The following is a 71,489-nucleotide window of genomic DNA, read 5'->3' as shown; positions in this document are numbered from 1 at the left end:
AGAAATGCTTTCTAATGGCCTAGTCCCTGAAATAGGGTCCCTTGCTTCTCAAAAAGTGTCCAGTTTTCTTTGAAGTAGTTCGTGTACTAGTAGGATCTGAGCTTATTTTGTCTCTCGACTGTCTTGTAAATCACCGCGCTTTCTGATCTGTTCATTTCTAGCTTTTCCTCCGACATCTGAAAAGTTGTGAACGATGGAATTTGGGTAAGTATGGAGAAGATCCTTCTGTTTTTCTTTAACTTTGGTTAAAAATAGGTGTGTTACTAATGCGCTGTTTTTGTAGATGATTTATTTTTGTATGTAGTGTCACGTCAGAGTAGCTCATATTTAGTTCCTAGCTTTCTCTCTCTGCATCAGAGAGCCCAGGAGCTGTGGCTACGTATTGTTAATAACAAGTTTCAATGTCACGCCCGAGTACTCCACAGAAAAGCACAGATTCCATTTTGTTAAAGATTTGCTTTATTAAATGAGGGACTTTTTGGTGAGGAGGGGATGTGCGTCTCTTAACAACATTTTATTTTAAAAATATTGAAATTCCACTAGAACCACAAAGCACTATTTTTACCATGATTCCTTTCCTCTAAGAGAGAAACAGAAATAAACACCTTGGGGCCTTTGATATTATGTTTAACTGGCAACACATTTAAATTTTTTACAAAAGTGTAAACAGAAAAAGTGTGTGTGTGGCAGCGGAGGGCAGTGAAGCAGACACTGGCACGAAGAACCCTGTCTTTGGTCATTGCGGCTTAGGGAGGGAGGAAATGCCAAAGGCCTCGAGGACAAGCGCATTTGCCTTATACCTGGAGCAGCCAAAAAGGAAGCTTGGTTCAAGTAATAAAAAGACAAGACATTGCCCTAGCCGGTTTGACTCAGTGGCTAGAGCGTCGGCCTGTGAACTGAAGGGTCCCAGGTTCAATTCCGGTGAAGGGCACATGCTGAGGTTGTGGGCTTGATACCCAGTGAGAGACTTGCAGGAGGCAGCCTATCCATGCTTCTCTCTTATCCTGGATGTTTCTCTCTCTACCTCTCCCTTCCTCTCTGAGATCAATAAAAATATATTAAAAAAAAAAAAAGATAAAGCATTGCCCTAGCCGGGTTTGCTCAGTGGTTAGAGTGTCCACCAGTGGACTAAAGGGTCTCAGGTTCAATTTCGTCACGGGCACATATCTCAGTTACGAGTATGGGGAAGGCAACGAATCGATGTGTCTCTCTCACATCAATGTTTCTCTCTTTCTGTCTCTCCCCCTCCCTTACACTCTCTAAAAATCCATGGAAAAAAAACCCTTTGATGTTTTTGGGGTCGGGTTGAGTTTTATAGGTAGAACTGATTAAAATAGAAAATATGGAAGAGAAAAATCATTGGTAGGGTGAAGACATTCTGTCAATGATGACATATTTGAGGATGCGTATCTACAAAAACAAGACAAGGCATTGCCTCCCCTCAAGACCCTAATTTCAGCCAGGTGATGTCACCTGCTGTCTATCCTGGGTGCAAAGTAAATTGTTTCTTTGCTGTGTGCCAGCTCTAAATTCTTAACCTATAGGCTCCAAACCATAGCCTGGAAGTGGTTAAGAGAATGAAGCTTAGCAGAAACCACCAGCTGGCTGCCTTCGGAGAATTATTGGAGCTAATGACTCAGAATGGTTTTGAACTCTCTGAGAGGTTTATGTCTCTGTGGCTGGCTCTGCGTTTGGTACAGATAATCAAGCATTGGCTAAAATAATCATTATGATAATACAGTGGAGAAGTTCCTCATCTCTCCCAGTGACCACCCCCCCGCCTTACACTGGGATGGACACAGAACACTCCACTGGTGATCATGCTGATGTGGAATTTAATGGTTCTATAAATGATTAAACGGGACATGTTCCCAAATTGAAAAGTCATAGGTAGAATTTAAGATTTTTTTCTTTTCTGTTATCCTCTTTCTCTCTTCTTTATTTCTGTCTCTATTGCTGTCTCTGATGGTTTCTGTTTCTTTCCTTCTTTGTTTACCTCACTTTTCTTTTCCTTTCCTTCCTTCCTTTCTTTTTTTTTGAGGAAGCACCATATGAATCTTTCATAATATCAAACTTTAGACCTGGAAGGAACCTTAGCAGTTATTTTCTCAAATTATCCACTTGTGGAGTGGAATAAAAAGGCCTGGTTTTAGTCTAAGTTCCACAGCCTACCAGGTGGGCATCCTGGGTAAAACAACCTTTTTGCACCCTGGTTTTCTCGTCTGTAAACCGAGACTGCCAGCCAGGGACAGGACTGAGCTCTGTGGGCTCTCAGCCCAGTGCTCCTTGTGTTTACCCAGAATCCTATTGGCACCTTCCCATTTGCCTCCATAATCCTCCCTAAGGTGTCTTCCTGCAGACCCCAAACTCCCCCCCTTGCATTGTCTACATACCCTCTATACCCATCCTTGTGATGTCAAAGGACAGCTACTCACGTGCCAGAAAAGGCACTGGGATTTAGTTCTTTCAAGTTCACAGCAATAAATACCCTGATCCCCCAAAAGGATGACAATGAAACCACAACAGAACAGATACCCTTTCCCACATCCTGCTTCTGTCTCGGTCCCAGCCTCCACGTGGTCAGCCTGGATCCCTGCAATCTCTGCAACCTTGTCCGTTCATGGGGAAGACCTCTTTGACTCCCTACAGAGATGGGGTTCCCCTACTCTATGTCCAAATTGTAACAGAATACCTGTTACAATGTGCCATCAGAAATGTGTGGTCCTGTTTGGCTCTGTCACAAACACACAACACCCCTTTACACTGTATGATTCAGAAAATCAGAACATATCTCTGTTTGGCTCATCACTGTCTCATCAGAACATTGTTCAGAGTCCGTTTTCACCATAAAAATGTGCTGAATGAGTGAATGAATGGATTTAACTTTCAGATGAATGTTCTGACGATACCCATCATTTATCAGGAGCAAAGTATAGGCCAAATGCTATAGATTGGTTGTTTGCCCTCCCCCCCCAAATTTGTATACTGTAACCTAACTCCCAAAGTGGTGATATTAGGAGGTGGGGGTCTTTGGGAATGAATGGGATTTGTACCTTTATAAAGAGGTCCCTGAGAGCTTCCTCGTCTCTTCTACCGTGTGAGGACACAGCAAAAAAAGACACCTTCGATGAACTAGGAAGCTGGTTCTCACCAGATACTGAATCTGCTGGTGTCTTGATCTTGGGCTTTCCAGCCTCCCGAACTGTGAAAAATAAATGTTTTCTGTGTATAAGTCACCAACCAGTCTGCGGAACTTTTATTATAGCAGCCCCAAAGGACTAGGATACCCGGCTCTAAACTGGGCATTTTATATAGCTTAGCTTACTTAATTTTCAAAACAACCTTTTGAGGAAGGTGTCACTGACTGTTTTATAGACAAGGACATTGAAGCCAGTGAAAGCACCAAGAATGGACAGTCACCTCAACTTCCACCAGAGTCAGCAAAGGCTTTCCAAAGAGTGACAGTGATGACACCCCACTTAATTCCTTCCGTGTCCTGCTGAAACCAAGTTTACGAGGCTGAACTTACCAGGCAATTTGGCATCTCAACAGGGAGCGATAGAAAGATCGCCCGCTGGTGTGGCTCCATGGTTGAGGGTGCCCTATGAACCAGGAGGTCACGGTTGGATTCCCTTGGGGCACATACCCGGGTTTCACCTTTATCCACAGTAGGGAGCATTCAGGAGACAGCTGATCAATGATCCTCTCTCATCATTGATGTTTCTCTCTCTCTCTCTCTCTCTCCTCCCTTCTTCTCTGAAATCAATAAAAATACATATTTTTTAAAAGATAGCTACCTCACAAGTATGATCACACAATCAATGTTTTTTCAAAGCTCTAGTAGCTATGGGAGCTATCAGTAAGTGAGACATAACCATCTGGAAATAGATCTGGGCTAAGCTGGTTGACCACGGAAGGTATGGGGATTTTTTTTTTTCTTTTGCTCTCCCCTCCCCACCCACAAGTATAGCCCCTTAGAAACCAAAAACTGTCCCCTCCTGGCTCTCTGAAGATACTAATGCCAATCTGTCAAGCACAGGTTCCGCTGTATTGCAGCCCCAGAGACGTGGATCTCTGTATTATCCCCTTTGCCATACAACAGCACTGTGGTGCCTGTTCTTTAACTGAATTACACACAAAGCAACACTATGCCCCGATATGAAAAGTCACATTTATGTCCATTCTGGACACTAGCTCTGTGGGATTATGTCAGTGAATGCTGCTGTCATCCCCACTCGGACTCAGTCAGCTGAGTTGGAAGAGATTTTGTATTTGTTTTATTTTATTTTTTTGAAAGAAAGGAGATTGGTGAATACATGTCTGTCTGAAAGCAAATTCCTTTTTGAGCGAAACACCAGCTCTCCTCATCCCAGGAGCCCTGACCTACGGGTGAGAATATTAGATAATAAAAGGTTTATTTAAAGAAGACTCAGAGATAAAACTCGACAATTCCCTCATCTCACAATTGCACACTTTTCTTTTCCTTTTATGTTCTTGCGTTACATCTTTTTGGAAGCTGTTTTCTCATTCAAACCACCCCTACTGGGCAAGCGCCTCTGGAAGAGCTGCAGGTGTGCCCTGGCCGCTGCATACAAAGCCTACTTGTTAATCAGCCCCATCACGTGTCTTTTGACCCCCTTCCTACCCTGCTCTCTCCACAGCTCTCCCAGCCATCCACCACTGCTACTTCTAAAAAGGGAAAAAACTGAACAGCCAGTTCAAAGAGCTATTATCCTAAAGACTCCTTAACAAGGCCTGTGCTTTCCAATAAATTAATTCAAGCTTTTGCTCCCCTGCCCCTCTCTAGACACGGTGCCCCCTTTCTCCCATTCATCGGTCACTGCAAAGCTGGCTGACTGCTTACGTTCTGTGGGCACTGGACATTCTACCACGTGTCCCTCTGGCAGCCACTCAGCACCATCACTGTATGTCAGAACCAGCTGGGAACGCAAATCCTCAAGCAGATCAGCCTGACTCCGATGAGGGCGGCAATGGTGACATTGTGTGCAATGCTATCTGGGGGTTTATACAGAGGATCTGGGAGACACATTAATCCACCCCCCAATCTTTTCTACTTGATTATTGACTGGTTTGATTGTGCAAATCCTCCCCACATCACTTTATTGAGATTCAAAATGAGAATATTAATTCTATGACATGACGACTCGGGAAGAAATAATTTGCTAATAAAAGTCAGTGTTTGTAGGAGGCTCTGGGGTTGGCATAGATATAGATAGGTTATCTATAACCTATGCCAATTATGTACTGTGGACCTGGAACTGAAGGAAGAGTGCCCGTATCTGCAGGTCCTAGAGGGGAGGTTTATTTGCTCCCCCACGTCACCTACCCCACCCCACGCAGAAATCAGGCCACATCTGTCTCTTGACTGAGTTCATGCTCTCAGAAACCTGAAAGGAGGAAGCAGATTAAAGGTTTTTGTCGTTGTTATTTGGGATATTTGTGGAGGGGGGCGGGGTGTCACCATGTGGGGTACCATTGGAAGAAATAAGACTTTTCCCCAGAGTGACTTGTGCTGTATCAACATGGAATCTTACTCCTGGGAAGAGCTGATGCTGGTTATTAGTATAATGTTTAAGTGTCCAAAAGACTGTCTGAAGATCCTTTCATGCTATATTTCCTTGGAGAACCATAAGAATATAAGTAGCAAAAGAGAATAAAAAAAAAAGGCCACCTCACTTCAAGGGTGAGTAAGCAAAGGAAACACTTTGTTTTCAACAGGTTTATAAAACTGTACAACAGATGGCAAATGACATGTTCTCTTTTGATAAGTAGGACCCCGCCCCCCTCCCCCCCATTGAACAATCCTCAGGAAAAGTTGATTTAGAACACTGGCTCACCTTTGTGAATCAAACCCCTAAGCTATGGTCTGTGTAAAGACACTCACATGGCTGGGTTTTGGCAAGATAACTAGGTCTCAGAGGTAACGTTACACAGAAGGCTTCCAGGAGGAGTCAACAAAACAACACAAAGGTCAGGGTGTGGAAGCCTACTGACCTAATCACACCAGAGCCACCACTGCCCTGGAGAAGGCGAGGGGAAAGTGATGGGATGATGGGACGGTGGAACACACGAAGCATGTGATGCTTTTCATCCATGATTGATCAGGCAGCAACAGGCCTGGAGTTTCTGTGATTTTATAGAATTATGGATTGACCTATTCCCTACAGGAGTTTAATAACTAACAGCTTTGGGAATGACTAAGGCGCATTGACCTAAAGATAACATGAGATTTCTCAGAACTGGTTCATCTTTCACAAGGAGGCACTTCACTTACAGAAACATAGGTGGTTTCTTTCTCCTTCAATTGTGATGAAATATGTAAGCAAAGGGTGATCACAAAGTTTACCATTTTTACTTTTGTTAAGTGTATGGCTCCGTGGCATTAAACACATTCACACTGTCGTTTGACCATCATCACCATCCATCTCAAAAATGTTATCTTTCCAAACTGAATCTCTACCCATTAAACAGTAATGTGCCATTCCCTCCTCCCCAGACCCTGGCAACCACCATTCTACTTTCTGTCTCTATAAATTTGACTAGTTTAGGTGCCTCATATAAATGGAATTATATAGTATTTGTCCTTTAGTGACTGACATCTCTCTTAGCATAATGTCTTCAAGGTTCATCCATGTGGTAGCATGTGCTAGAATTTTTTTCCTTTTTAAGGCTGAATTATATTCTATTTTTTTAATGTTTATTGATTTTAAAGAGAGAGGAGGTAGAGAAAGGGAAGGGAGAAGAGGGGGGGTGAGAGGGGGAGAGAAAGAGAGAGAGGAACATTGATATGAGAGAGAAACATCAATAGGTTGCCTCCGATATGTGCCCTGATTGGGGGATCAAACCTGCAACCAATTGGTGTATAGGATTATTCTCCAACCAACTGAGCCGCCTGGCCAGAGCAATATTCAATTTTTTAATAGACAACTTTATTGAGGTATAATTTATATACCACAAAGTTCAACTATTTTAAGCGTACAATTCAATAATTTTAGTAAATTTGTCACATTGTTTAGTCATCATCACAATCCAATTTTAAAACATTTCCATCATCTCAAGATTCCTCATGCTTATTTAGAGTTAATCCTTGTTCCCATACCTCTTTCCCACCTCATACCTAGGCAATCACTAATCTCCTTTTTGTCTCTAACAGAGTTGCCTTTTCTGGATATTTCATATAAATGGAATCAACACATTCAGTAGTCTTCTGTGTCTGGTTTCTTTCACTTAGCACAATGTCTTTGAGATTCATGAATGTTTTCACCTTTATCAGTTTTTCATTCTTTTTAAAATATTGACAAAATATTCCATTATGTGGCTGTCTTACACATTGTTTATTCACTCACCAGTTGATGGACATTTGGGTTATTTCCCACTCTTTTTTATAAATAATGCTTGTAAGAACATATGTGTGCACGTTATTGACTGGACATACTTCCATTTCTCTTAGGTAGATATCTAGGGGTAAAGTCACTGGGCCTTATGACAACTTTATGATAAACTCCCGAAGAAACTGTCAAACTGTTTTCCAAAGTGGCTGTACCATCGGGAGATTTTCTTTAGGGTAACTAAATAAACCTTTCAATGTGTTTGTTTTCTCTGTGTGACCCTTCCTAATGTAAAATATTCTGCTTCTTTCCAACTCTGATCCCAGCTCAGTCAGAGAGCCAAGCAGTGGGAGTTATAAATTAATTCCTCAGATAGTTCTCATTTTCGCATCCTTAACACACAGTTGAGTTCACATTAAAACCAAACAACCTTGAAAGTTCAGAACTGTGTTATGAAATGTCCCTATGAGACCTTGGAGAGGTCACATTGGTCATTCAGGGCCTCGGCGTTCCCATTTGTCACTGAAAGTTTAGACCTAGGTGATCTCTAATGTCCTTTACTGTCATCTCTGGAAATGTATGTGGACCCAGGAAGATCCCTTTGAGGGATCCAGAGGGCTTTGAGATATGCCTTAGTCCACACCACCTGCATGAGGAGGTTAAGAATTTCTCATCTGTGCAAATTCCAGCTCAGTGAAGACTTCTCCCTAACTGTAGACCTTAAAAACTGGAGAGGGGTACGGGCACAAGAACAGACATATAGATCAATGGAATAGAATAGAGAACCCAGAAATCGACCCAAACCACTACACTCAATTAATATTTGACAAAGGAGGCATGAACATAAAATGGAGTCAAGACAGTCTCTTCAACAAATGGTGTTGGGAAAATTGGACACATACATGCAAAAAAATGAAACTAGACCACCAACTTACACCATACACAAAAATAAACTCAAAATGGATCAAGGACTTAAACATAAAATGGGAAACCATAAAAATACTAGAGGATTTCACAGGCAGCGAAATCTCAGACATATGCCAAAGCAATTTCTTCACTGATACTGCTCCTAGGGCAATGGAAACTAAAGAGAAAATAAACAAATGGCACTACATCAAAATAAAAAGCTTTTGCACAGCAAAGGAAACCATCAACAAAACAACAAGAAAGCCCACTGCATGGAAGAACATATTTGCCAATGATATCACCGATAAGGTTTTAATCTCCAACATTTACAGGGAACTCATACAACTTAACAAAAGGAAGATAAACAACCCAATCAAAAAATGGGCAATGGACCTAAATAGATACTTTTCAAAAGAAGACAGAAGGAAGGCCAAGAGACACATGAAAACTTGCTCAAAGTCACTAATTATCTGAGAGATGCAAATCAAAACAACAATGCGGTACCATCTCACACCTGTCAGAATGGCTATCTCAACAAATGACAAGTGCTGGCGAGGATGTGGAGAAAAAGGAACACTCGTGCACTGCTGGTGGGAATGCGGACTGGTGCAGCCACTGTGGAGAAGAGTATGGAGTTTCCTCAAAAAACTAAAAATGGAACTCCCATTTGACCCAGTGATCCCACTTCTAGGAATATATCCCAAGAAACTAGAAACACCAATCAGAAAGGATATATGCACCCCTATGTTTATAGCAGCATAATTCACCATAGCTAAGATTTGGAAACAGCCTAAGTGCCCATCAGCAGATGAGTGGATTAAAAAACTGTGGTACATCTACACAATGGAATACTACGCTGCTATAAAAAAGAAGGAGTTCTTACCATTTGCAACAACCTGGATGGAGCTGGAGAGCATTATGTTAAGCGAAATATGCCAGTCAGAGAAAGATAAATATCACATGATCTCACTCATTTATGGAAAATAATGAACAACATAAACTAATGAACAAAAACAGATCCAGAGACAGAGAAACATTGATCAGAATGTCAAACCTCAGGGAAGGTAGGGGAGGGTGGGGGTAAGGGGGGGTGAGATCAACCAAAGGACTAGTATGCATGCATATAAGCCTCACCAATGGACACAGACAACAGGGGGGTAAGGGCATAAATGGGGGGGTTTGGCGGGTAATGGGGGAATAAGGACACATGTAACACCTTAATTAATAAAGAAATTTTAAAAAGCTGGAGAGGAAGGAGGTATAGATGAATGAGCATTCTCTTCCTCGGACAGGTTGAATGAAAGGACACTGCCCTCCTTACAGTGAACTGTCTGGCATTACATCTGTAGTGGACATTAATTAGCGTGTCTCCTGTATGTCATGCTCTTTTCAGTTGATTTTTAAATTTTTTATTGATTGATTTTAGAAACAGAGAGGGAGAGAGGGAGAGGAGAGAGAGAGAGAGAGAGAGAGAGAGAGAGAGAGAGAGAGAGAGAGAGAGAGAGAGAGAGAGGGATTTCTTGTTTCACTTATTTATTCATCGATTGGTTGCTTCTTGTATGTGTCCTGACCTGAGATCGAACCGGCAACCTTGTCATATCAAGAGGACACTCTAATCAACTGAGCTACCCGGCCAGAGCTTGAGCTGATTTTTGAAAACTCTTTATTTTCTGCCCAGAAGCAATACATCCCTCATTGGAACATTTTCATTTTAGTAACTACATCAGTTTCCTAACTCTATTTCAGCCGCCATAACAAAAACTGGGTAGCTTAAAACAACAGAAATGTATTGTCTCACAGCTCTGGAGGCTAGACATCCAAACGCAAGGTGCGGCGAGGGCCAGACTCTTTTTGACAGCTCAAGGGAAGAATCCTTCTTCGTGTCTCTTTGCATCCGGTGTATTCTGGCAATCCTTGGCATTCCTTGGCTGGTAGATGAGGTATTGAGGGTTAGGACTTCAATATATCTTTTTTGGGAGGTGGAAGAACACAATTCAACCCATAACAATAACACTTTGGGGGGAAATGAGGTTTGCAATAAAGTAACTGTCACTGAATACACATCTAACTGTAATTATGTTGTAAAGGGGGAGAAAACTGTTCCTTCTTCAACACCTGACATCGGATCTCTATGACACTTGATCCCAAAGACAGATCATAACAATCTTGAACCTTTGGCCCTCAGTCCCATGTGGTTTGACATTCAGATATCCTGCAATCATTTAAATAAAAGCTTTCAGTTTAGGGGGGAAATCTATTTGGTGCTTGGAATGTGATACTGTAAATTATTTAGAATACTTCATCCTGTGGAGAACTGCCTAGGACTAAAGTCAGGGAGAACGGGATGTTGAAAATGGTTTTAAAAAAAGGTTGGGACACAGGACAGGGATTAGCCGATAAGATTGCTTGAATTTCCACACCTCAGAGAAGAAAAAGATAAATCTGGATTGGCAACTGAAAGCTGATTATCACTGGGAGGAAAGGGGTGGAGGGGGTGGGGGCTGTGTATGCTTGCTAGACCAATCTTTAACTGGCTTGCTGAGGTCATCTTCTAGAAGGAACCCAGAAGGGCTCCTCACAGCAAATTTTTAAAAGACATTTTCCTCCCCTTCCTCGCCTCCCAATCCCTCCATGGTGGTTTTGGGACCCCAAATGCCACCAATGCAGGTCCAGGACATGCCCATGGCTTCCAGGTATGCCAGCCTCTTTCACCTGGAGGCACCCTCCTCCCCTTGTTAAATGTTCCTTGTGCCACTCACATCCCTATCAAGCCCACCTTTCCAGACCATTTGCCCTCCCTCTAATTTAGTTCTTTCATGGAGTCCTTTGGCACTCCCCCCCACACCCCGCTGATATAAACAAAGTCACTAAGAGCTCAAGCTGGTCTCAAACACTCCCCATCTCACACTATTAACTGAAGCCTGCACTTCCCTTGACAACACCTCCTCCCTGGCTATCTCCCCAAGACACTTCTCTTCCTACTGCTCTGGATTTAAAAAGTCCAGAAGAGAGGGTCCACACTCCTTTTCTTCAGGGCTTCCGATTCATTCTATGACCCCAATTTTTCACCTCTTCAAATCATCTTTGCTCCTTCTTCACCATACTCCTCCGACCTCTTTTGTTTTTCCTATGGCTCTGGACACCATCTCTGGCAAGATCACTTCATTCACCGTATGGCTACCATACACTTCAGACTCGGGGGAGACCACACATTAAATCCTCTGACCTCCCTGTTTGCACTGATGATACCATCATTAATACTGCCAGTCTCTGAGGCTACAGTTGTATTGGTCACCTTCGATTCCTTTCTCTCCCTCAGTAACAGCACCTACCTCAGAGTTTCTGGCAGGTTTAGATGAGAGAAAGCATGTCAATCATTCCGCACACAGGGCCTGAGACAGAGTAAGTGCTCCTAATGTAACTATGATTAATGAATATCTTATGGCTCATAATGAATCAGTACACAGCCAATGCCCGTAACTCCCTCTTTGTGTCTTTCAAAATCACCCATCCAACATCTATCCTTCCATTCCCCCTGCCACCTCCTTATCAAGGCCCTTTACTTCCTATCTGAACCAGAGATAGAAACTCGAAGCCAATCTCCCCCCACTTCCTAATCCATCTGAGATAGAAGATCTAGAATGATGGAGCTGCTCAGAAATGCCACTGCTCTGCTGTTGGCTCCCTGGGAAACCAAGCCTTTTCTGCCCAGTGTCACTACACTCTCAGCCTTGTCTCCAGCAACCACGCTCCAGCCAGACTGGTTAGTCGATCTCTGCAAAAGTCTCCGCCTCTCCCACGTCCCTTCCTTGGTGGATACCATTCTCCCAGTCTGGAAAGTCCCCTTGTCCAAATTAAAATCCTCGTCTTTCAAGTTCTCTTCCTTCCTGAAGCCACGGTTAGGGTTTCTGTCTTTTAACTCCCTCTCACAGACCTTGGCTGGCATATTTGGTCTCTTATTCATGTTTCCTTTTCTCCCTGTAGGACCTCATCCAGTGCTTCATACGTGGAAGACACTCCATACATGTTTGCTGGCTAAAATTGACCACCTTTCTCACTTTAAGGTGAGAGGCCCTTCTCTGGTTTTTGAGGTCTGGGCTCCGACTGGGGACATGACATGCATGGGATCCCTTTGGTCCAATCTTCATGCTGTCTAACCCCTCAAATACCCTAACTAGCATTTTCTCAATACCATCATGTGCCCCTTAACAATGTGGATATAGTCTGAGAAAGGTGTTGTGGGGTGATTTCATCATTGTGTGAACACCACAGAGTGTGCTTACACAAACCTAGATGCTACGGCCTACACACTCAGTCTGTGAGGTGCAGCTTACTGGTCCTAAGCTACAAGCCTGTACAGCAGGTTACTGTACAAAACAACACGAGATTAAATCAAGCGCAAAATGATGCAATCAAGAGGCCATTGGGAAATACCAGGTGTATGAGGGATAATATGACATACTGTTTTACAGCAAACTTTTTTTGGAGTAGAAAGACTACACTCTAAAATAACAATAAATAGTACAGCAAATACATAAATAGGTAGCAAAGTCATTTATCCTCATTATCAAGTAGCGTGTACGTAATTGTATGTGCTATACTTTCATGCGACTGGCAATGCAGTACGTTTGTTTATATCAGCAGCACCATAAACACATGGTTATGATGGCTACAGCGTCACTAGGCTATAGGAATATTTTTAGCTCCATAATAACCTTATGGGACCACGCTCATATAGGTGGTCCGTCAACGACTGAAATGTGGTTGTGAGGCGGCGTGTACCTAATATAACCCTAGGCACTTCCTCATTCTGCCTTTGTTACCTTCCCCACCCCCAAGCCCTACCTGTCCCAGCCTGTGTCCTTATTTCCTGAGATTTAACTGATCTCGTGTACAGTATGGTGCTCACGGACTAAAACCCTGAAGGGAATCACTTTTCTTCAAGATCTGATCTGTATCAGGGAACCCAAGCCCTGCAGTGAAAAGTGTCCTGAAAAGGAACTGATAAGCAGGTAGAAGCAGAAGGCTGTGGATACACAGATTGCACTGCATTGCAGGATGCAGTGTGGAAGTTCAAGCGAGGCTTGTTTATTAAAATGCATGAGCTTACCATAGCTTTACTGAGGAGATAACACACTTAACGGTCACTGGTGGAGCACTGCATAAGAAAATGGGCATTTCATGTGGATCTAAGGGAGTCTATTGAAGTGGGGTTTTTTTTCCCCATTATTATTATTCTTTTCATTAGGCAAGATGAAGCCATCCTAAGGCCACGTTGCTGGCATAAAAAGGATGCACGTTATGTCAGCAACTACAGTATAATGCATTTATTTTGTGTGAGCCAGCAAAACACTTGAGAACAGTTTATTTTGCAGAAAGACCGAATTAACCCTTCAACTGCTGTTCCTTGCCACGGAACCACCCATCTTGTCACACTAGCGAGCCCTTGCTTCTTATAGCTGCGTTCTTTAGCCTGTTCTTGTATTAAGAATAAATTAGGTAAAGAGAAGAAAATAAAGTGGAAAGGAAGGTGAGTGCTTCCCATGTAATCATTCCTGTCAGGTGGGTATCCCCACTGGGGCCTCACAGAGGGAGAATCCAGCCTGAATTATGGGAACCCAGAACTTCTCAAACACTTGGATTTGCCCTGTCACGTTGTAACTGAATTGTACGCACCAACTGATGTCACGTATGTCTCCGGCACAGACCACGTTGTGCCTACCTGCCTCCTGGAGGGGTGTTGGTAAATGAATGGGCTGGACCCCAGTGCTCTGAGAGGGCATTGTGGCAGAGTGGAACTGCCCATCAGTGGAGCCAGATAGCTCTGGGTTCCAACCCCATCCTTCCCAGCTGTGGGCTTTGGAGAGTTGACTTCTAGAAAATGGGGATGATGTCCCTCATATGGGGTTGCTTGGCACAGGGTAGGTACTTAAGGAATGTTAGTTCCACTTCCATCCCTACCTTTCCCCCCAATTCTATTCATACTCAGGAGAAATCTGAGACATTGGAGCACGAGGAAGTATCCTCCCTGTCCCTTCCACGTGCTTCCTTTTTTCACAAGAAGCCAAACCTAAAACACCTGTCTTCTCCCTCTCTCTCCTCCACCCACGTCCTCACCCTCTGAGTCCAGCTAGGTCGAGCCAGATCACAGGGAGGGCGCAGGAACCAGCCTTCCTTTCTCAGCCTGGTGGGGACCCTAATTGGAATTACAATGCACTGTCTCCCCGGGGAGCCCTGGAGCAGAGAGGAGGTAGCAGGTGTTTTTCCGGGTCTTCTTCCTGTTCCATTTCACCACATTCCTCCAACCCAGGCAGGAGAAAGGTTTGAGCCGCTGCTGGCGGCCTGAGACACACCCAGGTCAAGGTGCGATCCCATCGTAGGCAGCAAAGGGAAGGGGAGGGAAGGGACTGACTGGGCCTTAGGCTGCCTAAACCCGGTGAAAGGTGAAAAGATTTTCAGCCGGATGACTACCTCGAGCCCGTTCTATCTCGGCAAATGAGTCACTTGATGGTGATGGTGTAAACACAGGTGTAATACTGGCCTGCGAAAGACCCGACAGTCCCAGCGTCCTGGAGGAAGAGCTATCTTCAGTCCAACCCTTGCATTCCACGTGGAGAAAAGTAAAATGCAGAGATTAAGCAAGTTGCCTGAGGCCGCGAATCAGTCCAGGGTCTGAGCAGGACCAGGACCCACGGTCGGGATTCCCAGCCTGGCTCCGTCTGGCGCCACCCTCCTCCCAAGGAAACGGTAATAGACGATCACGGTGCTCACGCAGCTTGTGGATCCCGTCTGGGATCCTGACCTCTTCATTCTACTCGCGACCTCTCGTTTTCTGGTTCCCCCCACTCCAGAGCTGGTGCTGTACCCTCCCCGTCCTCCGCACCCCCCAGAGCGGACTGGACGGAGGGGCACCTATGCATACCTCGTGGAAGGCTGCAAACGCCGACACTCGGCCCTGCGGAACCGCGCAGAGCTGTCGATGGGGAGGGGTACAAATGGGGGCTTGGCTCGGGGTCAGAAGGCGCCAAGTCTCGGGCTGGGGCGGAGCCCGGAGGTCGGGCGCGGGAGGAGGGGCCGGGAGGCGGGGCCAGGCGTGGGGAGTTCGGAGGAATCGCGCTGCCGAGCCTGAGATCGCCGCGGAGGGAGCTGGCGGCATGCGGGGCTGAGGACTCCGGGCGGTGGGAGCCCGGAGGTGCGGCTGCAGCCCGGCGCGCGGCGTCACCGGAGGCGGAGGGGGCGGAGCCGGCTCGCAGCTGCCACCCCGCCGCCGGGCTCGGCAGACGACACCCGCCCGCGGCCGGGCACGCACCGCGCGCGCTCTCTCCGAACAATGCTCCGCGGCACTCGGCCGGGCGGCTGGCGGCTCGGCGACCGACAGCGAGGCCGGGAGAGCGCGGCCGCGAGGTGAGCCTGCGACGCGTTCTCCAAACTCGGCCTCTTTTTGTCTGGCAAACGTGGCCGCAGAGGGAGCTTTAGGGGAGCGCCGGGATCGCGGGCGGGCGACCCCCTGCCGGCGTCCGCTGGGGTGACAGGCGGCCGCTGGGGGAGGATGGAGCGGCGGACCGCTTGCGCTCGGGGTTGTGCCCGCGGTGGAGGCACCGAGCCTGGAGCGCACGGGAGGCGGAGGGGTGTTTTCGATTCATTTGATCATTGCGTTCAGGAAAACGGGGAAACTTTCCTTGGAGTTCCGGGAGGGGAAGCGGACACTTCTGCTGGTCCCGCTGCTCGGTTTGGGGCAAGACCGAAGAGCTTTGGGATTGCGAGTGTGGAGACCGCCTGTCCACCCCAGCAGTATTGTCAAGGGAGTGGGGAGCGAGAGGCCACCCGGGACGCCCGGACCAGGAGCCCGGTGGTGATGGTTTGGGGCCCCAGGGTCGTAGCTGCCCCTTAGCGGCACCGGGTTACATGGAGTGTCCAGAGGGACTGAATGATGCCTCTTTACTGAACTGTGGCTGAGCCCTCTGAAAGGCATGCCTTGGGCATGTTCTTCACCTTTGCCTCTGCTGCCCCTTCCCCAGCCGGGACACGCCACACACACCACTCCACGCACGGACCTCTCCACTTTCAGGTCCCGCGAATGGGAATGGAGGCAGGGCCGGCTGACCGGGTGACTGTATCTCTCTCCCGTAGAGCCTAGCCAGCAAGCACATAGCTGTGCAGAGCAGCTGGGAGAGCCAAGCCCCAAGATCTAGCGGCGAGGAGTTTTGCAGTAAGTCAGGTCCAGAGTCAGGTTCCGGAGACCTTATTGATCTCAGCCTGAACTGATGATTATAGCAGCCCCTTCCCTTTCTGAACATGAATTTGGACATGAAGCCCTAGAGAATTCTGCAGTTGGTTTCTTATCTTGGGGTCTTGTGCAACTCGGTATCCTTCTTACTGGTTTAGACTGTAGTGGGTCTAACCCAGAACGCATTCCTGCTGCTGAGATTAGAGTGCATAGTATTGGAGAAGGAAAAAATAAAATAAAAAGTTGGGTGACTGTCGTAATTTACAGTGTGTGTGTGTGTGTGTGTGTGTGTGTGTGTGTGTGAAGCTTGTCACTCTCTCCTCTCTGCCCGGGCAACCCTTGCCAATGGATTATTGAAATCCAGACCCTTTCATACATATTTTTCTTTTCCATTGCTGCATTCATTTAATTGTAATATATGTACATTTTTTAGATGAGTGTTTTCTGGTAATCTGTCATTTCAGGGTAAGGCATAAACAACTTTTGATGCAAGTATGAGGGGCAATATTTTGAGCCAAAATATTTAATTTTATGGGTCTGGATCTGGCCAACATTCTTTGTAGTCTTTTGGAAAGGAGGTGGGGATGTATCTGACAGCTCCAGTCTTCAAATAGTAGCCTCAAGTCTAGTGCACAAGTTTGCAGAGGCAAAGATATTTTATCATGACTTGGATCAGAAAGCATGCTGAAATCTCTTTCTAGTCTCACACTGCTGCCTCCCACAGAAATGGGGGAATTTGCATACTTCTGGGGGCCGCCTTCCCTCAGAGGTAAGGAATGTGGGCTGGGAAGGTGCCATTGCCATTCCCAGGCAATGGAGAGCGAGCTGGTAGGCGAGGCGAGGTGCGGCTCCCGATTTGTGAGTGCCACTTGAGTTTTTCACCATCTTTTACTTAAAACAAATCGAGATCCTTTCAGGCCCTCTCTAGACAGACATAACTGGGAAAGAATCCTTTCCAGCCGGACAGGGTGGTAAATTGTTTGCTGCGACTGAGAAACCAGTTTTAAGAGGATGCAGCGTGTCGGTGATGGTGAGAAGCCCGGGGCTTTGTTAACCTGTGCATCTCTGAGCAGTCCTGTTGGTGAAAGTTGTGCCCGTTGTCAGAGAATTGCATTGCCTCAGGTGGGCGCAGAGAGAGTGCCGGGAATTGGGGGGTCTGAAGGAAGCTCCCCTGGTGTTGGTAATCCGGGGGACCCCCGGCACCCGGCAACCATGACAAGTTTGTGCTCTCGGTTGCCCGTTGCGGAAACTGCTTCTTTGTGGCTCTGTGGTAGCTCCTGGGAAGTAGTTGGATGCCCACCCCCTCAGAGAGCCCAGCCTCATTCATGGGAGGCTGCTGGACTGTGAGGAGCCCACAGGGAACTGGTTTCCAAGCTCTCTTCCTCCAGCCCTCCCAGGGACTCGGGAGCCTCTGCCCGGGGTTCAATGTGGGGGGGAGATGGGGGGGAGGTGTGCCTGCCTTTGCTGTGGCTCGGAAGGTAGCCCCCCCCCGCCCCCCCCCCCCCCGGCTTCTAGAAATTAGCAGCAGAGATGGTAAGAGAGAAAAATCCTTGCTGTCCTCCTCTGCTTGTTGAAGCTTAGTGACCTCTTCTGGGCAAGTTGGCAAGGGGTGAACCTGCTGCTTGGGCGCACTCTGGGAGAGGAGCCCAGCCTGCAGTCGCCTGGGAGGGAGGGATGCGTGACAACGGGTGCTCAAAGACAAACACTGTCTTTTATTCCAGAGCGTTCCTTTAGCTGAAAGATGAGGGGGCTTCCAGGTGAACGTTGGAGGGAAAGGAGGCAGATTTAGCGTCAGCACTTGTTGAATAAACACTCCTGCCTGTGAGTGTGGGAGATCAGAAAGCTAGCACTTCCCACAGAGATTCTGGAATGATCTTTGGGACACCTGGCTCATTCCACCTGGTTAGTCCTGTTGGTCGTTTAGAGAGCATCAGCCTCAAAGCCGATTCTCATGGGAAGAAAGTGGAGAGCAAACCTTCGGGCAAAACCCTGCCTGTTTAATGGGAATCTGTTCACTTTAGACTCTCAAGGATTGTTTTCTCATGAACCTTCCTTACGAGGAAGTCAGTTTCTTTAAATGAGGGGAAGGGAGCTTTCAGTCTAACCCGGCCATTTCAACCGTTTTCATCTCCTGGCACACATAAACTAAATTCTGCGGCACACCAAGAAATAAGTTATTTGCCGATCTGCCAAAAAAAAAAAAAGGAGGTATAATTTTGATTCATTCACACCGATGGCTGTTATTGTGTTGGCTGTTGTCATTTTTTTATTTGACCATCTAAGGGAAGAGAGGACAGTACCCCTGGCTAAACAGGCAGGTATTTCATGTTTTAAAAACTCCTGTGGCACGCCGGTTGAACATCACCGGTCTGACCAATGACATGGCTCTGAGGCTCTGCCAGCAAAGTTCTTCTCTTTCTAGAACCACCGCACTGTTTGTCTAGGAACAGGTCTTGGTTTATGTGGTTGCCATTGTTTTCCCGGCCAGATGAAGGGCATAAAGCTACCTGACAGGGGGTTACTCAGGTTAATGGGACACTATCTGCAGCCCTTTGAGCTCCTCCTCAATGGTGAATTTATTCGTTTCTGTGATGCAAACTCTCTGCTTTCAGTTTTACTCTCAGAGGCAACTAACTCAGCCTGCTGGCTGCCTTACCTCCAGGGTTATCACTGGGGAAATTACTCTCTGGGACCCTGTCCTGCCACCCCTAGCCCACAGGTGCTTATGCATTTCTGTCTGTTCTCCCCTTGGCCTGCAGCTCCAGCCTGGCTGACCTCACTGAGCACGGGTTGAATGATGTGTATGAAGCAGGGGGAGGGAGGTAAATTCCCAGGATGCCAGACCTCCTGACGGGGGTCCCCTGTGGGGGGCAGGAAGGCACCACAGCTCTCCCCCTTCGCACCCCCTCCATCCCTGCCTGGTCTCAAGTAAGGAGGAGAGCCTGATCCTGGGGCCCAGACTTGCCTCCCCGCTCACATAGCTCTTGGTTAAAAATTGTGGCTTATCCCCCGGAACCACCGGTTTTATTGGCTGTACTGCTTCTTAGTTCTTGTTCCTCTGGGGCCGTGGTCGGCAAACTGCGGCTCGCGAGCCACATGTGGCTCTTTGGCCCCTTGAGTGTGGCTCTTCCACAAAATACCATGGCCTGGGTGAGTCTATTTTGAAGAAGTGGCGTTATAAGAAGTTTAAGTTTAAAAAATTTGGCTCTCAAAAGAAATTTCAGTCGTTGTACTGTTGATATTTGGCTCTGTTGACTAATGAGTTTGCCGACCACTGCTCTGGGGCATAGTCCCAGGCTCTGGACCCCTAGGGGCGGGGAATGCACGGATGAGATAACAGGCTTCTCCTCTATGGGATTTCTTCTGCTTAACTGCCCCCAGCCTCCAGGTGCTCCGGATTTTCAGGGACTGAAACGTCACTATGCTCTCTACTCACGTAGCAGTTGCGTTTAGTTTTTACAGCTTCTGATAAGGCCACATCACGGAAGAGTGACTAAGAGCCTTATGAGAAACGGGCGAGGGCCCGGGGAATAAATGGAAGACTAATGATGAGCTTTTTTTCTCCCTCTTTTCTCCTTCCTTCCCCTCTTCTCCCCAATCCAAGAGTCAGACCCTCAGTGAAAATGTGCCTGTCCTCTGGCGGGGAGGTCTTTGATCAGACCCATGCTCTTCCTTTCCAGGACGTCTCTCTGTGACCCACGTCTGCCTCCCACAAGACCACGCCAGAGCGCCGGGTGCAGGATGAGCCAGCCGCGCACTGTCCGCCCAAGATGCACCGGACCATCCCACTGAACCCTGAGAGCCTGAAGATGTCTGCGTGCAGTGACTTTGTGGAGCACATCTGGAAGCCCGGGTCTTGCAAGAACTGCTTCTGCCTGCGGGGCGACCATCAGCTGTCGCCCACCTGTCCCCAGCCCAGAGCAGGCGGCCTGCTCCCTCCTCCTCGCCTGCCCCCCAGGCCTGAGCACTGCCGCCTGGAAGATGAGGGTGTGAACAGCTCACCCTACTCCAAGCCCACCATCGCTGTGAAGCCCACCATGCTGAGCTCCGATGCCTCGGACGTGTGGACAGAGGCGAGCATGAGCCCCGACGCCTCGCAGGTGAGCCTGACTCACCCCTGTGGCATTTTTACAGGGGCTGCTCCTGTTGTAACGCTTGCTTGACTGGCTGGCAGCCAGGAAGGGCTATTAGAACAAGGCTCCCGCAGGATGGCTGCCCGTCAGCTTGTCCCAAGACTGCTCCCTCCTTCCCGTCTGTTTCTTTAGGCTAAGGACCGCTAATCCACCCCCTCGAAGTTTAGGAGACTGTCTTCACTATTTATTTGGGTAAATATCAGGGCATGCGAAATGGAGCTTTTTTTAAAAAAGTTCTTAAGATTTTTTTTTAACCAATAATTTTATTTTTTTATTTTTAAAAATATATATTTTTATTGGTTTCAGAGTGGAAGGGAGAGGGAGAGAGATAGAAACATCAATGATGAGAGAGAATCCTTGATCGGCTGTCTCCTGCACTCCCCCTACTGGGGATGGAGCCCACAACCCCAGGTTTGTGCCCTTGACTGGAATTAAACCCGGGACCCTTCAGTCCGCAGGCCGACACTCTATCCACTGAGCCAAGCCGGCTAGGGCTTAATTGATCATTTTAAATGTCTACACCAGGAGAATATTGCCTGATGAATTCCATGCATCCACCATGATGTAGCATGTATCAACAATTATCAACTTATGACCCGTCTTGCTTCATCTCTACCCCTCACCCTCCCTTCCCCATGATTTTAAAGCAAACCCAGTCATCGCCTCACTTTGGTATGTCTTTAAAAAGAAAATGAAGTCTTTTGAAAACTATAACCACAGTACCATTATCGCACTTAAAAATATTAGCAGTAACTCCTTAATACCATCCCATCCCCAGCCAGTGCTCCTATTTCCAGTTGTGACACTTGGGCTTTTACCAGCTTTGACTGAGGACCACTAAGTAAAACAGTTCCATCCCTAGAGAGCAGGCCGGCCATTCTGCTCATTCCACAGCGAGCGCTTGCAAAGGCATAATTATTTAGAGGGCATGGACAGGACAGCCTGCTCCAGACATGTTTGCGGAGCTGGGTGGCGGGGGACATGTCTTAAGAACTGCTTGCGAACTCTGTGACCTCTTTGCCCATTCTAGTTTTCCCAAACCATCATAGTGAGGGGACTGGGAAGGGTGTGGGAGCTTCTGGGAAGTCAGAGGTCAGGGGTCAGAGGTAAGCCCGCGGAGGGAGGCTTAGTTGCGTAAAGGCATCTCCTCTGGTGGCACTGAGCTCCCTGTCCCCGCAGGGCTGCTCCATTTTTGGTAAGCTGGCCGTGTCCGTTCACCAGGTCACCCTGCACAGACATAAGCCAGGGACCCTTTCTGCTCAGAATCATCTTGGAAAAGAGCCAGATGCAGGGCCTATTCTGAAGCTGATGCTAAAAGTGGGGTTCCCGGGGCGCTTTAGAAGTAGAGAAGGAGGGGACAGTGACTTCAGTGATGAGAGTGACCAGCTCACATTTCTGTCTCCTGTTCGAGGACTCCAGCCACCTGGGCAGGCCCCGGCTGAGGTCGCTGCCTATAACTGGCAGCTCTTGGGCACGATTCATCTCAGAAAGCACCCCTCACCCTCCTGCCCCTGCCCCACCACTCACCCAAGGTGTTTTAAAAAGCCTTATAACTTTGGTTTCTTTAGGAATTTCCCATGGCACGGTTATCAAAAGACTAACAGACACAAAAATTAAAGTCTAAAACTCTATTTTCAAAGTCCATAGGAGTACTTACCTCACCCGGCAGTTTCTAGGGAAAAGGCAAAATGTTCTTTTTTAGAGTGATTTTTCCCCTATTTCACAGACCTAAGCCAAACGAATGACAGACCAACGTGGGCGGGGCAGCTCAGTGTCTGGGAAGACCAGTGGCTGCATGGGGCCCCAGCAATGATGGGGGGCTGCGGGCAGATTGGAAGGCAGGTGTGCCGCCCAGCCTCTGCGCTGCAATGTCATAGCACTTCCCGCTCACGGTTTCTCTCTCCCTTTCTCTCCCGTGAGGTCTAATGTAAGTTTTCCCCTTGGGGCTGTGTAGGTCATCTGGAGACGGGCCACCAGCAAGCTGCCCCTCCCGAAGCAGGAAGATGTGCCGATGGTTTGCCTGGGCAGCTTCCGAGGCGTCCAGAAGCCTGCCGGCCCCACTGCCCCCGCAGATGGCCACCCTCGCTGCCCGCCCGTATATGCCATGGTCGGCCTGCACAGCCCAGGGGTCCGGGGGGAGCGGAGCACCGCCTTCCACCCGCTGAGTTTCCCCGAAGAGAAGGCTGGGCGAGAAGAAAAACCCACTTTTCCCCACCAAGAGCTGACCTCCGCCCAGGAGAGCTGCCACCAGAAGCTCGCTGCCTTTGGCAGCAAGATGACACCTGGCTGTCCCAAGGACCCTGGCGTCCACCCCTCTCCGCAGCCCCCGCGGGAGTCCCTGCCCTCTGAGGATGACAGCGATCAGAGGTGCTCACCCTCCGGGGACAGCGAAGGGGGAGAATATTGCTCCATCCTGGACTGTTGCCCCAGAAACCCCGCTGCCAAGGACACCCCCCAGGCCGAGGGGCCCCGGCACAGACCCGGCGGAGGGGCCCGCTCCCCCACGTGCTGGGAGCAGGGAATGTGTGTGGGGCCGGCTGAGGATGTGAAGCAGGTTCTGAGCTTCCCGAGGGAGTGCAGTGGCCAGGGCCCCGCAGAGATCCCGCCCCACCCCGGCTCCAGGAAGCTGGCCCCTCCCTCGGAGGCAGCCACCTCTTCGGATGGCCTGTCCTGCGGCAGTGCCAACAGTGGCACCAGCAGCCCCTTCGCCCCCCATCTCGAGAGCGATTACTGCTCCCTCGTGAAGGAGCCTGTGCCGGGGAAGCAGCAGGACTCCGGCTGCCACGCGGTGACCTCTGGCAGGTGCCTTGGGCCGACTGGGGAGCCCAAGCCCCCCACCCACCCCAGGGAGGCTGTGCAGCCCGAACCCATCTATGCCGAGAGCACCAAGAGGAAGAAGGCTCTCCCGGTGCCCTCTAGGCCACAGGGCAAGGCGGAGCAGCCGGCAGCTGTCCCCGGCCAGGGCCACGGCCAGGGCAGGACGGTTAGCACCTGGACTCAGAAAACAGCATCTGGCTGGAGCCGGGACAGGGAAGGCCCCGATGTGGCCCCCAAGGTGGCGGCCACCATCACCATCATGGCGTCCTACCCTAAGGAGGACCACCGGACCATCTACCTGAGCAGCCCGGACTCCGCGGTGGGCCTGCAGTGGCTGGGCCAGCCCGTGAGCCAGGACTCTGGAGCAGGCGACCAGGAGGCGTCAGCTGGGCAGGGGAAGGGCTCCGGGGAAGGCCACCATCATGATGTGAGCCAGAACGTCCCCAAGGGGAGGCCTGCCATTCCTCCCAAGCTGTCCAGGGGTAGCCCCGGAGGGTCCCCGGTATCACCCTCCCCCTCCCCACTGTCCGACCTCAGCGAAGGGAGCTCGGGTGGCAGCACTGGGCCCCAGCCTTCATCCCGGTGCCCTGCCGACCCCGCTTCTTCCTGCCGGGCCAACAGTGTCGCCAACCACGACTCTGCCAAGTGTCCCGCACCTGCCACCACTGCCTCAGCCTCGGACCAGAGGCGTCCCCGGTACCAGACTGGGGCCTGGAGCCGTCAGTGCCGGATAGAGGAAGAGGAGGAGGTGGAGCAGAACCTGCTGAGTCAAAGCTGGGGAGGAGAGACGCTGGCGAAGGGCACCGTGGACCCCTCCAGCTCCTCCACCTGGCACCATCTCTGCCCCACGGACGGCGCCTCGGGGCAGAACGACAAAGCGGGGACCGGGATGAGCAAATCGGCCTCCTTTGCCTTTGAGTTCCCCAAGGACAGAAATGGGATTGAGGCCTTCTCACCTCCTCCGCCACCTCCCAAGTCAAGGTGAGTACGAGTGTCTGACTCGCCGGGGCGGGACAGAGGCTCTTCCAGAACCTTTTCCACCTGCCTGAGGCCTGCAGCCCAGGCTCTGAGTCCCACACTCAGGACCAGCAGCTGCCTGGCCCTCGTGCTTTATGTGAATTTCTGAGAGCCGTTGCTCATGCTTGTGGGCAGCAAAAAGCCTACAGGCGGTGCCCTGCTTGGGATTGGCCGTTTGGAATCCATTTTTCCAAGAAGTGCTGTCGCTCTCCCCTGGTGCCATAACTTTATACTCTGGGACTCTTTCGCCCTCTCTTCAAGGAAACGCTGAAATTCTCCATTTATTCAAACACGTGAGAGAAGGAGGCTCCGCTCCAGAGTTTGGAGAAGCAAAGGGGCAGTGCCAGTGTGTGCCGCAGGAGCTGTTACCACGGTGGCCGTGAGGCCTCGGGCCCAAACGCAGACTAGTAGGACGCTCTGCGCACGCTTCGCAACCCTCAGATGTGGGTTTTTAAAGGGAAAAAGCAGTTTCATTTTAACATGCTGAAACTCACAACTTTCTCCGCTGTCTCACTGCGGTCTCCTGCCAGCCGAAAGTACCTTTCAGAGGCCCCCAAATATTAAGTGCCTTTTTAAAGGTATTGAGTTGCTCATGGAATTTACATTTTACGGGGAAACTTTCTTCCTCTATTAATGATTCCTATCAGGAAAAGGAGAAACCTGCTGTTTGTTTTTTTGTTTTGTTTTGTTTTGTTTTTTAAAAAAATTATAGTCTTTCTGAACAGACTATATAGTCAGGCTGTTCCCAGTGGGTCTGTGTCAGCTCATGCGCCTCTGGGTTGATGTCAGGAGCAGGGACTTGACCACAGAGACGCAGCCGTGGCACTCGCCTTTGAACATCAAGGTCTGTGAGACTGCGAGGCGCTTTTCCACGACCACTGCTTTGTTCTGGCATCGCACTGGCCACCTGCCGTGCGAGGTAGCCGTCCTCCAGGTCCTCGGGGGATGGTTGACTCTCTTTGGTTACAATTTTAACTCCCTAAGTCAGCCGTGGGTGAACTACGGCCCGCGGGCCGGATCCGGCCCGTTCGGCTGTTCTATCCGGCCCGCGGAGCCGAAAGAGCAGAGGGTTCTCTTGCTCTCCCCTCCGCTCCTTTACTTTGAATTTATATTAGTTCACACAAACACTCCATCCGTGCTTTTGTTCCGGCCCTCCGGTCCAGTTTAAGAACCCATTGTGGCCCTCGAGTCAAAAAGTTTGCCCACCCCTGTCCTAAATGAATGAGAGGTTCAGCAGCTAAGAGGAGCTTCCATGTATATGGTGTTTACTATGCTCTGGGAGTTTGACATATTAACTCATTTGATCCTCAGACCAGCCCTAGGAGGTAGGAATCACCACCCCAATTGACAGATGACAAACCGGGATAGAGGCAAAGTAACCTGCCAAGATTACAGCTGTGCTTGGCAGTCTGGCTCCAGCCTGTGTTCCTAAACACGGAGGGCACGTCAGCAGGCATGAGAAGTGAGCAGGGCATGAGAGTGAAGCGTGGGCACTGTATCTCTCTGCCTCAGGCCCGGGCAGGGGAGTGAGAAGCACGGGCTTTGGCGTCAGAAACCAAGTTCATATTGCATCTGTCTCAGCTGCAGGCTGAATGATCTTGAACAAGCCACTGGCCATGACTGAGCTTCCAGGTTACTCTTCTCTAAAACAAGATGACAATAAGAATAGTTTTATAGCCCTGCTTGTTAAAAGGCTCACATGAGATGAACAGGATCCAAAGCAAAGGTTACTTAGTGTGTAGGCAGAAGCTGTTGACTGCAGCAGGGACACCCACACCCCATAAGAACAAGCCTGAAGGAATTAAATTTTCTCGTTTAAGAATCATGGGCCTGGAAGAAACCCCAGTCGCCATAGCAATGTGTTAAAGAACAAAAATGTAACCGAGTAACGTTAAAGATCTCATTGGCTTGATTCAACAATTCACGAATCACAGCACCCCTCTAGTAAACAGAAAGGAGCTCCCAGGAACTGTATAAAATGGAAGGGTTTGTAGGCAGAAACAGGGTGAGATGAGCAAGTTAACGAGCGGATTATTTCAGGCAAGATCACGGTCCCTTAAGGGAAGGCAGGGCGTCTTACCCGGCGATGACCTTACGGGGGTTGACCAGAAATCCCAGACTGATTGGGTTAAAATTCTATTCTTGGGAGAGCCTACAGTTGCAATTAGATTAAGTCTTGGTGGGGCTTAGCAAAAGTGACTTCATTTCGGGCCTATTGTTTCTTTTTAACAATTCCTTCCTTTTGATCAAATTCTCCGTCTGGGAGATGTGATCAAAATTTAAGGCATCAGTGCCACTCTCAGCTACGGTAGTAGTTCTTGAAATTTTCATTGATCCTTTGTGTGGTTTTGTTTTTGTTGTTTTTTTTCTTTGCTGAATCTCTCTGGTAATAACAGGTTACAACTTTGGGCTCACAGTTTTTTAGGGTAAATCCTAGCAGACACAATCCACTTCCACGAAGGAGGCATTATTAATGGATTCATTTGCAGGAATTGTTGCGTTTGCTCATTCAAACCAGGAGTCAGTTAGGTTTCCTCCTAGCCTGCAATAAGTATTTTTCTGAATTCCAGAGGTTATCCACCTTAACAAGGGTCTGGCATACAGGTGATGGCATTATCTTTTACTTTGGCCAATGCCAGAGTAAAGAGAGAAAAAAAAAAGAAAAAGTGATTGAGCGTCGACCTATGAACCAGGTCAGGGTTCGATTCCGGTCAGGGCACATGCCTGGGTTTTGGGCTCAATCCCCAGTGTGGGGTGTGCAGGAGGCAACCTATCTATGATTCTCATCATTGATGTTTCTCTCTTTCTCTCCCTCTCCCTTCCTCTCTGAAATCAATAAAAATATATTAAAAAAATAAAAGAAGTAAGGTTTCATGTGTAGCTGAAGTAGGAAGTCTTAGTCTGGCATCTTGGGAAGAAGTGGTCTACATCTCTCAGCTGCTTCTCCTTTTAGTCCAGAATTTGGATAAAAATTATAGTCATACTCCTCAGTTCATTCAGTCCCATGTCATTAATTCTTGCTCTTTTTTAGTCCAGCTTTTTAAATATTTTAATTAGTTCTGGAAATCCCCACCCAACTCTGCTCCACGATCTCAGAGCCATCAGGATTGGGCATTTGTCAAAGGTCCCCTCCATGAATCTCCTTGAAGATAAAGCACTTTGCAGGAACATGTAGATAAACCTTCAGAGTAAAACAGTAACTATAAATTGAAGATCTGGTGAGAGTTTTTATTATAATAGAATTGACAAGGAAATCATTCCTGTAACACACAACATTTTATAACATTATACCAGAACATACCAGACTTTAGGAATTTCAGATAATTTCTAGAACGCTATAACATATACTTATAACACATACACTAATCCTATCTAATAAAAGAGTAATATGCAGATTGACCATCACTCCAACACACAAGATGGCTGCCCCCATGTGGACACAAGATGTCCACCACAAAATGGCCAGCAATGGAGGGCAGTTGGGAGGGACCAGGCCTGCAAGGGAGGGCAGTTGGGGGCGATCAAGCCGGCAGAGGAGGGAAGTTGGGGGCGACCAGGCCTGCAGGGAAAGGCAGTTGGGAGGGACCCAGGCCTGCAGGGGAGGGCAGTTAGGGGTGACTAGGCCTGCAGGGGAGGGCAGTTAGGGGTGACCAGGCCTGCAGGGGAGGGCAGTTAGGGGGACCAGGCCTGCAGGGAGGGCAGTTAGGCTTGACCAGGCCTGCAGGGGAGGGCAGTTAGGGGTGACCAGGCCTGCGGGGGGGGGGGCAGTTAGGGGCAAATAGGCTGGCAGGGGAGTGGTTAGGGGGTGATCATGCTGGCAGGCAGAAGTGGTTAGGGACAATCAGGAAGGCAGGCAGGCGAGCAGCTGGGAGCCAGCAGTCCTGGATTGTGAGAGGGATGTGACTGCCTGTTTAAGCCCAATCCAGTCGGACATCCCTCGAGGGGTCCCAGATTGGAGAGGGTGCAGGCTGGGCTGAGAGACACCCCCCTCCCCCGTGCACGAATTTCATGCACCGGGCCTCTTGTACAACAATAAAGAAAGCTTAGTATTATTTCTGATTTGACAATACTTCCTATGTATTTTAGCATATCAGTTGAGCCTGATTAGTGTAACATCTCCCTTTTTAGGAGAAGAGAGAAAAATCTTTTGAGATGTTCTAGGAGCCTTTTACAAACTCCCAAGTTAGTTTGAGGTAAAAAAGACTTCATTTGGAATTTGATTTGGGGAAGTTTGTTAAAAATAGCAAAAGGTTTTAAAACTAATGATCCTATTAGTCAAATAGGATCATAGGTTATTGTGAAATAACATTTAGTTATTTGTTCAACCAAAGAAACAAAGATTTCACAGGCCAATATAGACAGTTACATAGTTCTGAGCAAAACTTTGCTCTTTTAATATCAGAAGACTAGGTTTACCAAAAACACGCATCCTGCTTTCCTTGCATACCGAGTTGTTCCCCTATTTATTTCTAGTAGCTTTAATTAAATATATTAGAATTCTTAACTTCTAAAAACATTTAATTTCCAGTGGAAAGCAAGAAGTAAGCAATTGTGAACTGTCTTTTAATTAGCATTCTATGGATTGGCAGATTTATAAATACTTTTTGTAATTTTTAGAAATGTGCTTTCTCATAGAAAATTTTTCATCGTGGCACAAAATATGTATACTAATAGACCCAAATATCTTTAGTTCCTCTGTAAAAGGAAGCCAAAGTAGAAAAACCTGTGTTTTCAGTATTTTATTTTAATTGGAAATGATCTAGATATTTAATACATTTTCATCCTTTTTCTTAATCTTAGCAAAACTTTGAAGTTTCAAGTTACCAAAAAAAGTAACTCTTTAAAAATTCCACCTAAAAACTTTTTATCCTACTTACATTTATTTCATGTACGCGTCCTTAACAATTATGTTTCGATTACTTATGACAATTTTCAAATGGCTTCTGTTTCTAAGGCGCGGCTTCCCCTGCGAATGGAGATGACGGGTCTCGGGCTGCCATCACATTCACACAGACCTCTGAGCAAGGGGCTGCTTGGTGCAGGCCAGCGTTCCTTACACTTCCTTAGATCCATCCGCTCTCTAGGGCCTTTAGGAGAGAACAGAGAATGGGTTTTGGTTTGCCTGTGGTCCTGTTTTACAAGACTCTGACTTGGAAGGAAAAAAAAAATGGATGTTGAGAATGACTTGGCTTTCCCGTGGTCTTGTTTTAACTGTTCGGCAGTCACTCAGTCTGTCTGAGGTCCTGTCCTCTGTAAACTCCCACTAAGTTGCTGAGAAACCCCTTGCGGTAATGCCATGTAGGACAAAGGCTCTCAACGCTCATTTGATGTGTTGACAGCGCTTTAACTTCCAAGGTGCTTAAGCGTGTGCCCAGCCCTCCTCCGGGGCAGGCAAGGCAGAGTCTGGGTCCTTCTTCTGCACCTGCTGCTGCCAAGGCAACCTCCTGCAGACACCAGCTCTTCCCTATTTAGACTGACAGACCCCTCGGACCCCTCTGGACCACCCCTACTCCCATGTAGAGCAGGGTTAGAAGGTCAGGAGTAACAAGTACTGCTGGTTAGAAAACTAAAACCTGCAGGAAAGAGGTGTGGGCTGCTTCATGTAAATGTCACATTCAAAGACTTGAGGCAATTTAATGAGAGCAGAAGTGCCTGGGGAAAGAATTAGAATGCACAAGAATCAAATTTATTTCTGCCCTTTATTTCTTCTGAGCTGCAAACCTGTTTGGAAATGACGTATGGCTTTTGAGTGACAAGGTCAGTTGCAGGGGAATCATCTGATTAGCACAAACATCTCACAAAGAAACCCCCAATTAGGAAGGTAGCCAGAGCTCAGAGGTGGAATTAGAGGATGACAGGTGAATGAGAAACAAGACAAGTTTATAGGGTTTTAGCTTCCAACCAGTCTGGCCCCTGTGAGACTGATCAAAAGAAAGAAAAGACTCACCAAGAAAGTGAGGGGCGATGACCTTGTTTTGCAGTTGTCACTCCTGTTGATTGTACGTTTCACCCACCACTTAACCACATTCTCCTCCGCTGCGGGGAGCAGAGACTGAGCCTGTCCTTTTGGTCACTCTTAATTTTCCTCCTCCCTCCCACGTTGCTCCTCAGCAGGCAGGTGGAGACAGTGTCATAGATGCAGCTGTTTTCGGGCCACGGGAGTGGCCACTGTGCTAACCAGAGAAATGGGACCGACTTCCTTGTGTGGTCTCTCAGGAGCATGGTCTCTCAGCGTGAGCCCCGAGGGGGGGCAGAGTGAGTGAGTGAGTGAGTGAGGTGGGTAGTTGCCTCCAGACCCCGTGTCCAATCTGATTAGAGCTCCGAATGCTCCTTGACTCTCGTGGCACTTCCTACGGTAGCGGATTGCAAGGGAATGGCAGCAGTTTCCGAGGAAATCCCAGAGCCTTGGTGCGTAATGGGCTTTCCCATGTGGCATTTTGAAAAGCACACTTTGTATGAGAAAGCACTGTGTGCACTTAGAGAACCTTCTCTGAGTACGTTTAGCCTTGTTGACAAAACTGAAATGAGTCGGAGGAGGTTGAGTCTGTCCAGTGAATACTGGGCACACTTCAGGGGAGAATCTCCCCTCCTCACCCCACCCCCACGCCCCATCACCACACATGGAGTTTAGCAAACGGAACAAAGCACAGGTATCAACAACGCAACTTTATGTTCTGTGCCATACCAGGGGCAAATTAATAGTTGGCCTCTTCCCATGAGCTTGTGGATAGACCCGAAAAATATTGGACATCTAATGATGTCATAGCACTGCGAGTTAAAATGGATTCCTGTCTTTCTATTCTGTAATTTTTTAAAAATAAATCACTGAGTTGAAAAGTAGTATATTAAAATATGTATGGCATTCTCCCCATTTTTTGAGCATGCTTCCATGGCTAAGGCTAGGGATTAGAGATTCTTTAATTCATCAATATTTACTAAGGGCCCACTTTCGGTTACACTTTGTACAAGGTGCTGAAAAGCAGTGCCTCCCCCTTAAGGTCCCTGACGGTTGAGTTGATGTGATTAAATGAGCAGATGTGTAATATGACCACCAACGGCTCACCCCTGCTTTGATTCCCTTTGATGAACCTGGTTACAATAGCATCTGGATGCTCACCACATTCTCTGTTCTGTTCAGTAATGCAGAGGTCAGCTCAGCTTGCTGCCTCCGAGTAGTCCTTCCTTTAACTGTCTTTTGACCTGATCCCAGATCAAGATCAAGCTTAGCACAGGCATATAGATAACCATTTATTAAAGGAAAAAGAATGCCTGATGCTCTTTAAAGATAAAGAGCATGCTTAGCCATCTGTAATTCCATAATATCCTGTTGGGTGCCTGGCACAAAATAGATGCTCAAGAAATATTTGTTCAGTAGGTAGTGGTAGACAGAGACCACTCCCTGTTTATTTCAGTTTCTCCAAAAGTACCTAACCTTATGCTTTGCACATCAAGAAATGTCGATGAAAGGAACAATAACTTTCAATACTTGTATCAGAGTTTCTTTCTGAAACCCAGGTCTCCTGATTGCCCCAGGGCTGCTGTGTTCATGCCTGTTTTGGTGATTAACATAGCGTGTCTTGCATTGTTTGGAATCGGATCCATGTTTGTATCTCCTCAAGAATTTGTGAATTCCTTGGTATGCAGGGACCTTGTTTCATACTTTTTTTTTTTTTTTTTAACTCTCCAACAGGACACCTTAGCACAGTGCCTGGGATATAGTAGGTATTCAGTGAAGGATTGCTGAATTAGAAAAAAGAGGTCAGCGTGAACTACAAAGTTTTCACTGGACACCCCATTATAATTCTGTTGCTAGCCTTGCCCAGTAGAACATTGTCACCTTCAGTTAGAGAAGCTGAGGTTAATCATTAGTAATGCTTCAAGGTGGGTGAAGGCCATGTGGGCACAATGCATCCTTTCAAGGATTAATTACTCTCCATGATTGTACATTTCACTTTTGCTACTGGGCTCTTACTTGGCGCACGCCCCCCCCCCCCCCCACCCTCTCTCTCTCTCTCATTATTTTTCTAAGCTGAGCAGGTGTGGAGCCAGCCCTTTCTTGCCACAGAATGTTCCTTTCAGGTAGTAATCACCTAAGGACTTTTCTTTTTCCCCCACCAGTGAGTTGCAAGGAATTCTAGGGTGTGGTCTTGCCTCTCTGAAAACAGATTTTCCGTGTTTTCTGAGGCAGGTTGGAGAACACACACCTGGGCCATACGATCAAACCCCTTTTGTCCTCAAGTGATCAGAGGGACTTTGTTCCTGGAATGGCCAGCCCACTTTTTGGGTGTGGAACTCACAAATCGGTGAGAAATTTGCTCTGTTTGTGTTGCACATAATTGGTTGCTCATGAGAGGATTTTCATTTCCTTCTATCAGGGTTGACAAACCAATTGCAAAGAATATTCAGCAGCCCTTTCTGCAGCTGGTGACTCTCAGAGTTTAAGATCCGTCTTCATCCTCCGTGCTGAAATTGCTCATTATTCTTTTATTGACTTTTGGGCAGATCCCTGAACACGATGGGCATTAAAGGTGCTCCTGCTGTTTCCATACAACTCTGAACAATTCCCTGCTTCAGTTGGCTTCTGTCTCATGCCCTGGGCAGCTTTGCTCTGTGCTTCTCTAACAGGCTGACTTACATAAACAACAGTTCTTCGTTGGGGGAGAAGGGGAACTTCTAGATCAAGGACAACTTTGAAAAAAATCCTTCCCTTTTTACTCAGATGTACTCTCTAGTTAATTTTAGTATCTATTACTATCAAGTGACCTCCCTGACTTCCCAGCAGTTTGGGTTTTCTTAGCCATTTCATGCTAAGAAATGCATGTGCTATAAAAGCTGAAGTCAGAAACCTAGCAAATCATTGGTGGTGTTACTGCTGTGTGGCCCTGAGCTGTAGAAAGCCCTGCAGAATGGCTCCTGCTCTTCAGAAGCTCCATTCACCAGTCAAATGAATAAAAATATGATGACATTGGATAAATGTAACACATATTAGTAAGTAATGTAACTTTGAAGATATATTACTTATATAGTGGGTTGTCACTTAAATAATCCTATATAATAAAAGCCTAATAGGCTAAGTGTCCACCCATTCATTCAACTGTTTGACCAGTCGCTATGATGCATACTGACCACCAGGAGGCAGATGCTCTGACCGGTAGGTTAGCTTGCTGCTGGGGTCTGGCCAATCGGGACTGGGCGAGACAGGCTGGACACACCCTGGAGTCCTCCCTCAGTCCCTCCCCAGCCCCGATCATACACCGGTGGAGTCCCTCCGTCTGGCCTGTGCCCTCTCGCAATCCGGGACCCTTCGGGGGATATCAGGAGAGCCTGTTTTGGCCCAATCTCCACAGGCCAGGACAAGGGACCCCACCGGTGCATGATTCCGTGCACCGGGCCTCTAGTTCTTAATATGTGCAGATGAGAAGGAAGAGTCTGTGACTGCACATTTTTGAACCATGAGGGTAGTTAGGTTGTATCCTTCAGAACCAATTCTTGTCAATGGGTGTGGCCACTTGTCCACCCTGCAAGAAAGCTTGCTGTAAGCCATCAGCAGTCTTCAGGTTAGGCGAGAGTGGAGTGCAGATACATATGCTGGCTATTTGCCAGTCCAGCTCTAGAATCTAAAATTTACCATCTATAATGCAAAATCATCGGCGGTCAGTAAGTGCTCCCTGTACTAATTTCAGAGCTCCATATCTGGGAGAGGACCTGTGGTCTGTCCAGCTAGGGGGCTCTAAGCAAAGTGTTTGGCAGAAGGTGGTCATCCTCTTGGATAACAGCTTTGACTGTCATGCCAAAATGTTTTGTTTCCCCTTAATGAGTAATTATGAATGTGTCATGAATTTTAATGAGTGATTATGACTAGTCCATGAATTTTGGGGACCCAGTATTTTAGTAGATAATAGCTATCATTACACCTATTATTCATTATTTAAATTCTTATTTCTTTTATGGACTTTAAATTTACTTTTTTAGTTCCTAAAATCTTGTTAAATAATCTGTGTTCACTTAGCCTCTTCGCCTTGTAGCGCTGCCTTTCTATGCCCCAGATTTGGGGGTGAGGAGGTAGGGGCAGAAGATAAGTCAGAATCTTTTGAAGGAATAGTTTGAAAATAGAAATTACATATTATAATATAAATTTAAATTTGAGAAATAACAACAAAATTACTGTTTTCACAATACCTAATACATATATAATTTTTTCAAGTCTTCTTGACCCGTGACAAGTTAGGCCATCATTTTCATAGAGATGTTCGACAAAGCAGAGAAAACCAACACAGGAATATTCTTGATTTGTTACATACTTGGTGACCTCCCTCCAAATCTCTCGAAAGTGCTTTCTCTATATTCATGTCCTCTCCGAAACTTAAAAATTGTCTGTACAGCGAATCCTAAATCCAGCCCTTTGATCCTGCTTCTTATCCTATTCTCAGTGCTTACCCATGTTTCATAAGCAGAGAAAGGTAATGAAAGATATTATTCTTATAGTCAGAGTCTGAGATTTTCTTGATCTCAACAGTCTTTTAATTACTAAATAGAGCAGCCGTCGCCAACTGGTGGTCCGCGAGGTCTGAAAGGTTGGTGACCGCTGAAATAGAGGACTTAGTATAGGTGGAGCTAATACGAATTACTCAGCAAAATAGAATATAAGACTACATTATGTCCCAACAGTCTTTATTTCTTTTTTTTAAATATATTTTATTGAGTTTTTACAGAGAGGAAGGGAGAGGGATAGAGAGTTAGAAACATCAATGAGAGAGAAACATCCATCAGCTGCCTCCTGCACACCCCCCACTGGGGATGTGCCTGCAACCAAGGTACATGCCCTTGACCGGAATTGAACCCGGGACCCTTCAGTCCGCAGGCCAACACTCTATCCACTGAACCAAACCAGTCAGGGCTCAACAGTCTTTATTCCTGAGTGTATGCCTCAGAGAAACACACAGGTCAATAAGGGGACATAATATGCAAGGAAGATTATTACAACATTGTTTCTAGCAGGTAGCTGGGACAAACCCAGGTATTCATCTCTTAGGGAAACAGAAAAGTAAGAGGTAATGAGTGTATAATAAATATTTAATAGCAGCCAGAAACTGTGGACTACAAGTATATACAGAAATATGAGGGACCTTAAACTGGTATTGAGTAAAATAACTAAGAACAAGATCTATAACACAATGTAATTAATATAAATTTAAAACACACAAAGTAGCACTATACATGTTTTTTTAAATTGTTTATTGTTGAAAGTTCTACATATGTCTCCTTTTCCCCCATTGACCTCTCCCTGCCTGCTCTTGCCCCCCAGCACATGCCCCCACCCCCTATTGACTGTGTCCATTGGTCATGCTCATATGCATGGATATAAGTCCTTTGGTTGATCTCTTACCACTGCCCCTATCCCCACCCCCTCTTGCCTTCCCTCTGAGATTTGATGGTCTGTTTGATGCTTCCGTGTCTCTGGATCTATTTTTGTTCATCAGTTTGTTGTTCACTATATTCCACAAATGAGTGAGATCGTGTGATATTTATCTTTCTCCTCCTCACTTATTTTGCGTAGGATAATGCTCTCCAGGTCCATCCATGCTGTTGCAAATGTAAGAGTTCTTTCTTCTTTACAGCAGCATAGCATTCCATTGTGTAGATGCACCACAGTTTTTTAATCCACTCATCTGCTGATGGGCACTCAGGCTGATTCCAAACCTTAGTTATTGTAAATTGTGCTGCTATGAACATAGGGGTGCATCTATTCTTTCTGATTGGTGTTTCTAATTTCTTGGGATATATTCCTAGAAGTGGGATTACTGGGTCAAATGGGAGTGCCATTTTTCATTTTTTGAGGAAACTCCATACTGTTCTCCACAGTGGCTGCACCAGTCTGCATTCCCACCAGCAGTGCACGAGGGTTCCTTTTTCTCCGCATCCTCGTCAGCACTTGTCATTTGTTGATTTGTTGATGATAGCCATTCTGACAGGTGTGAGATGGTACTGCATTGTCATTTTGATTTGCACCTCTTAGATGATTAGTGACTTTGAGCACATACATATTTTTTAAAGATAAATCCAAGCGTATTTATCCAAGGAAATACAGTATGAGTACCCGAGAGTGGGAAATTGGGAAAGAACTAGAGATGGGGATGAAGAGAAAAATTAAAATAATGCAGGTTAACTTGAAAGTATATAATTAATTGAGGCATATGGTTATCTCACCTCTGCACTTAAAGTAAATACAAAAATGGAGAAATAGAAGATTACTTGAGAGAGGCAAGAAGTGCGCCAGTCTGCCTGGTTGTGTACTTTCCTAGAGAAGCACTGGACTGCCTGGTACAAAAGTGGAGGTGGAAGATGTTTGGAGTGACCCCATAATGTGACATTGTGATTTATAATAAGAAATACATATTTGGTCTTCCTCCCCAGTTCTATCACAGAACTCCTAAAACCCTTATTTCCTAAGTGCTGAATTTCCCAGGAGCCATAAAGGTGTCTTTTATTATGTAACTAGAGGCCCAGTGCATGAAATTCGTGCATGGGGGGAGGTGTCCCTCAGCCCAGCCTGCACCCTCTCCAATCTGGACATCCCTCTCACAATCCAGGACTGCTGGCTCCCAACTGCTCACCTGCCTGCCTTCCTGATTGCCCCTAACCGCTTCTGCCTGCCAGCTGATAACTCCCTAACCACTCCCCTGCCAGCCTGGATGGCCCTAACTTCCCTCCCCTGCAGGCCTGGTCACCCCTAACTGCCCTCCCCTGAAGGCCTGGTCCCCCCCAACTGCTCTCCCCTGCAGGCCTGGGTCCCCCCCAATTGCCCTTCCCTGCAGGCCTGGTCACCCCCAACTTCCCTCCTCTGCCGGCCTGGTCACCCCTAACTGCCCTCCCCTGCAGGCTTGATCACCCCCAACTGCCTTCCCTTGCAGGCCTGATCCCTCCCAACTGCCCTCCCCTGCTGGCCATCTTGTGCTGGCCATCTTGTGTCCATATGGGGGCAGGATCTTTGACCACATAGGGGCAGCCATCTTGTATGTTGGAGTGATGGTCAATCTGCATATTACCCTTTTATTAGATAGGATAGAGGTCTGGTGCACAGGTGGGGGCCAGCTGGTTTGTCCTGAAGGGTGTCCCGGATCAGGGTGGGGGTTCCCTTGGGGCGTGGGGTGGCCTGGGTGAGGGGCCTGTGGTGGTTTGTAGGCTGGCCACGCCCCCCGGCGGCCCAAGTGGAGGCCCTGGTATCTGGGATTTATTTATCTTCTATAATTGAAACTTTGTAGCCTTGAGCAGAGCCAAGCCTCCTGCTTGCTCTGTGGCCGCAGCCATTTTGTTGGGATTTATGTATCTTCTATAATTGAAACTTTGTAGCCTTGAGTAGAGGCCTGGGCCTGCCAGGGTGTGTGGAAAACTTGCCTTCCTCCATTGCCAGGGAAACCCAACTCTCCTGCTGGCTCTGTGGCTGCGGCCATCTTGGTTGAGGTTAATTTGCATACTCACTCCTGGTTGGCTGGTGGGCATGGTTTGTGGGCGTGGTGGAGTGATGGTTAATTTGCATATTACTCTTTTATTAGCTAGAATGAGGTGATTTTTGGAACCCACCTACAAATAGAGCTGGTTTCCTGGGAAGCAACCATTGTGATGAAGGGGTTGGAAACTTCAGCCCATCCCACAACCTTCCTGGAGGGTAGAAGGACTGGAGGTTGAATCAGTTGCCAATGGTTGATGATTTAATCACTTTGTCTATGTGATAAAGCCTCCAAGAAGACCCAAAAGGACATGGTTTGGAGAGTTTCCAGGTGGTGAGCACATGGCAATGTGGGGAGAGTGGCACACTCGGAGAGGGCATGGAAGCTCCGCACCCTTTTCCCATACCTTGCCCTATTCATCTCTTCCATCTAGCTGTTCCTGAGTTATGTCCTTTTAAGTAATTTTTTTCTCTGAGTTCTGAGAGCTGCTCTAGCATATTAATCGAACTCAAGGAGGGGTGTTTTGGGAACCTTAGTTCTGTAGCCGGTCAGTCAGAAGCACAAGTGACAACTTGGACTTGAGTTTGGTATCTGCAATGGAGGGTAGTCTTGTGGATAAAGCCCTTAACCTGTGGGATCTAGTGCTGCCTCACATAGATAATGACAGAATTGAATTGAATGGTAAGACTCACAGCTGGTGTCCAAGAACCTTCTTAAGTGAGGTCTGGTTGGTGGTGCAAGGATTTGGGTGGGGAGGTTTCAGCCAAGGCAGAGGAGAGGGAGATAGAGCTGTTGAGGAGTAGGTAAAAGAGTGCTGAAGAACTGTCCTGGGAGTGTGAAGGGAGCCCCACCCTTATTGGGCAACAGGCTGGCCTAGAGTGGGAGTGGAAAAGTAGATTATCCTAGTAGCTTTGTTACAAGTAGCTTGAATCTCCCAAGCCAGGAGGGTAGTAATGAAGTCTAATATAAGTTTTTCCTAAGCCAAATAGCTGGGCTCAAGATCTGGGTCAGCAAAGTATACTTGAAGCATTTGCTGAGTCAAGAGGAGGAGAGAGAGAGAATTCCGAAAGTGCAGTTGCCAAAACCAGTAGTCTAGAAACAAAAGGATTTTGGTCAGGCACAGATCGTCTTGGTGGATGGGTTCCAACAGGAATAGGTCAGGACTAGAACAGCAGCAAGTCCCAAGTTGGCGGATAACAACTTGCTAACATTTTGGTTTAGTCGATCACCAGAGCCTTCTGTGTGTTGGCAGAGAGGATGGGGAGGAAGGTGAAGGGGAAAAGCATCATAAAAGGTTCTTTTTCAGTGGGGGAGGCAAGCTATATAATGAAAGAGGTTATTCTGTTCCTAAACTTTTGTATAATGGAGCTAAGCAGCCTGGTCATTTGAGGAGTATGCCAGCCGCTGAACCTGGGATTACACTGGAAATTATCAAGCTCTTGATTATGTAGATTCAAAGTGAAGTCTGGTTGATGGGCAAATCCATTCTTCCTTGTTATTTGAGAATAAGGCATGCAATCAAAAGCATCACCTTGATTACCTTTCTTCTTTGAGTCTCCTCAAAGACATAATAAAAGTGGAGGTACCAGGAACGAGTGAGATCTTGAGCCCATCTGCTGTTTTTGGCTTCTATCCAGGTCACACAAGGAATTATGGGTTTACTGGAGGCTGCTGACGTCCTCTCTCTATCTCTGCCTTTCGGTGTCTCTGTTTCTGTCCCTCTCTCTTCATCCATCCAACCATCTGTCCATCCATCTACATTCCTCTTTCTGCATAACTTAACACCTTCTATATACCCGGTGCTGTTTGTAGCACTCATTAAAGATTAACTCAGTGAACCCAATGAACCTTCCTGTCTGCCCCATAAGTATTGTTATCCCCATTTTATAGATGGGAAGCTAAAAGCACAGAGAGATTAAGAGCCTTTTCCAAGGTGCACAGCCCATAAAAGCAGTGGAGCCAGGAACCAAACCCGGGCATTAGAGCCCCAGAGCTCACACTCTTAACCACGACATCCATGGGCTTCCTGGGTGACTCAGCAGTCTACCTGGGATGCTGTTCAAGTGCTCGCCTGACTGTTCTTCCCGAAGGCTCCTGAGGGTCCTCCCACACAGAACCGGCCTGTGGGCTGGGCAGCTGGCAGGGGGTGCCCCTCCGGATTGCAGCTGCTCTGTCTGTACCTCCATTTGTTATTCATCTCTTTCTTTTCATGTTCTCATCCCATCTGCCCCTTGTGTGAACAGATGTAAGAGCTTCCTGGTTCTTAAGAACTCATGGTTCTTACGCAATTGTATTAGAGATGACAGTGTATGAATTGGGTGATGGGGTCGAGCTGTGGGGTTTTCTGCCCTCGTACCTGCTCCCCACCGCTGCCTCTGCCTGTGCTCAGCCTTAGCTGAAACCTCTCCATCCTGGATAACTCCAAACATTTGCTCTCCCCTCTCCTGCCACAGGCAGCCCAGAGCTGCTTTAGGAAAGCACATAACCATGCAGACTGGGGCCACAAATAAACAACTCTGATTTTCTGAGACCAGAAAGGCCATCTTTTAAAAATATTGGTATCTCTCAATGCCAAAGTAGATCTGTATATAGCCAGGCATGTGCCTACAAATTTCCATTTGCCCAATTTAAGCATTTTTATCTTTGACCAAAACCACCTACTACTAAGCTAAATGTGTGTGCCTTTTCTATCTTTAAAAGTAAGTACGGCTTTAGTTCTGTTTTTAAGTGGTTTCCACTGAATGCAAAGCATATTCATCGTCAGGTTGAACCCAAGGGCTTTTCAGCTTGTAGAGCCCGCAGTCACCAGTGCATTAACTGCAATGCAAATTAACAGGCCTGCGCCTGAGCCGTCCTTTGACCAACAACGAAACTGACTTCCTGTCTTTGTAAAGCTGAGAGATCAGTGGGGAAAGATGCCCCCAAAGCAGACGGGACTTCCTAGTCCTTCAGGTGGTACTTAGACATTGCTAAATAATCCCCTTAGCGTTGTCATCTAAGAACACGAAAGGTTCTTAGAGGCAATAAAAACCTGTCCAGTTTAGTTATCTGCTTTTCTCATCTCATGTCCCAGAAAACAACAACAACAATAAAAAACAACAAGCTTTGTGCCATTTCAGGGTATTCTGGGACTGTTATATTTTGTAGCTAGAAGAAGGGTCCGCTATTGAGTCCAGCTTTCCTGGGGGTTGTTGTTTGCTCAGTGTTCCTGCCTTTTGCAAGTTTTGCTGGGCAAGTATAATTTTTTTCTTAAAGGAAACATTTATCCTCTCAGATGCCACCGAGTTATTGAAACAGAGGCAGATAAACTTAAGCAAGAAGCGTTTAATAATGACTCTGTGTTCCAGCATGTCCTGGCTGTGACACAGCTCCTGAAACAGTTTATAATTTGGGGGTAGTAACAACAAGCCTATTTCACATGAGACAACTAGAATAATCTCACCAGGATTCTAACTGAATGCTCAGTGATGTGAGTCAGGTGCAGTTCAATGTGAGTTCCAGAGGGGACAGACAAGTCAGCTGACTGAAATGGTTGGAGAGGGCTTTGTAGGTAAGTGATACTGAGCCTGAGTCTTGAGGATGGAAATGCTTTGAAGGGGAGAGAGAATGGTTTCCCGAGTCAGCGCGGGGAATGGAGCAGAACATGGAGAGCTTTAGGGACAGTGAGAGCCTAGCCCAGTGGTCGGCAAACTCATTAGTCAACAGAGCCAAGTATCAATGCTACAACGATTGAAAATTCTTTTGAGAGCCAAATTTTTTAAACTTAAACTTCTTCTGACGCCACTTCTTCAAAATAGACTCGCCCAGGCCGTGGTATTTTGTGGAAGAGCCACACTCAAGGGGCCAAAGAGCCGCATGTGGCTCGCGAGCCGTGGTTTGCCGACCACTGACCTAGCCCAATTGGAGCGAAGGATGTTTGAGGGCAAGTAGTAGTAGTATATTAGCCAAAAGGGTGATAATTTGTTTTCCAAACAAGAAATCTAGGCATGTGTTCTAATGGGTAAACAATGGGGGCAGGGGATATAAGCAGACCTGTTGTTTCAGCGTGAGTAGGTTAAGAATTCTGACTTTAGGATGTGGCTAAATAGTAGAGATTAAACAGGGTGAAACTCACTGCATTGTTGAGGGTATCTGAATCCCTCCTTCCGATGGAGCCCAGTACGACCATTGGAGGCTGAATGCAGCAGGTCACAGCGGCAGAGCCTTCCCCACCTTCCTGTGATTTTGCAGGAAGTGCATTTTGTAGAAAAGTCAGAGAGGAACTGAGTGTGATTCACAGCAGGCTGACAAGGCACTCGGGCCGCCTCTGCAGCTGGCCCTTCGTCCTCAGGGCTGCTCCACAGGACCCTGCAGTCACTGGCCCGTCCTGTCCCAGGGCTCTGGGAGGCCAAGCTGGTGAGGACGGCGCCTCGGGCTGGAGTCTAGGATGGTAAGAAGTTCTCGTTCTTTGATTTAGGCGTGACCTGATTGATTTGCATCTGAACCCATTCTGTTTTCTTCTTGGTAATGTTCTCAGTGTATATAGAATTTTCTAACCTGTGTATGCCTTCAGAGCCACCTCAGAGTTCTTCTTCGAGTCCTCACTAAACTTGGCAGTGAACTTGACCAGCCCAAAGAACTTGGTGGTTTGCATGTGTCCCGGATCTAAAGAGCTAGTCTAAAGCTGCTCACTGGCATTACTCGGATTTTCATATATTTTGCTCCAGAGGCAAAAAGCGCTCAGCCTGATGTCTGTGGACGAACCCTGGGCGAGGGCAGTGAAAATGAAAACTTGCCCCAGGCACACTTGAAATCGCACTCCTGAATGAGGGTGCTCGCAGCCTGGGAAGCCTGACGCACATTCCCTGCCACACACCGGGCGACCTCCATGAGGAATTTCGGACATGCCGATCGCTCAGGGGTATTTTTAGAAGAGGCTGGTTCCTACAAATGAGGAAGTCTGGCAGATGGCTCTTCCGCCTGGGTTCTTTTTTTTCTAGATTTCCCCCAGTACAGTGTGGAGAACACGGGCCAGGCTCCTTTCTCTGAGGACAATGGGGGGAAAAGCCGTTCTGAAAACACTGGGCAGCAGCTGCAGGGCTCCGAGTCTCTAAGGACGCTGTGCCACCGGCCGGGCATGTCCCCCTCCTCGCCTGTGACAGTGGCTAATCGACAGGGGGAGGCAGGAAAGGAAGTCTGAGCAAGAACGAGCCATTTATCACTCCGCGTGAGCAAAGACATCTGTGCGGGGCTGTATTCCCTCTGCCCTGATAAGAGCGTTACTCACCGCCCAGAGAGGAAAGACTAGCGCGTGTGGTTTTAGCCCATTGAAACCACTTCCTTAAATGACATGACATCAGATTTCATCTTATAGATGGTTTGCGCCAGTTTTATGAAAAACAAACTATCATTAACAAGGGAAAAGTGCCCTTAAAGAAACCTAACTATAGCCTTGCTGTGTGTTTTGCGTGTATTCCGATTGCCTTTTGGCCCTAGGTCTCACAGAAGGCTCTATTGAGACCCAGAAGAGTCAGCTTTGGGATATTAAGCCCTTTCCAGAGATGTTTTTTTTTTTTTTGAGAAATCTATTGCACACACAGAGTGAAGACACAAGACAACTTGATGTCAGTCTCGAGTGGGGTGGCAGGCTTCCCCTTTCATTTTTAAATCTGATGTGGTTTTGTTCATTCTCGGATTAATTCTCTAAGAGTGCAGATGACACAGGTTTCCAGGGTGGAAGATTTCTGATGCATCTCACACACAAGAGTCATCACTCCCAAGATTTTGCTCTTAAGAGGAAGGGCCACCCCTTCCCCTCCCCATTTACACCTGAGCATTCCGCATGCCTATTGGGTTTTCGTTACCTGGTGGGATCCTGGACTACTTGTGCCTCTTCTAATAGAGAAACAGCAGTAATGTCCCCAGAAGCCATGACGACATGAAATTGTGGCTTAGATACTAAGATTTATCCAAGTCTGCTCCAGGAGGCTCCCCACTTCCCTACACACACACACACACACACACACACACACACACACACACACAGAGTCTTTGGAGAATTCATCCTGCAATCATAGGAATAGTCTGATTTTGTCTGCATTCACTTAGTGAGTCTTCAAAACTTACTTTTCCCTCATAGTGACGTGATGCAGAAGAACTAACCCCCAGAGTCTCAGAAGAGTTGTCAGGTCTGAGAAATAACCTTTTTTACCCACGAGGCTGTTCTGTGATGGGTCAGCCCTCACTGGGCTTGCCTGTCCTGCTGCGGGGCCTCACAGCAATCCCACTGGGTCATCCCTGTGTTCTGTGCCCTTTGGGGGCTCACCATAAGGTCAACAGAGTGGCCATCCCTGGGCTCATTCGTGCCCTAGTGATTTTTGTTGCTCCTAGAAGTGTTCATTTTCAGTTTGTGCAATATTCCAAGCATACAATAAAGGTCAAAAAATCATTTAACAGACCTTCATGTATCTCCCTAAGATTTTTCAAGTATTAACATTTTGCCATTATATTAGGTTTTTAAAATAAAATATTACAGGTACGGTGGAAAAATCCCTCCTTACCTAATTTCCATTTCATTTTCTCCTTGCTACCCAGAGTAACCACTAACTTGAAGTTTATGAGTTTTATTTCTACTATATTACATATATGTGACATAGAAAAAATATATAACATTGTTTTAAAAATGTGTATCAATGGTATATCTACTTTATACCACTTGTATACTTTACTTGAGTCTTTTGAAAGCTACTTGTAATACTCATTTTAAGAATAGTTTTCATACTGGTACATTAAAATCAAGTACATTTATTTTTTAATGCTATATAAAGATTCCATTATAAGATTATACCACAACATAACCATTTCTTTATGATGGACATTGGAGTTATAGCATTCTTTCAAGAAACACATAATCCCTATTTTATATAAACTACACTAGAGGCCCGGTGCACAAAATTCATGCATGGGGGTGGGTCCCTCAGCCCAGCCTGCACCCTCTCCAATCTGGGACCCCTTGAGGGATGTCCGGCTGCCTCTTTAGGCCCGATCCCGGGATTGGGCCTAAACGGGCAGCCGGGATTGGGCCTAAACGGGCAGCCGGACATCCCTCTCACAATCCAGGACTGCTGGCCCCCAACTGCTCACCTGCCTGCCTGCCTGATTGCCCCTAACCACTTCTGCCTGCCAGCCTGATCACCCCCTAACCACTCCCCTGCCAGCCTGATTGATGCCTAACTGCTCCCCTGCCAGCCTGCTTGCCCCTAATTGCCCTCCCCTGCAGGCCTGGTCCCCCCCAACTGCCCTCCCCTGCAGACCTGTTCCCCCCCAACTGCTCTTCCCTGCAGGCCCAGTTGCCCCCAACTTCCCTCCTCTGCCGGCCTGGTCACCCCTAAGTGCCCTCCCCTGCAGGCTTGATCACCCCCAACTTCCCTCCCTTGCAGGCCTGGTCCCTCCCAACTGCCCTCCCCTGCTGGCCTGATCGCCCACAACTGCCCTCCCTTGCAGGCCTGGTCCCTCCCAACAGCCCTCCTCTGCTGACCATCTTATGGTGGCCATCTTGTGTCCACATGGGGGCAGGATCTTGGACCACATGGGGGCAGCCATCTTGTGTGTTGGAGTGATGGTCAATTTGCATATTGCTCTTTTATTAGATAGAATAGAGGCCTGTTGCATGGGAGGGGGCTGGCTGGTTTGCCCTGAAGGGTGTCCCGGATCAGGGTGGGGGTTCCCTTGGGACGTGAGGCGGCCTGGGTGAGGGACCTGTGGTGGTTTGCAGGCCGGCCATGCCCCCCGGTGACCCAAGTGGAGGCCCTGGTATTTGGGATTTACTTATCTTCTATAATTGAAACTTTGTAGCCTTGAGCGGAGGTCAGGGCAGGCCAGGACAGGTGGGAAGCTTGGCTTCCTCCATCACCGGGGGCAATCCTAACCTCCTGCTCTCTCCAGCTCCATGGCTGCTGCCATTTTTGTTGAGATTTATTTATCTTCTATAATTGAAACTTTGTAGCCTTGAGTGGAGGCCTGGGCCTGCCAGGGTGTGCAGAAAGCTTGGCTTCCTCCATTGCCGGGGAAACCCAAGCCTCCTGCTCACTCCATGGCCGCAGCCATCTTGGTTGGGTTGATTTGCATACTCGCTCCTGATTGGCTGGTGGGCGTGGCTTGTGGGTGTAGCAGAGTGATAGTTAATTTGCATATTGCTCTTTTATTAGATAGGATAATATCATTGAAAAGAGAGAATGTTACCCAATTCATTTTATGGCTCTGATTTAACCTTTATACCAAAACTAGACAAGAAGAGTACAAGAAAGAAAAATTGTGGGCTAACCTCACATTTGAATGTAAATGTAAAATCTTCAGTTAAATATTAGTCACACTGAATCCAGCCATGTGTAGTAAATTAAGTGTATGCAAAGTGTGCGAGTTATTAATGTGACTCATCACATGAACAGAATAAAGGAGGGGAAACAATGATTTTTGTGTAGATGTAGAACAAACATTTGATCAAGTTCAATAACTATAAATGACTTAAGAATATGAAACACTTCAAAAATCTGGATAGAAACACTTCCTTAACCTGATAAAGAATATTGACCAACACTCCCAGCAACCATGCACTTGGTGTTGAAGCATATTGTGTAGGGCCTCCCCTGGGAGCTTATTATAAATACAGACACAGATTCCACCCTGTGGAGTTCCCTCATTGAGTTCCCTCTTTTCTTTCAATGACTGCTATTACTTTAAATAATTGTGTGTGTGTGTACTCATACATACACTTGTGTATTTTTTAGTTTTATCTATTTATATACATGTCATTGAGTGTTTTTCTTAAGTTTGTGGAATGGGGGCTATGTCAGCTCAACAGCTATGGTGCTGGAATTTCTCTCTTGGCAATTTTCTGGGCCTGAAGACCCAAGAGACAGCAGAGAGCACTCTGAGGGGTCGGAGTAGTTGGGCTGCCATAGAGTTGGCTTCTCTCCTACACTAGGGAGTTCTTGCTCTTCACACCTTCTTATTTTGGCTTCATCTAAGAAGCCATTATGATGGATCTGATGAGGATAAAAATATTGTAGGAAACCTCTATGATTGTATTTTACCATAGCCCTTCCTAAGGATTTGATATCTCCAAGATTCCTACAGTGACATTGAAATATAAAAATGCTATTAATCATAATATTGCCATCAATGTCACACTTCTATTTAACAGCTTTAAAAACATGTTTCGTGGTGGTTCTCAGGGTTGAAGATGGAGAGAGAGATGTTTCTAGAAAGCACTTTTTTTGGTAGCAAACATACTTTCTCTGAACTTTTCTGTTAATGAACAAAGGATTCCAGTGACTATGAAGAGCAACACAGGGCCTGGCCATGCTGAGCCAAAGAACAGTCAACACATTTTTGACTGTAAGGTCACATGCATTAAATAAGGCAGTTCTGATGCCAAATCAATCCTGCATTGTATATTTCCTACAGCAGATATTGAGATATAGATCTGCTGTCGGGGAGCAAGAATGTCATCAGGAAATATCAGTTCAGACAAATCTGGGTTACCACCCGCAGGGAAGGACCTGGATTGATTGGACTCTGTCTCACTCTGTGGTGAAAATGTCAGGTCAGAGTGAATATTCATGTAGCCCTTGAAAAGAGGGAAGGAGGAATCAATAAACTAAACACCCTACCTAATAATGGAACTGTTTTCTCCAAGGCGAAGTCCTTTGTTGTGAACTTGGTATTCCTGTCCCTGATATGTTGGTAATGTTGTTTTAGAAATGCAACAAAAAGATTTCATAGGAAGCCTAAGGGCAGATTTATTCCATAATTCTGGAATAAGGGTTATGTTAACATGGTTCTGTCTAGGCATTGCACTAGAAGTCTGGTTAAAATTTAAATGAGCCCTTACCGGTTTGGCTGAGTGGATAGAGCGTCGGCCTGCGGACTGAAGGGTCCCAGGTTCAATTCCAGTCAAGGACATGTATCTTGGTTGTGGGCACATCCCCAGTAGAGGGTGTGCAGGAGGCAGCTGATCGATGTTTCTGACTCTCTATCCCTCTCCTTTCCTCTATGTAAAAAATCAATAAAAAATATTTTAAAAAATAAAAAAATGTTTAAAAAAATAAAAATTTAAAAAATTTTAAATGAAGTTTCTCTTAACTCCAAGGAACAACCTAGACTCTTTGAAGCTATGTCAAGAGAGTACCAGGCAAAAAAGAAATCCTATGTTTTCAGTCTTGAGTTGCAATTCACTTGTTTTGTGATCTTGCAAAAGCTATCCAGTCTCTATCTCTATACATTGGCTTGTATGATAATATTCTATTTTTCTTTGTAGAGTTGTTGCACAGGATATAATAGATGACATAAATGTGTTAGAAGACAAGGTCAGAATATGAAGGCAGTTGCTCCCAAATCATGGTTTTGGCATTTGTCTAAATTTAATACACTCACCTCTCCTAACCACCCAAGAAATCTCCTGCCATGTATGTGCATACGGTTTCAAAGGAGCCCCTGTTCTCTCTTCCCAAAATCATTTTTTCAAAACTCGCTGGCATAGGTCAGGTTTCAAGAGTGAGCATAGTGCGTTCATGGTCAATCGACTTGGTTTTTTACTTGAAACTAAATTAATCACTTTCATTGTTTCTTCCAAAATTTTCAGGCACCTTTTAAAAATGAACAAGAGCAGCTCTGACTTGGAAAAAGTGAGCCAGGGCTCCGCAGAGAGCCTCAGCCCATCCTTCAGGAGCGTCCACGTCAGCTTCACCACGGGCTCCACAGACAGCCTGGCCTCGGACTCCAGGACCGGCAGTGATGGAGGTAACAGACTTGACCTTGACAGGGAGGCTTAGATTCTCCTGAGTCTGTAAGGCCAGGCCCAGGTTAACTGCCAGAATTTAGAAGAGCTGAGCTATGGGGAAGCACGGGACTTGGTTAGAAAGTCTGCAAGGCCGGAGGCCTCTGGGAGACCTTGCTGAAGGCGGCAGCTCCTGGCTTGACTTTTCCAAACAAGTCTGACCCCCTCCCCACCACCCCGGGTGTTTTACTAGAATCTTTACATTTAGACTTCAAAACGTCCTTGTATGAAAGACACTACAGATGCAGGTGCTTTCTCAAGGATGCTCACCCTGCTAATTGTATCTAGAGGTTAATTTTAGTTCAAGCTGTTGTGACAATAAAAGCCTAAGGAGGCAGGTGAACAAGGCTTTTTGCTGCTAAAGCAAAACAGCCCCTTAGCCTCTCTTTCACAGAAACGTGTGTCAGAGTAATCTATTCATCCATCACTCAGGGTCTGCCGGTCAGCCCCGGCACTGAGCTAGACTACTTTCTGGGCCCTGCTTTCCCCATGAAGTAGACTCTACCAAGGAGTAGTTGACTTTAATTCCCTAGTGAATGTATGGCAGGGTGCCTCATCCCATACTGCACTCTCCAGTTATACACTGTGCATCGCCTGGCAACAAGATGGGAGGAGGCAGAAGTTGAAAGCATGTTGAAAGATTCCTAATTCCTTGGGTAATGAGCCACCTCTGTGTATGCCTGCTCTCCATTTCTGTCCTCGGGATTAGTTCTTGGGATTGGGTACATGCCAACCACAGTTTTCTCTTTCTTGGCAACCCTCTGTGTTCCTCTTGCTCTTTCTCTCTCCCTCCCCCTACCTGGAGCTCTCTTGTGTGCATGCATGCACTCACATGTGTTCCCATGCACGCACTTGGACACAGCAGGTGTTTACATAAATGTCTATTGAATTAAAAGTATGCAGGCTTCATTAGGCTGCTATCCATTCCACTTTCTGGATAAAGCTCTAAGGCATAATGTGTGGGTATGTCCTGATTGGGTATATTTCTGAAAAGGAACTCTTGTTTTTCTGTAGTTGTGATGGGCAGTATTAAAACCTCTCATCCTTTCAACACTTTTTGTGTGTGTCCTCTACTGCATTTCTCTTGGACTTGGCTGTAGCATGTTAGGTTTCGACATGTGCCAACATGACTTCCCCTCTCACTCCTGTGGAAGTATTGCTTGTCAGTAGGCATTTTCAGAGTAGAGAGTTCCATTGAAAAGTTACTGTCACCAACATTTTTCTATCTAAAAGATGAGTACCACTAGGGCAAAAGTATGTGTTACAAGTCAGTCTGTGGTGTGTTCTGATGGGAAACTTCTGATAGCTCTAACTTAAAAACAGGAAATATCTTAGCCTTGATTTGAGTGGGATGTGACCAAAGAGGATTTTCTTTTTCTGCAGATTTTCCTGGGCTTCTATCATTTTCCTTTTCCCATCCCATTGTGCAAACATTCCACAAGACAGATTATTCCACAGAGGGCTGGGTCGGGCTCGTGAACCGTGAGTCCCTGTGCTGGCCAGCCCTGACCCGCTCTCTTGAGATGTGACCAATTCTGTGGTGGAGCCCTCATCGGCCACCTGCCAGCTCGTGTTAATGAGAGCTGGACTTAATGGCCTCAACTCTTTGCTTCTCAGAACCAGCAAATCATGACGTTTGCTCTCGGAGCTCCTAAGGTCTGTGTAGGAAGATAAGGTTATGATTATTCCTCTATTATGATCCAGTTATTCAATGGAAATGCACTTCAGAATTTGGATTCCCAGATCCACAAGAAAGTATCCTTAAAGCAAACTATTTCTTACTACTGCTCCTATGTATGGCTCTGCCCCCAGAACCATGCTTTGAAACTGGCAAGAGACCAAAGGGGCACTGTCTCATTCCCTCTCTCTCTCTCTCTCTCTCTCTCTCTCTCTCTCTCTCCTTCTAGCATTCCTTAAGCATCAATCCAGAGAATATATAGAACCACTGGTCATGAAATGCGAGAAGCCCTTCATTCAGCTTCTCATCACTAACCAAGGCCGCTTGCTTTAGGGCTGTTATTGAATAATTCTCTTTCAGTCCCATGAGTCTTTACTCACTTTTACTGCATATCCGAGATATAACCCTTCGTGCCTCCTATTACTAATAGGAGAGGTAGAATTAGTTCAAGCGGAAGATCCTTGAAACCAGAGTATAATGTCTACCTCTAATATTATATATTGACATAATATACAGTTAGACTCACTCTATACTTACTCTGACAGTAGGAATTCACTAATGAAAACGATGCATTGACTTCGCACCCACAGTCTAGGCTGGCCAGAGTGAGGTCAGCACGAAGTCATTCCAGGCCATATCATAGTAGCAGCTTGGAAGCACATCAGGAATCATGGTTAAAGTTAGATTTCTCCTATTCAGGCTTTGTGATAAAAAAAAAAAAAAAAAAAAAAAAAAAAGTCTTAAATTTTATAAGAAAAGCAAACAGTTGTAATCAATAACTTTGTCACATTTTTTAAACAAGTCTGTCTAAATATGTTTACACATATTTTTGTATCAATATTAACTTTATGTCTTTCTGCTTGTATCGCATTTCATGCTCCTCAAAGCACATCTGTTATCCCATTTGTCCATGTGGGCAGTTCCGTTGAACAGTGAGTCAACTCAGTAGAAGGAAGAATCCGTCTAAGCAGTTGTTTAAGCTGGTGCGGGAGGGACAGAGGGCCCGTGTCAGGACAGATCTGTGAATGCTGCCAGGGAAGCTCATCGGCAGTGAGTGGTGGGTGGGTGAGGGGAAGGGATCGGCTAAGTGAAATGGTCTTCAGAAGACGCCTGTGCTTCAAATGGTTTCTTTTATTTATTTTTTAAATATATTTTTATCCATTTCAGAGAAGAAAGGAGAGGGAGAGAGAGAAACATCAATGATGAGAGAGAATCATTGATCAGCTGCCTCCTGCATGCCCCCCGCTGGGGATTGAGCCCACAACCTGGGCATGTGCCTTTGACCGGAATCAAACCCGGGACCCTTCAGTCCGCAGGCTGACGCTCTATCCACTGAGCCAAACCAGCTAGGGCCAAATGGTTACTTTTAAATATGCAAACCTTATATGCTGCTAAGATGATTTCCTTTCTGGTTTAGGATGACAAAATTCAGTTCGGCAGTTTAATAAGCATCAATGGATGTCATGTTCCCATAGTCCAGAAGATTAGAGAGTGCTTTATTGAACTGAAACTGTAGGCACAAACACTAGATAAGAGGTCTAATTATACAGTGAACACAGTTATAAATCTCATGAAGGTTTGTACCAAGGCAGAGTCAGTATTCGTATTTTGATAGCAGACCAAAGATACAGAAAGTTAATTAAATATCTTGACAGTAGACAGCTTGTTGTTCTCAATAATAATGCCAGGTAGATTTTTAAAATATACATATTAATTCAGTCATTAATTTGATAGATATTTGTTGAATGTAAACTGTGTGCTGAGTACAATTCCAGATGTTGAAGATATAGCAGTGACACCCCCACCCCAAAATGTCCAGTCCTTATTTCATGGAGCTCCCATTCTAGTGGGGAGAGGTGGACAGTGAGGAAGATAAAGGAGTGAAGTAGCCAGTGTGTCAGATGGCAGTAGGTGCTACAGCGGAAATCGAGCCAGGAAGGTGATGGAGAGAGTGGGAGGACCTGTCAGGGGGAGAGGCAGCAAGTCCACAAAGATCAGACATCAGTCAGAATAAGTGGCAGCCTGACCTTCACTGAGCCTTTGCTCCCCACTCAGGCTGTTATCTGAGAAGAAATAGTATTTTTTAAAATATATTTATTTTGATTTCAGAGGGGAAGGGAGAAGGAGAGATAGAAACAGCAAGGATGAGAATCATTGATCAGTTGGCTCCTGCATGCCCCCTACTGGAGATCGAGCCTGCAGCCTAGGCATGTGCCCTGACTGGGAATCCAACCGGTGACCTCTGGGTTCCTGGGTTGGCGTTTAACTGCTGGCTGGACAGAAATAATATTTTTTTAAAGGCGGTCTTGACAATGGGGGAAAAAGGAGACATATGTAATACTTCAAACAAAAAAGTATTTAAATTTTAAAAAATACATATTCATTTTAAAATAAACAAAAATAAAGGTGGTCTTGAAAAGGGCATCTAAAAATCTCTAGCTACAAATAGTGTGTTTTCAGACCATTAAACAGGCTTGTTAAAGCACTTGATTCTAAATTGATGGGTTCTGTGCTGGGAGATCAGTCACCGAAGGATAAAGAAGATATCTCAAAGGAAAGAATACTCGTGTTTAAGATTGTGGCTGGAGCTTCATCTTTGTTTAAACTATATCCATTCAAGCTGCATTTGAAATATATATAATTACTTCAATAAAGTCAGCACAGGTCTATGGTGAAAAGTAAAACAATGGAGAAAGGTATGGAATGAACAGTCACAGTGTCCAGACACCCCCCTCGCAGCTCCCACCCCCGCCTTGAACATATTTTTCTGTATCAGCTCAGAAATTTTTATCCATGTTTTAAATATTATAAACTTTATTCCTATGCATTTTTGTTCTTAATATATCTTGACGTCTTTTAAATCACAACCTCTAGATCTACCTCACTTTTTTTAATGCTGCCTAGTTTTTCATTGTATGAATCGGTGAAATAAACCCTTCCCTTATCAATGCATGTTTAGTTTATTTTCCTTACAAGTCTACAGTAAGATCCAGTGAAATAATTTCATGGACATATATGTAAGATAAATTCTTACAAGCAGGAATTGATGTGTCAAAATATATATGCGTTTTAAATAGATGTTACCGAATTAGCCTTTAAAAATGTCGATTTGCACTTTCAGCAACAGCGTGTAAAAGGGCTCTGAGCTAACTTTTAATTTTACTGTTAATTTGGAAGAAAACCCTTAATGGTTGTGTTCTAACAGGGATGGAAAGGCGCACTTGTGCTGTAGGCATGGCATGTTTTCCGTGAGCCCTTTTTCCAAACCGAGACAGTGTGTCTCTTTTGCATGTAAATTGCATTCATGTCTTGATTATTGTTTCTTGGGATGATTAAGTGGTCCAGAGAGACTCCTCACAAATGCCACATTTTCCATCCAGTTGTAAAATGCTAATAACATGCTTCCATTTTCAGACCACGTCTACCTTCTTGAAAAAGCAGGATTCCTTTTAAAGGAATGCTTTGTTGCTTGCTTCTTTATTTTTTTTTTAAATGTTCAGAGTCGAGACTATTCAGACTGTGGGACCAAACAAGAGGTTGCACAATTTTCCTCTGGAGGAAAAAATTACATGTGAGGCTAGAACATTCCCTGGCCCCATCCCCTCGCATCTTCTGGGGGTGGGGAAAGGGTTTGGCAGAATCCTGCAAGACTGCTACTTCCTGTGCGAAACTGGCAAGGTGCCTACACAGATGGCTGTGGTTTTCTCACCTTGAACCTGAGGGGCTGGAGAGAGCTGCAGGGCATGGAGAGATTTTCTCCATCTGCTTTGTTCCCTGTGCCTTTTATTGAATAGATGCTCAACAAATACTGACTGATGAATGGATAAATCTATACAGCCATTTCCAGCTATACAATGTATGATCCTCATTTTATTTTTTTTTTTAATATATTTTATTGATTTTTTACAGAGAGGAAGGGAGAGGGACAGAGTTAGAAACATCGATGAGAGAGAAACATCGATCAGCTGCCTCCTGCACACCCCCCACTGGGGATGTGCCCGCAACCAAGGTACATGCCCTTGACCGGAATCGAACCCGGGACCCTTCAGTCCGCAGGCTGACGCTCTATCCACTGAGCCAAACCGGTTAGGGCGTATGATCCTCATTTTAAAAGAAGAAAGCGATAGTCCCAAGTTTTTGAGCAAAAGGAAGTTCCATTTGCTTTACCTTCCTGGAAGTTGGAGGGTAGTCAGTCACAGGAGCTCAGGTTTGGAGCTTGGGGACTCTTTGCTGGGACTCTGTCCTTTGCCTCCACACTTGCTCTGGCCCAGCTGCTACAAGAAGGCAGAGCTGTGCACCGAGGAAGCCCAACCGTGTTCATTCATAAGGCTCGAAACTGGACTGACCACTTCCTCCTTAAGCTCAGCTCTCATTTTGTCTGCAGAGAACAATGAAAGTGCCTATTAAAAGCCAGCAAGAGAAGGACCCTGCAATAAGGAAAAACTCACAGCCCTACTCGGTTTGAACTTTTGGCCTGCATTCCTGCAAAGGGGTTAAGCTGCTTTGCCTGACCATTGAAATCCTGATGTCTCTTCTCTCTAACTATAATGACATAACTGATATACCTCCCCCTAAATTCCTTGAAGATCCCACCCAGTGCACCATGGGTGATGGGTAGTTTCCCACAGGAAACAGTCTCTCTTCCCTAAAGATGGGAGGTGTTCTCTGTAGTCGGCCCCTGGCTTTACATGCAGAATTAGAAATTGGTAGGAAAACTCAGGAGCTGGGATTTGGGGCTCTCTGGCCCAATTAGCATGCAAAATTATTTAAAAAAACAAACAAACAAAAAAACACCCTACATTGATGTAACTATGATGTAGGCAGACTTCTCAGAAAAGTATTTTCCATTTTCACCCCCTTTTTACCCCGATTGTAAGCCAGAATTTGGAAACGGAGTGATCTAATGCCAGTATAAAACCAGGACATAGAGACATACCTCATTCTACGGTGCTTCACTTTATTGGGCTTTGCAGATGTTGCTTTTTTTTTTTTTTTTACAAAGGGAAGGCCAGATACCCCCCACCCCCACCCGCCACTATCACCACCAGCAGCAAAAGGATCATGACTCGCTCTATTGCAAGTCTCGCTTTATTGCGGTGGTCTGGAACCAAACCCACCGTCTTTCAAGGTGTGCCTGTATTTGAATCCATCTCCTGTGCCCTTGGAGCTGAGTCCTAGGAATATGGCTGTTGGCCCCAGTTTTTCAGGATGATTTTAGACACCATTTTCGGAACCAGTGGTTTGCTGTGAATTCCGGAACTATTTTAGGTGTGGAGGCTGTGTGCTCCCTCTTCTCTTCGGCTCTTCTAAACACAGAGTGTGGCAGCCGCTGCGAATAGTCCGGCTCTAGCTGCTGGCTTGGGAGGAGGCTCCCCACAGAAGAGTCAAGAAAATGACAGAGTCTGAGCGGGTCTTTAGGGGCGGCCCAGTCCCTAGAAGACAGCTACTGGTGGAGTGGCCAGTTTCCTCGAGAAGGGCCGCCTGCTGGCATCTATTTCAGGATCGCCCGAAGAATATCAACCGCTGAGGCGCCATGGGGCCCTGGGGTGCCTAGGGGCTATCAGGGTGAACTGTGGTCTTCTCACCTGCTCCGGTTCCACATCTGGAGAGCAGCCTCAAGGACCCCTGCGTTCCGAAGGGTGCCTCAGGTCGGAAGGTGGTGTGCCTGCTACAGCAGTAGGCAGTGCTTTTTCTCCGCCTACGAAAAGCACAGCATGCCCATGTGATGCCCCGCTCTCCGGGCAAAGTGCACACTTCAGGTGGGCCGTGAGCCCACACACCTGAGAGGTCCTTGGAGGTACAGTTGTTGACATCGGCCGGGAAGTGGCTGGTTGGGGAGTGTCCTTCTGCAGCACCATCCTCTTGATTATTTTGCACTTTATGCGGGGATTGTTGGGCGATAAACATTAGTGTCTAAGAAATACAGGAAAACGAACCAGCCCACACGCTGGTCCTTGAAGCCACACCTCCTCCTATTACCCAGCACTCCTTGCCTACGTGGTCATGGGATATGAGTCTGACCCTTGCCTACATGGTCATGGGATATGAGTCTGATCGAAGCCGCTGCCTAGCTCAGCCCCCACAGTCCCCCGGGAAGCCAGAGAGCACTCTTGCCTTCCCATTGCCTGACACACGAGTTAGTTTCTGTGCTAAAGCAGAGCCACTTGATTCTCTCTGGCAGTCTATGGAAGAAGAGCGTGCAGATATGCTTTTTAAAGATTCCTGCTGTCCTTACAGATTGGAGCGTTCACCATCGGCAGCTGTGGGAAGAGATAGGGAGGGAAAGGTTGAGCAGCATAGCCATCTGCGGAGAGGTATTTTATTTCAGGGGCAGCTTTGAGACAAAGTGCATGTTAGGAGCAGTCGAGATGGAGGGAGTGGCTGAAATTATAGACTATTGGCGCTGGAAGGGGCCTTCGCGGCAATGCCATCCAGTCCATTTTTAAATGAGGAAACTCGGCCGGGGCGGCGGCGGGGCGGGGGTCGACAGCTGGTTACGGTTCATCCCGCAGAGCAGAGCAGAGGCAGGAAGGGGCGTGTGGAGGCATCAAGGAGACCCTCACAAGGAAGGCAGCAAGGAAAAGCCAATAAGGGTTGGGGCATAAAATAAGCACAAGATTGACAGAGGGGACTAGGGACTGATCTGTCAGAACCTCCCCAGTCGCTGGACTGGACCAGGAGTCCTGAGCAGAGGCAGGCTGTCCCTGTTGCTGGAGGCGCTCATTAAAGCATGTACTGGGGATTCTCATCACACTCTGCTTTCTCTCCTCATCCCCCATCTTCTGTGTGTGTTTTTTAAAATATATTTTTATTGATTTCAGAAAGAAAGGGAGAGGGAGAGAGAGAAATAGAAACACCAACGATGAGAGAATCATTGATCGGCTGCCCCTGCACGCTACTGGGGATCAAGCCCGTAACCCAGGCATGTGCCCTGACCAGGAATCAAACCATGACTTCCTGATGGGTTCGTAAGTCGACACTCAACCACTGAGCCACTCCAGCCAGGCTCTTCTGCATTTTCATAATAAATTAATTGAGGATTCAGCAGCTCGATGGGGCAGGCTTCTGCTATCCAGAATGTGAAAGGCTGGGAAGGGACATGGCTCCGCTCAGCCCCTTCTTGCTCATCACCTGGGTGCGTGGTGGCTGAGGCTCAGGGCCCTGTGAGAGGCCTACACTAAGGAGTCTTGCTCCTCCCTTTTGTAGCCTGGGAGTTAGTAAGCGATCCTCCCCTCCCAGCCTGTGCTGCTCGAGGAAGGAGGGAGGAAGTGACCCAGCCTTCGTCTGTCCCCACTGCTGACCCAGCCCTTGGAGGAGAAAAGCTTGTTCACGGGGAGCGTGGGGTGGGGACCTATGACGCCAGGGTTCCAGCTGCGGAGACCAGCGCCATAGGCTGTCCCTCCTCTCCGATAGGTTCCCGTGTGCCCCATTCGGACTGTCGAAGGGAGAGTGTACACAGGTGTGTGAAGTGGGCTGGTCCCGCTGTGCCGCTGTTGCTTGGTTTATAATTAACCTGGGCCTGTTGGAAGGGACAGAAGTCACTCAGCCGGGGCCCCGCCTGACACAGCCAGCGGGTGAGGTGGGTAGGGACACTGTCTACGATCCTGTCCTCCTCCTGGGCCCGGTGACAGATGGTGGGCGTGGGCCCTGACAGCCTCGCTCAGCTTCTCTGGCATGAGCCTGCTGGTTCCCAGCTCCTGTGTTCAACACGCAGTGTGCACCAGCTCTGTGCTCCTGTGAACGCTGCCCTCAGGGCTGCTACGCACTGTGGGGGGGTGTCTGGGTGGCAGTGAGGCTGGGGCATGGGTGTCAGCATCCACCCTGCCCAGGGCAAGGTGTGCCCTGAGGACGTGGTCATTCATCTTGCTCCTGAGAGGGTCCCTCCTCCCTATGGGGCACCCTAAGTCAGAGACCCAGTGTTGATCTGAAGGGCTTGGTGCCCGTGCTTGTCCTTGGGGGCCACTCTGTCCCCATGTGGGTTGGAGAAAGCAGAGAGGGACTCAGTGTGGGCATAGAAGGCTAGTAGAGCCCAGCCGGTATGGCTCAGCGGTTGAGCGTCGAACCAAGAACCAAGAGGTCGCCGGTTTGATTGCCAGGCAGGCCACATGCCTGGGTTGCAGGCTTGATCCCCAGAAGGTGCATGCGGGAGGCAGCCGATCGATGATCGATGATGATGATGATGTTTCTCATGGATGCTTCTATGTCTCTATCCCTCTCCCTTCCTCTCTCTGTAAAAATAAAATTAAAAAACCAATATTTTTCAAAGAAGGCTATTAGAAAGGTCATGTACACCCAAGGGAGGTGATACAACACCAACAGAGAGTCTGCCTCCTTCGGGGCCTTTCACAGAGGCTTCAGGCCTGTGTTCGTGTGCCTCCTTCCCTAGCCATGCTGCGAAGGTGGGAGTGGTCCAGGCACACAAGGTGACGTGGCCCCGTGGACTAACTGAGGGGTGCACAGCCTAAGTACCCGTTCCCTTCCATCCAAGACCCCTACTCCTTTCACATTTTAACCTTCAGGATTACAGGGTGCATTTTCCCATCTATGAACAGAGTTCATGTGTTGTTGTTTTTAACCTCCTAAAAGCTGTTATTAAAGTAATGGTGCATCTTCCAGTCAGTTCTTAGAATGACACAGATGAGGCTTATTTCAATTCGCCCTTTCCCGTTTCCGATGCCCACAGCTTTTCCTTACGTTATTTTCCCACCTGGCTTCCTGTTTCACGGAAAAACGGCCACGTTATACATCGACACAGAAAGTAAAGTGCCGTCTCCGCCCTGCCTGGGCCAGCCCTTCATCATCTCCCGGGACGATTCTGAACGTCCCCATGGAGACCTGTGGCCATGGGGGACCTTCCTCCAACCCCAGAATCAGTGTCCCCGGGCACCACTCTGGGACCGTGGGCTCAGGACACATTAGCTTTCCCTTGCGATCTGTTTTGCTGCTGTTGTTTTTACTAAAATCACCTTCCTGTGCCTTCTTAAATATCTGTGGGCCAGGCCTGCTCCCGAGCCACCACAGTGTTTGTCAAAACTCCTAGAACAAAAAAGGAGAAACAATTGTAATAATCTGAATAAAGATTTATTAAAATTAAAAAAAAAAAAAAACTCCTAGAACAGCACACTAAAAGGGAGGAATTTTACTGTGGATAAATTGTACCCTCTATAAACCTGACTTTTTAACAAAATCCAGCCAAACTGCACATGTTCAGGTTTGTGGCTGCTGTTGCAGCATTGTTTGCAAAGTATCGGAAGCAGCCTCAGTGACATTCAAGAGGGGACTGGATAAATGGATTATGATACTTGCATATGATGACATATGATCGATAGCTGTGAAATGGAACTACATAGATCTGTACACCTGCTGTGAAATATCTTTAAGACGTTGCATGGAGTGAAGAAAAGCCATTACATACAGTGGGCAGACTTGCTTTTTCGTGTAAATGTGGGCATGGTGTTTGTTGGTTTGATTGGCGTATCTCAAGAAGGATGCATGAGAAATTGCCGCAGTGGTTTCCTCTGAGAGGGCCTGGGTGCTGAGGGCCGGGGTAGAAGGAAGACTTCGTTGGCACTCTACACCGTTTTGTTTTTTTTGTTTTTGTAATCCTTGCTCAAGGGTATTTTTCCATTGATTTTTAGAGAGTGGGCGGGGGGTGGGGGGGTGGGGAACATCAATGTGAGGGAGACACATCGATTGGTTGCTGCTTGAATGCACCCTGACTGGGGCTGGGGATTGAACCTGCAACCCCAGTACGTGCCCTTGACCAGGAATCGAACCCATCACCCTTCAGTGTGCAGACCGATGCTCTGTCCACTTAGCCACACCAGCCAGGGCTGTACACTGTTTTTGCATTTAAATTGTTTTCATTGTGTGGATATTGTCACTTCGAGAGGTAAATAAAAATAAGATGAATCGCTTTGAGATAGCTAGCTTGCTAGCTAGATGGATGAATGGATGGGTAGATAGATAGACAGACAGATAAGTAGTAGGTAGATGCTAGCCCACGGGGTTCTGGAATGAATGGCATTGACCTCCAGCCTATTTATTTCTCGATTTCAGGCCCATCGTCTGAGCCGCCTCACTCGCCCACCAACAGTGGGAAGAAGCTCTTTGCTCCTGTTCCGTTCCCTTCGGGCTCCACTGAGGATGTGTCCCACAGCAGCCCCCTGCAGCCCCCACCGCTCCCCCAGAAGAAGTTAGTGAGCCGGGCGGCCTCCTCACCCGATGGCTTCTTCTGGACCCAGGGCTCCCCCAAGCCGAGAGCAGCAAGTCCCAAGCTGAACCTCAGCCACTCAGAGATCAACGTCCGTGCGCATGAGGAGTCCCACTTCGGCTTCTCCTCGAGCCACGGGAACCGCCACCATCACGCCTTCTCTTCGGAGCCTCTGGAGAAAACTTTCAAAGGCAATGGCCACTGGGTCCCAGCACCAGGGCTGGCAGGCGGCAGAAGCGGCAGCGGGAGCCCCAACCTCCAATGCAAGGGGGTGCCCTCGGCCTCCTCCTCCCAGCTGAGCGTAGCCAGCCAGGCCTCCACCAGCAGCAACCAGCTCCAGCTCCACAGCCTGCTGAGCAGCATCAGCAGCAAGGAGGGCACCCACGCCAAGCTGGTGGGGCTCTACGCCCAGTCCCTGGTCCGCCTCGTGGCCAAGTGTGAGGACCTGTTCATGGGCCGCCAGAAGAAGGGGATGCACTTCAATGAGAACAACTGGTCGCTCTTCAAGCTGACCTGCAACAAGCCCTGCTGTGACTCGGGGGATGCCATCTACTACTGTGCCACCTGCTCCAAGGACCCCGGCAGCACCTACGCTGTGAAAGTAGGTGCCACCCTCCTAATCTGCAGCACGGCCAGCTGGTGTGGCTTTGGCGGGACGGTGGCTGGAGCAAGCCCTCCGCCTCTCCAGGGTTCAGGGGGAGGGCTGAGTCCGAAGCTTCCTCTTAACACTTAATGCTGAGTGATCTCACTCTCTGCCTGGCGAAGGGCATGGTGCAGTGAGATTTGTACTATGAATAGATGATTCATTCTGTGCTTCCAGGCATGAACTTAGGTGATCTCGTTGGATTAAGATAGCAGTTGCCTTTTAATGCAACAGAGAGTGCCTTCATTTATTCAGTGGATTTTTACTGAGTGCCTACTAGAGGCCAAGTATTTTGTCAAGATCTGAGTATAGAGAGGTGGACATAAGGTTCCTATGGAGCTTACAATCTAGCACAGAAGATAGACAGTTAGGGTATTGTCCTTCAGATAGAGCCAGGAGAGTTAGAGCTCGAACAATAAGGGTAAGAGCATTGACTGAGCATTCACTATACAACTAGACTCTTTTCTGGCTGCGTTCACTACATGACCTTGAATCCTCACAGGGTAGGTAGGTTTCACAGGAATCTGAAGCTTAAAATGGTTAAGTGATTTGCCCATAGTCAGCTGGTGGCTGAGACTAGTCTAGTCTACAAAGCCTATGCTACCATCATGTCAGTTAAGACAAATGAAGTTCAGAGAAGCTAAGTGATTAGTCCAAGGTAACACAGCTCTTTAATCTTTGCCACTGGATCAGGGCTGTTGCTGCCACACCCCACTGCTCTCTCAGGGTGCGTTCCAAGCCAGCTGGTTGAGCATCTGCACACATCTGGCCATTTGGATCTTGGCCACTGACTCAAGTCTTTCCGTGTGACTTCTTCCTTCATCTCCTTTTAGTGTGCCTTGAATGTCTGATGGGTCTACGGCCCTTCTATAAATGTAGGTTTTGGGTTGGGAATGAGGAGGGGAACCCTGAGCTCTCTTTTGCCATCACCTGTCCCAAGATACTTTGCTTCCAGTTAGAAAAAATGTAAATAGTGAACTAATGTTACATAGCCTTGGTGGGACAGCTTCCTACTTATGAGTGAAATTTTTAAAAAGATTACAATTATTAGCCAAGGAAAATGGCAATGAATTTTACATTGAGATTTTCCTTTTAAGAAATTAGTGACACCACCCTAAATTATAGATTGGGAACTGCTGATTTCTATGTTCAAGGAACTGTATACAATTGCTTGCTGCCTTCCTATGAAAAAATGAGGGAGGGGGTGGCTGCTAGGAGGATCCAGTTATTGTGCAGAAATCACGGCCCTGGAAGACTAGGGGCCGTGTCCAGATGACGGGCACTAAACGGAAGAAAACACAAAGGTCAGGAATGAGAGTCTGTGGACTTCGGAACTTCATTGCCTCTTTATATCTAACCCCAGCAGCTACTCTCTTGGTAAGGTCCCTTCCCTGCCACTCCCCCAACCACAATTAAAAGAAGAAGAAGAAAAACAATGCCAGCCTTTCCCCTCCTATTGGGATGGTGCTGTATCCAGTAGAGGAAGGAGTGGTGGATCCTCCAGTGAGCTGAATGTGATTAGCCCCTTACCACCTTCAGCCCGGAGCCAGGGGTCTGTATCCACCCAATGAAAGGAACGTAGATGTGAGATCCCTGAACGCCAAGGGGATGGAGGCGCCTTTAAGAAGTTCACTGTCACTAGCCCCAGTGAACCTGAGAAAGGGACCTGTGAATCCTCCTTACGCATCCGCCTTCCTGGTTCAAGTACATCAGTCATTCTCCTCGTCTCCTGGGCTGGACCTGGGCGCTCTTTCACTGTCAGGAGACAGCTGACCTCTCCATGGTGAGAGGGAAAGAGCCTGGCAGAAGAGGCCTTGTGCCTCTTGCCCAGAGGGGGAAAGCGATGTGACCCTACTGCAAAGAACCAAGGGGCCCCCTGGCACAAGATCTGCCAGGGTTTGGGGTTCTATACACGTGACTGCAACGTGCAGTTTGCATTCTAGAACCTCCTGTCATAATGTAGAATCGGTTACATTCTCTGAAGACCAGTGCAGAAAATCCAGCTTCCCCAGAAGATGTTAAAGGCAAGCGTTGCTTCTCGTTTCGGTAGGAAAGTAAACCATGAGGAAACGGGGAGGTAATGTAGGCCTTGGTCTTTGAAGGAAGAGGGGCCCACATGTCCCCCATCGGATTTTGCCAGACACTTGGCAGCGCAAGTGTACCGTGGAGAAGGGGCTTTGGAGAAGAGCTTGAAATGTTCAGAGACTGGGGTACAACAATATCCGTTTGCACATGTGCCTGGCCTTGTGCTGGGGGCGGCGGGCAGGGTGTGGAGCATCATTTCCCACATGCAGCTGTTCCACCTCATTAGCTGCGTGGTCTAGACGGGAGTACAGTCGTCGGACCTCCTAGAGCGGGGGAGCGGGTCGCCCTTCCGGAGCCTGTCTGTCGCCAAGCTCATTTCATCTGCGCCTGGTGAGCAGGAGCCTCGGTTGGGAGCCCTGTGAACAAAGGCCGGCTCGCACCTGCTCCCACTAATGCTGGGCCCTGGTTCTCGGGCTCGGCACTTGCAGCAGCAAGGAGAGGAAGGCTGCTCTGTATGTAGCCCCGCTCATGCGTATAGGGCCGGGAAAAACCATTAACTGCGTGTGAGGTTTCGAAGCCCGGTTCATTCCTCAGTCACCTAGAGCTTCAGTTGAGTAATTAGGGACCTGTGTTGAGCCGGCTGGGACTTTTTTTCTTATTGAACAGACGTGACTTAGCCCAGATTCTCAACAGTGAATGAGGACCAGGCTGCAAAGTTTAAAGTAAGACTTGGCTCAACAAAACGTTTGAAATGTGAGCTGAATCAAAGGTTTGTGTGAATGTCTTGAGCCAAAAAACCCAAGTACAGACGCCTGAAAATGAAATGAGGGGGTGGGGCAGATGGGGATGGAAAGGAAGCCTCCTGCCCCCCTTCCTGTCCTGTCCCTCTACCCAGCTGTCTGTGCAGCCAGATGACCCGCTCACTGATTTTTGAACCACATCCAGCCCAGTTGCCACTGACTCTGCTCCTTTATTTACATCTTTGTGCAAACTGTCAGCGCTCCACTGGGAGTGTTTGCGGGGCCCCAGGCCTTTGAGACCCTGGAGAAAGGGGATCCTTGGAAACATTTCCCATGCCCCGGGCAGCTGCGCCCTCCGGTTGGTACAATAACCTACACACCAGCTCTGGGGTGTGCACTGAGCATGGCTGCAGCCAAACCTGCCAGAGCAATCACCATAGCAACCTTTCCCAGCGACTGCTCACCTGGGCGGGGCGCCACACCCATGCTGAAAGCCACACCCGTGTTGTGTCATTGAATGCTCCCAGTGGCCTGCGAGGAAGGAGCTGTTACTGCCCTATACACAGGGCAGAAGGCAGACTTTGAGTTAAATACAGTCAGTCCTCACTGTACGGATTCCATGTTGTGAATCCACTGCTAAAACTTATTTGTAACTCAAATAAATACGGCATTTTCATGGTCATTTCTGGACATGCACCGATGGGGGAGGATTTGAATCGCCCAATCTGCAAATTCCCAGCAGAGGTAGCACAAGGGGGCGCTCCACCTAGTTTCACCTCTCACTGTCAACAGTGCCCTTTCCGTGGTCTAGTTACTGCCTCATTCTTCACATTTTTGGGCTTGTTGGTGCTGATGTTGCTGTTTAAATGGCCAGGCTGAGCGCTGAGGTCCTGTCTAGCGCTCCTAAGTGCTGTGGTGTGCCTTTGGGAGAGTATTAGACCAGCTCCATTCGGGCAGGAGGTAAAGTGCTGTTGGCCGTGAGTTCAATGTTAATGAATCAACAGTATCTGTTAATGAGATATGTTTTTTTATTCGCTAATTCAGTGTGTGTGGCTACTTCTCAGAACAGAACTGCTGCAAGTACCCGGCGCGTTGGCAGCTTGTCAGTGTTTGCAGAGTTTATGTTTAAAACAAGGTCTCTTGCACTCTCAAGCCCATGCTTTACCTCTCAAATTCTTGTCCATTGTATAATCTTGAGCAAATTGAACCTCTTGGACCCTCGGTTTCCTCTTCTGTAATACCATCTACCTCATTTGGTGGTTTGAGATTGAATGAGATTTGATGTGTAGAGGGCTAAGTAGACACAGTGCCTCACACACGCAGGAGTTCAGTAGGTGGCCAGGTGGCTGAGATACCCTCACTGGAGGGAGTGATCCAGACATCAGCACTGCGTTTCCCACATGCTCAGAGATAGCGCTGCAGGCCGGCCCATACGCAGTGGTTGGTATTTATATGCAAGACTATTTGTGAGGACCACTCCCCTAAATTTTCTTCAGGTTAATAGTGTTCCAGAAGCCAGCCATGTATTTATTTATTTGTAAATATATATATATAATTATTATTATTATTATTATTTCAGAGAGGAAGGAAGCAGGAGAGAAACATCTATGATGAGAGAGAATCATTGATCGGCTGCCTCCTGCATGCCCCACACTGGGGATCGAGCCCACAACTGGGACCTGTGCCCTGACAGGGAATCCAACTGTGACCTTCTGGTTCATTGGTCGACGTTCAACCACTGAACCACACCGGCTGGGCAGAAGCCGGCCATTTAAAAGCTAAAGACAGTTGAATAAGAAAGAGCCTGCAACAATGCTCTTTAGATAAGGTATTCCAAAATCATGTTTGCTGGTATAATGGAACCAATGTCTGGGATAAATGCACTTCCCTTTTATTTCTATTCCACTCCTATAGCAGAGAAATTACTAGATTAATGTGTTACCTCCCCCGCTTCCCAATTAGGTTGATAAAAGTTTCCTAAGAGGCTGAACTCTTTTTATCCCAGGTTTCGTGCTGAGAAGGGTTCTACAGCTGCAGTATAAATAAATCTCTGTGAAAAGTGCTTGCTGTGGAACTTCTAAAAACAGCACCTGTGAGCGTTGTGACCATTATAGTCACCTGAGTGGGGCCGCGCAGCAGCCCGAAGGGTTATTCTGGGATTGTCCGCAGGATGAAGTTTTCTGGGTGGATGGGAGAAGCCTTTCTTCTGGGGATGACACTGCTCCTTACCTTCCATAAAGCCAGGCTGAGGCTGTGCACTAGGCTTTGGGAGAGGAGATCACAGACCATCGTCAGTTCCTTTCCGTGTAATTACAGGGCACTGGAGGCCCGTGGTGTCTGGCTCAGGGCTCTCCAGTTGTGTGGTGATCCGATGAGGATTAGTGCGGCTAAAGGTCCCGGGTGGCTGGCATTGTCATTAGTACAAAAAGATGCTGAAGAGACGGTTGTGGGGATTCCCCAGAGGAGCTTGAGATCACCTGTTTTCTTATTCCTACTTTCCACTCAGAGGGTGCCTTTGGCCCTTTGGGTTCCCTGGCACCTGGAGAGCTTTCTGTTTTCCTTCAGCTACTCTGACTCACATAGCAGTTTCATTGAAATCAGCCCTGCAGGTCATGCCAGCTAGTAGACAGTGCCTATGTACCTGGATCTAGAAGCTAGGACGGCCTCAGAGAACGTGGCCAAGGCCCAGAAGCTTAGGGCCTGCATCTGCCCCTGAGGTTCCCAAGAGGATGTACCCCATGGTCAGGCAGGTCCCCTGTCAGGTAGCTGCCCATTCAGGTGCTAGGGGTGGGCAGCAAGGCTGACTGCCTGTGTCGGCTCTGATCTGGCTTCCTGAGAATCTGTCCAGCTGACGCTGTGGGCAGAGGAAAGTCTTCCTACCAATGCCAGGGGGCCACACTGTATGTTGTTGCTCAGGGACCCCACTCTTACTGGGTTGTGTGATCATTTTACTTTTAATTATTTAAGAAATTGCCAAACCGTGTTCCAAAGTGACTACACCGTTTTTACAAACCACCAGCAATACATCAGTGTTCCCATTTCTCCATATCGTCATAGACACTTGATATTGTCTGTCATTTTTCTTACAGCCATTCCAGTGGGCGTCAGCCAGTATCTCACTGTGGGTTTGATTTGCATTTCCCTAATGACTCATGATGTTGAACATCTTTTCATGTGCCTATGGTCATTTACATATTTCTTTGGTGAAATGCCTGTTAATATCTTTGCCCTACTTTTTCATTGGGAAGTTTATCTTATAACTGAGTGGTACGAGTTTTTTTGTAAACTGGATACAAATCATTTATCAGACATGTGTCTTGCACATATTTTCTCCCAGTCTATTGCTTGCCTTTCTTTTTTCTTAAAGGTATATTTTAAAGCATAAAAGTTTTGAATTTTGATGGGGTCAAACTTACCAATTCTTTCTTTTAGGAACGATGCTTTTGGTATGGTATCAGATGCCTTTGCTCAACCCAAGATTCTCACCTATGTTTTCTTCTAACATTTGTATGTTTGGGCCCTCATACCTAAGTCTCTGTGACCATTTTGAGTTCATTTGTGTGCATGGCGTGAAGTAAGTTTCAGTTCACCTTTTCACGGGGGGATTTCCAAATATCCCAACACCGTTTGTTGAACAGATGACGGATCCCCCTCTTGACCTTACCTCTCCTTTTCCCCGCAGATCTGCAAAACGCCCGAGCCCAAAGTGGCCTCCTACTGCAGCCCGGCTGTGCCCGTGCACTTCAACATCCAGCAGGACTGCGGCCACTTCGTGGCCTCAGTGCCCTCCAGCATGCTCGCCTCTCCAGACGTACCCAAGGACCCCGCGCCGGCCCCGCCCTCTCAGCCGCCCGCCCAGGAGCAGGACTGCGTGGTGGTCATCACCCGCGAGGTGCCCCACCAGACCGCCTCCGACTTCGTGCGGGACTCGGCCGGCAGCCACAGGTCTGAGCCCGAGGCCTACGAGCGTCGCGTGTGCTTCCTGCTGCTGCAGCTCTGCAACGGGCTGGAGCACCTGAAGGAGCACAGGGTCATCCACCGGGACCTGTGCCTGGAGAACCTGCTGCTGGTGCACTGCACCCCCCAGGCCTCCCCCGGCCCCCCCGCCTCCTCTGCCACCACCAGCGCCCCTCCCTCCACCACATGCACTGCCCCTGCCGCTAGTCCTGCCCCTGGCCCCTCCACCACCCTCCCCGCCAGTGTCACCCCCAGCCCCCCAACTGCCCCCACCTGTCAGGGGGTGCCCAACGAGGAGCACCTGCCCCGGCTCATTATCAGCAACTTCCTGAAGGCCAAGCAGAAGCCAGGCAGCACCACCAACCTGCAGCAGAAAAAGAGCCAGGCCCGGCTGGCCCCCGAGATCGTGTCTGCCTCCCAGTACAGCAAGTTCGATGAGTTCCAAACAGGCATCCTCATCTACGAGCTGCTGCACCAGCCCAACCCATTCGAGGTGCGGGCCCAGCTGTGGGAGCAGGACTACCGGCGGGAAGACCTGCCGCCCCTGCCCACCCTGTCCCTCTACTCGCCCGGCCTGCAGCAGCTCGCCCACCTGCTGCTGGAGGCTGACCCCATCAAGCGCATCCGCATCGGGGAGGCCAAGCGGGTGCTGCAGTGCCTGCTGTGGGGGCCGCGGCGGGAGCTGGTGGAGCAGCGCGGCCCCTCGGAGGAGGCGCTGAGCAGCACGCTGCACAACTGGATCGACATGAAGCGCGCCCTGATGATGATGAAGTTCGCCGAGAAGGCCGTGGACCGCAGGCGCGGGGTGGAGCTGGAGGACTGGCTCTGCTGCCAGTACCTGGCGTCCGCGGAGCCCAGCGCCCTCTTACAGTCGCTCAAGCTCCTGCAGCTTCTGTGAGCACAGCCCCAGCCTGCACTTTCGCTGCCCTTTTCCCTGTCTACCGCCTTCGCTTCCAGCCCCTTCCTGTTGTCCGTCCTGACCCTCGTGCCCTGCCTGCCTGCCTCAGAAAGCTTCGTGTCTCCCTGGGAAATGGTACAGTGACTGTCCTACTTGGATGTAATATGTATATAGAGTGTATAGATGTAAAAGGCTGAGGGTGTCATTGCCGCCTGGGGCCGCCTCTGCTCCCGGGTGCTCCTGGTTTCTCCGCTGTGATGCACACTCCAGCTCAGTCCAGGTCCTGGGGACAGTGCTGCCAGCAGAACGAAGCCTGGACTCTGGCCTCGCTGCCCCATCGTGGGATCTCTTCACCTTCCTGTCCAATTGTTATTTAAAACAAAAAAAAAGGCATTAAAAATTTTTTGATTGAGTCGTGAGCAAAGCTCTTTTATCCCCAAATGTCCAAGTGCATGACTGTCTTTGGTGGTAAAACTGAATACAAGCCTCTGAAGCAATGGCTGGGCCCCCGGAGTGGCCCTGGTCTGACCCTTCTCACGATAGAGCAGCAGGCCTACCTCGGGCGTGGCGCGGCCAGTCTGCCCCGCTTCTCCCCACTGGCAGTCTCAAAAGGAATCTAGACCGGCTGGTGTGGTCCCACAGGTTGGGAGTTCAACCCCACTGCTCCACACCATTTCCACGTGGCTAACGCTGGTTACCATTTGTATTGGTGAGAGGCCTGGCTGAAAATAGAATCCACTCCAGATAGTTTCAATGTAAAAACCTTAGAAAGGTGTGGGCAAGGTTAAGGGAAGAGACAATGATGAGGCAAAGGCTGGCATGGGAGAACCACCTACTGTGTTGCCACCTGTCATCTCGAGGCCAAGACCAACGGGACACCAGACAGCCAGGGGGTTTGGGTGATGCCCTGGGCAGGATCAGCCTCCCTGCACAGAGAAAGGGGGTGAATGGTTGGGGTGGCAGTGGGCACACGGCTCACTGTTCTTTTTTTTTTTTTTTAATATATTTTATTGATATTTTACAGAGAGGAAAGGAGAGGAATAGAGAGCTAGAAACATCGAGGAGAGAGAAACATCGATCAGCTGCCTCTTGCACACCCCGCACTGGGGATGTGCCTGCAACCAAGGTACATGCCCTTGACCGGAATCGAACCCGGGACCCTTCAGTCCGCAGGCTGGCACTCTATCCACTGAGCCAAACCGGTCAGGGCCAGCTCACTGTTCTTACTGTACTAGATCATGGAAAGGCAGCAGTAGAGCTCAGGCTCTCATTTCCAGACCAGCACTCTGCTGTTCGAAGCACCTTCCGGTTTCCAGTTTTAAAAACGCGTACGTTTAACCCTTATTGGCACCTGCTATCTATTATAGTCAGTGTGTTACCATGCCTTTAAAATGCACACAGAACTAGGAAGCACCCGCACTTGCCTCTTCAAAGTGACCCGAGGTCAACCATAACTCATTTGAAGGAAGACAGCCCCAAGGCCCACGTATTCTTTTTTTTTTTTAATATAATTTATTGATTTTTTTACAGAGAGGAAGGGAGAGGGATAGAGAGTTAGAAACATCGATGAGAGAGAAACATAGATCAGCTGCCTCTTGCACACCCCCCACTGGGAATGTGCCCGCAACCAAGGTACATGCCCTTGACCGGAATCGAACCTGGGACCCTTAAGTCCACAGGCCGACGCTCTCTCCACTGAGCCAAACCGGTCAGGGCTGGCCCACGTATTCTTATCGAACGGATAATCTTCCAATTTCCGAACTAATTTCTAAAACGGTGTTGATAATTATGGACAATTTGAAACAAAGGCAAAGATTTTAATGGATGTCCTAAAAATCTGGGGATGTGGCTAGCAAGCAGGGTGGAGAACTCTGCCAGATCCCCGTCTGCATGTTAATGTCAGCGCTTTTGCAAGCTCCTCCTTCCTGCCTGGAACTGGAGGTAAACATCCCATTTCCATGCATCTGGGTGAAGAAGGCACCTGTGGTCACATCTCTTCTTTCAGTTGTTACTTGAGCCTTCAGGAAAGAACTGGCTAAAACCCGCTTCCAACTATGTTTTTGTACAAGAGAAAAGAGTCTTTGAACGATGGAATCATAATTCTCCACAGGACCTAAGTTTCAGAGGGTATTATTTTGTCAGTTATTTGTTCCTGAGAATTTTCCAAGCAAACCCTCCACTGTGGAATTGCTGCCCGGCTTTCTTGTCCTTTCTCACCTGGGGGAAATAAACAGCAGAGCGGGAGGAGACAAATATTCCACCAGGGGAGTGCGATGCCGTTTGGAAACACATGTCAAAGGCACATCTTAAATCTCTGCATTAATTGCACTTTTTTTTATATGCCACCCACTTCATGGGAGACAGGAGGGGAGATTGTAAAAAAGTTTTTAAGAACCAAAATGAACCAAAAGTAAAAATGGGGGGGAAGGTGGAGAGCATAAGCAATAAATTCTGATTGAAAAGGATGATAGCCATCAAACATAAAATGTACTTCCAAGCTTTCCACCAAGCAAGGAAAAGTAGAAGACAGCTGATTGCACAATTCCGTGTGTCATTACAGGAAACAGTTCAGTTCGTCAGAAGGAAGAAGCCCATTCCCAGTGCTTGGTTCTGAAGTGGATT

At 47.6% G+C, this 71,489-nt stretch overlaps 1 protein-coding gene across 1 annotated transcript; it reads left to right on the top strand.

Moving 5' to 3' along the window:
* The first annotated feature begins 15,409 nt into the window (after nt 1-15,409).
* PRAG1 (PEAK1 related, kinase-activating pseudokinase 1) lies at nt 15,410-69,279 on the top strand. Its single transcript, XM_080661375.1, has 6 exons — nt 15,410-15,659; nt 20,163-20,582; nt 22,570-24,413; nt 48,519-48,676; nt 60,451-61,205; nt 67,695-69,279. The coding sequence occupies exons 2-6, from the start codon at nt 20,253-20,255 to the stop codon at nt 68,865-68,867; spliced, it is 4,260 nt and encodes a 1,419-aa protein (XP_080517501.1). The 5' UTR covers nt 15,410-15,659; nt 20,163-20,252; the 3' UTR covers nt 68,868-69,279.
* Nucleotides 69,280-71,489: the final 2,210 nt, after the last annotated feature.

The sequence above is a fragment of the Plecotus auritus genome, assembly GCF_963455305.1.
Source record: "Plecotus auritus genome assembly, chromosome: 3".
NCBI classification, from domain to species: domain Eukaryota; kingdom Metazoa; phylum Chordata; class Mammalia; order Chiroptera; family Vespertilionidae; genus Plecotus; species Plecotus auritus.
The sequence above is the reverse complement of the archived record's forward strand: the minus strand, read 5'-3'. Positions and strand labels throughout refer to the sequence as shown.

Bases quoted from the DNA above. Each gene is read 5' to 3' on its own strand.
- PRAG1 (XM_080661375.1), top strand. From the start codon at position 20,253: ATGCACCGGACCATCCCACTGAACCCTGAGAGCCTGAAGATGTCTGCG. The intron at 48,677-60,450 runs GTAACAGACTTG...TCTCGATTTCAG, and splicing joins CAGGACCGGCAGTGATGGAG to GCCCATCGTCTGAGCCGCCT. The intron at 61,206-67,694 runs GTAGGTGCCACC...TTTTCCCCGCAG, and splicing joins GCAGCACCTACGCTGTGAAA to ATCTGCAAAACGCCCGAGCC.